Raw genomic sequence first — 72,089 nt, 5'->3', positions numbered from 1 at the left:
TGCAGCCATGAATCCCTTTCTTTTCAACTCCTTTTTCATTCCTCCCAATTCTTCTATAGAATTTGGCTTTCAGAAAATAAAATGCAGATAGATTTACAGTCTCCTTTTTTTCCATCCATGTCTGATTTTATGACCACAAAAAAATCCTCCTTAAATGAGCAAAAGGAAAAAAAGAACAAAAGAGGAAACTAGATTATCATTACAAAACGTTATCAGTTCACAAAGTTATGCCTTCACTTTTTTTATTTCACTAAAATCATTAGAAGTGGATGAAAACTCTTAAGAACACCCTTTATAAATTGGATTCTCTCCCTAATATGTGGAAGCTAGAGAGAAAATGGGTCATAGAAGGAACTCTAGACAAAGAAGGAGAAACTATAGACGAGCAAATAAGGCGACCTAACTGAGGGTGATAGGAGCAGGGAATATGGAAATTTCCTAATGAACATGATGTACATTAACAAATATATTAAAGTCAATCACTAAGCCAAACATGAGAAGAAGGGAAGGGGAGGGAATGGATGGGAATTGGGGAAGGGCTAAATGAGTGATGTGTGCATATATGCCTCCACCATCTTGTACCCCATTAAGATATATGACTATAATGCACCAATAAAAATTTTTAAAATAGGTTTTGATTTTGCAAGTTATTTTTAGAACCAGTTGTCACTGTTGGCTGCTATGAACTGAGCAGCCTTTCCTCACTATACCCTTCTGCCACTGTATTCTGCCTCATATCAGGCCCAGATCAATGGAGTTGGTTAGTCATGGACTGAGACCTCTTAAACAGTGAGTCAAAACTTTTCCTCCCTAAGTTGTCTTCCTTCATCTGTTATCTCTGTAAAGTCACCTATACATACTGACAAGGTAACACTTACTAGAAACTTCGAAATATGTTCTCTAATGAATAGATAATAGAAAAGTACAGAGAACAGTAATCTGACCTCACTCATCATTTCCAGGAAGGAAAATATATTCTTTTTAAAGATATAAATCTAGATATCAGCCTGAAACTAACTCAAATATCCCTAGAATTTTAGTCTTGTTTGTTTTTGTTGTCTTCTGTTGCTGGGCTATTGCTGTTGCTGCCTATTGATATTATGAAATATTTCTTCACTGGACCTTGGGGAAGGCTTTTTGAATATTTTTTTTCAAACTGATTTTCTACCCCTATTATTCTTGGGAATCGGTTCCAAACTAAGAAGAGAAAATCCTATTAAATCACTCCAAATATGTAGCTGTAACTAATCTTTGTCAGGCTCATCATGATACAAATCCTCATATTATAAGATTTCAAGCTATTTTTACTTTGGTTATTATATTACTTTTGAATTTATAGTACAGAATTTTATGGCATGGTAATAGTGTTTCTTATGTTCCATTTTATAAGAGAAGTATCTTATTTTAGCAATAATCCAATAGATACCACTTATAGGACCAAACTAGTTGCCTACAAGTACACTTAAAAAAGTAAACTAAGGAGGCAAAACTCTTTTCCCGTTATCTATGAAATAGTCTTCTTATTTTTTCTTTCCTAGGAAGGGCTCTCAGGGCCCCAAAGCACTGCCTCTTCTCTGTGCCTTTTCCATAATGATACTGTTCTATAGATAATTTTGCAAGGCAAATGTTTATTTTCCTCCACTTTATTTCAGACTGCTGAAGGAAAAAGAGTTTGCTCTTAATCATCCGTGTATTTTTATGATCAACTTCAGTGTCCTGTATAACCCAACAATATTAAATGATGAAGATAGCAAATTTACAATCCAACTACTTACACAATTATGCTGATATGGTCTAAACCAAACATTTATTAATAATTAAAATGTCAGTGTTCACTGATATAAATAACACCCAATGTGAAGTATAAATGATAAACACAGGCAGGACATTGGCAGAGAGGACATAATGCTTCTCCTGCCCTTCAGTCCATGTACACTGTGATATCCTACCTAGTTTTTCTTCTCTGTTTCCCCCATTAACAGTGTGACACTCTGTCCCTGTGCCTCACTGAGCTGCCAGTGAGCACTCTTGTAGAGTACTCTTGCATTTCTCTGCATACATCACTTAGTGAGACAGCTTTAGCACTGAAGACCCTGGGAAATAAATCATGATATAACATTTCAATTACCTTAAGTTCTCTTTCACTTTACTTAGATGTGGAAGAAGCCAAAAAATCTAGACTCCGAATGGTGGCACTAGGCCTGAGACCTTCATCCCTAGACTCAGAGAATCATGTACCTCTCCTGAGCTATGTGATTCAACAAGGCAATTTATAGTCTGGTATTCCATGCAGGAGAAATAGTCAGCACGGAGTCTCTGTCTTATAACCTATTTGAGTTACTTTTATCCTCTTTTTAAAATTTTTTTTATTGGTGCATTATATTCATACAACTTATTGGGGTAAAAATCTTGTGTGTACAAACATGTACTCATCGCTGATTTAACCCCTACCCAATTCCCACCCCATTCCCTCCCCATCCCTCCCTCCCTTGCTTGGCTTAGTGATTGACTTCGATATGTTTAAGTACATTGTGTGTTTTAGAGATTTTCCTCTTCCCCCCTCCTTTCTCCTCCTTTAGGTTGTCTTGCTTGCTCCTCTATAGGATTTCCTCTTGATCTTGCATGGAGGTATAAAAACAAAAGCCATATAACATGTACTCACAGCTAGGAAGCCACATGTTTGACTAACTAAACACACTTTTCTATTTTAGTCCTAAATTTTTCTGACATTTTTGTCTGCCTCTTTTTAGGTAAAATTCATTCAGCTTTATATGAAGTACCATGATAGTACTAACCTTAAAAGTCCCAGTCTTGTCGGCGCGTGGTGGCGCACCCTTGTAATCCCTGCGCTTGGTAGGCGAAGACAGGAGAATCATGCTGGTTCGAAACCAGCTGCGCTGGTTTAAGAGACCCTGTTTCCAAATAAAAATATAAAATAGGTCTGGCAGTGTAGCCTGAAGGTAGAAGGGCTTCCAGGATCCCCAGTACTACCAAAAAAAAAAAAAAACAAAAAAAACAAAAAAAAAAGTCTCAGTCTCATAAACTAACCTGATATTATGGTCCAGGGGAATTTCACATCACCATAATATGAATAAATATGCAAGGCTCAGCCATGTTTCCCAGAAAACACACTTTGCAGATTTCTGTTACCCCAAGTCACCTGATATCCATATTGTCCACATTGGCTTGGAAATTCCATTATCCTCACTTTCTGTGTTTTCTTTCTCCTACTGAATAGGATTTTATCAATGCTTTTTGCATTCCAGCAACTCCCAAATTTCTGCATTCTCTGTGGAAGGGAGAAAATGGCTGATGCCTCCCATTTCTACCAAGAACATTGATACAGCACTTTGACTGTTTTTGTTATACACCAAAACTTTAAAATGTACTCAGTTATCTTCAATGGTCTGAGCTTAGGAAAAGTATGAGACTATAGTAAGGATTGTTCTTTTTGTTAGTTTTTTCTGTTTGTTTGTTTCTTTCTTTTTTTCTTTTTTTCTTTCTTTCTTCCTTTCCTTGTTTTGCAGGTCTGGGGATGGGACCCAGGGGCATTCGACCTCCCAGCTACACCCCCTGCCCTATTTTTTATTCTTTATTTATTTATTTATTTATTTACTTATTTTTGGTGGCACTGGGGTTCCTGGAAACCCTTCTACCTCGAGCTACACTCCCAGACCTATTTTTTATATTTTTATTTGGAAACAGGGTCTCTTAAACCAGCACGGCTGACTTCGAACCTGTGCGATCCTCCTGTCTCCGCCTCCCAAGCGCAAGGGCCACCACGCCCGGCTTCTGTTTATTACACCATCACCACTATTAGCACCCACTTTTGAAACTCTTTTCATCTTCTCTAACTAAAAGTCTATAGTCATTATAACAAAAATAATGAGTATTTTCTTGCCTCAGCCCATGGCAAACCCATTCTACATTCTGTTTCCTATAAATTTGACTACCCTAAGTATCTCATATAAGTTGAATCACACAGCATGTGGATGACTATTTAATTTAGCATAATATTGTCAAAACTCATCCATGTTGTAACATGCAACAGAGTTTTTTTCTTTTTAAGATTAAATATCATCCATTGTATGTATATACTGTATTTTATTTACACATCCAGCTATCTATAGATACTTTGTTTCCACTTTTAGCTATTGTAAGTAGTACTGCTATGAAGATAAGCATACAGATAGCTATTTGAGTTCTTGTTCTATTTATTTTAGATATATATATATATACCCAGAAGTGGAATGGTTGGGTCATATGATAATACTATGTTCATTTTTTTGAGGAACCTTTACACAGTTCGTATTAATTCTTATATACACCATACTCCAAAATGTTTTTTCTTCATGTCAAGTGTACATATTTTAATATAAAATTGAGGACAGTGTTTTAATTATCGATGGCCTGCATACCAAATACTCCCAAAATTTAACAGCTTAAGACAATAAAAACATATTTCACAGATGTTGTAGATTAAGAATTTGAATGAAACTAAACAGGGGCATGATCAACCCAAGTTTCAACCAGGAAAACATCTACTTCTAAACTCAACAATATATCGAGTCAGAAAGTCTCAGAAAATGCACTTCTGAGTCCCCAGATGGTTACTGGCATGGTTCTCACTGGCTGTCGGCATGTATTTCAGTTCCTGGCTACACAGACCTCTGCACAGGGCAGCTTACAGTATCGTTTTCTACTCACAGTTCTTCTGTAACCTGATCTCAGAAATGACATCTCATTGCTTGTGCGACATTATATTCATTAGGTCCAGTAGAATCTCGGGGCAGGAAGTATATTATACAAAGATGTGAATGCCAGGAGGCCAAGATCATTGGGAGCTGTTTTAGAAGCTGCCTACCACAGCAAGATAATTGTTTTTGCTTTTCTTTTCATTACTTTTATTTAGAACTAAAATCTAGAAGTCTTTCAAAATATATTTAATGAATGGATGAATCTCAATGGAAATAAGACACCTGTCCTTTCACATTTTTATATGATGTTTGAAATCAGAAAAAAAATTAACCTGGTATGCCAATTTATTATTATTTTAACAATTAAAATATATTTTTATGTATTTTACTATGTTACATTAAAAAATCAAAATCAAGCTGGGCACGGTAGCACACTCTTGTAATTCCAGCATTCTGCAGGCTGCAACAGGAGGATTGCGGTTCGCAGACTGCCTCAGCTACTTAGTGAGGCCCTTTGCAACTCAGTGAGACCCTGTTTCAAAATAAAGAATTTACAAAATAGGGCTGGGAGTGTAGCTCAGAGGTAGAATGCCCCTGGCTTCTATCCCCAATACCACCAAAAAAAAAAAAAAAAAAAAAAATCAAAATCGAATTTAGCAATTCTCCACAAAAATATTAGAAAAATGATGCCATTTACTTTTTTGTCTATTTCCTGGTATTCTGGTGGAAGTTTTGTCATTTTATGACATTTGGAAATAGATAATATGGTTGGAGATAATGTAGTGTGTTTTAAAATTTTATCATTGGTTACTGAAAGGCTTTTATGCTTCAAGTTAAAGAAAGCAAAGTATATTACACTAAATAAATGCATGCTGTTTATTCTTGGATTCTTTTCTTTAATGTAATATTGGTTTTAGAGGGAATGTTTAAGTTACATCAGTAGTAAAAAGGAAAAATAACATCTTTATTAAGTATGGACATATTACCACATTGAGTACAAATAGTATATGTAAATGTGCCCTTAGTTACTTAATATTTTTAAATAATGTTATTGTATTACTTCTTATACTAGGTTACTTATACTCAGATTTCTAGTATTAAAGATAATGTATTAGACTTTCTAAAAATTGTTAAGTAGAGTATTGCTTATTCTCTATAAATGTGAATGGCATATTTTTATATTTATTCAAGAAATATAAAACATTTTAAGAAAAAAGTCCAAATGTTAAGCAGAAGTACATTAGACAATCCCAGAAAAGAAGTTGTATGATTCATTGCTAAAATCTTCCCACCATCAACAAAAAAAATGAAAGTTCTTAGCCAGACCAGATTATAAGCTGTTCAGAGATTGCTATATTGTGGAGAGAGATGATGAAAAACTTTCTCATATTAGCTAACGTGGATCCACTTAAACATTGTAAGAAATAAGAAATATTATTGAAAAATCCTCTGAAGCTACTCCAAGTTTTAGCAAATGTGTATTCTTTTCAGTTAATAATCATTGCCAATGAGGGGAGAAAAGAGAGTCGTAGAAAAGTGCTTACTCATGATGACATGAGATGGAATTATGGGCTCATGATGACATGATAAATAGTGTCATGGATTTCTCTTATGCTTCCTGGTGGAGGCACAGCTAGTGATGAAAAAAATATTTTTGGAATTTTTAATCCAAATATTAAATAGCCCTACAGTCTTCTTTATTACACTTATTTTATGATTAAGTAAACTCTAAAATTCCTTTTATCTCTAAAAGTTTATAATTCTCCAGTAGCCAATTATATTATTATTTTAACTAAAAATGTTTCTTTTCTTTAATAATAAAATACTATTATGTTTTTATATAGCCTAAAATTCTGACTTTGCTGCTCATGTTTCAAAATGATTTTCAAATACATATATATTCTAGTTTCTTAAAAATTCCTAATCAATAGAACTTTTTAAAAAAAATCTATATTTTCTTAAAACATAGCTTTTCAAAAGATCAGAATTCCAAATGTTATATTTTTAAATTATGCTAATCACGCCGGGCGTGGTGGCGCACGCTAGTAATCCCCGCGCTTGGGAGGCAGAGACAGGAGGATCGCGCAGGTTCGAAGCCAGCCGCGCGCGCTGGATTAGGAGACCCTGTTTCCAAATGAAAATGTAAAAATAGGTCTGGTAGTGTAGCCTGGAGGTAGAAGGGCTTCCAGGAACCCCAGTACCACCAAAAAATAATAATAATAAATAAATGAATAAATAAATAAATAAATTATGCTAATCACTATTAAAATTTATTTAGAATGTCTCAATTTTGCTTTAAGACCTGAGTATACCTACAAGAGTCTAAATTTAATTTATTTTGTGTTCATAGTGAGTAAAATTTACTTTCTCAGAGAGTTAATAGCCAATATATTGGCTGAAATTTTGTTGTAATTCTTACTGTTTTTAATTTGGAATTATTAATTTAAAAGCTTAACAATCACTTTTAGATTATTAAAAATTAAAGGTTGAAAATAAAAATACAATTTATTAAGAAATAATTTTTTTTTCTGATTACTGTAGTGTTTTATTTAACTATTTAAAAATAATGGTTTTGTGCATTTGAAACATATTCTCTTGGCTCATATATTAGTTATATCTTTATGTTTTATCCCAACTCTTTTATCATTCACTTTACGTGCATATGCACTGTTTTTTTTTTTATTGGTGCACTGTATTCATACATCATAGTAGGATACATACTTTTGTAGACATACATGCACACTTTTCCCAGTCAGCCCCCACCCAATCCCCACCCCATTCTCTCCCTATCCCTCCCTCCCATGCTTGGCTTAGTAGTTGACATCTAGTATTATGGCAATTTATCTAAAATTAAAAATGATAATCTCACATAACAGTTTCATTTGTCTGATACCAAGCTTTTGATGACTTAAAGATAACATTTCAATATTTCTTTTTGCCTTCTTTCTTACCAGAGAATCTATTTTTTCTATTTTTTAGGTGAAACTATCATATATTTATGTATTTATTTTTCAGAAAAAAATCTATCCTAATATGGAATATGGAGTCTAGGTACCCAAAACGATCTTGAAAAAGAACAAAGCTAGAAGATATATATTTTCTGATTTCAAACCATATAAAGCTACAATAATTGAAACCGTGTAGTACTATTCTAAAGGTAGATATATAAACCATTGGAGTTAAATAAAAGCCTAGAGCTAAATTCTTCCCTATATTGTCAAGTTATTTTTGACAAGGTTTCCACGAACATTTGGTGGTGGAAATGATAATCTTTTAACTAAATATTGTAAAAAATAATAATTACATGGAAAAGAATAAAATTGGACCCTTACCTAATCCCATATACAAATATTAACTCAAAATAGATAATAGACCTAAATATAAATCTTAAGACTATAAACTTTTAGGAGAAAATCTGGGTCATAAAACCTCACAACATTGAAATTGGCAGTGATTTCTTGGTTATGATTTCAATGGCACAGGCAACAGAGGAGTATACAGACTCCCTAAAAAATAAAAAAATAAAAAAATTGTATATCCAAAGACAATGTAAACAGAGTTAACAGTTACTAATAGAATGGGATAAAATATTTCCAATTGCTATATCTGAAGGTATATTAATATTCCAACTAGAAATCCTAAAAATTAACAACAATAAAGGCAAACAATACCATTTAGAGATAGGTAAAAGACTAACATAAATAATGAATCTCCACAGATAACCAATCTTAATTGTCTGTTGGATGGAAACTCTTGTTTCTCTGGTTCTGGTGTGTGTTACCTATTTCTTCTTTGTAGTTAATCTCTTTGAGTATTTTCTCTAGTGCTGGTTTTGAAGACATAAATTCCTTCAGTTTCTGTTTGTCATGGAAGCTTCTTATTTCTCCATCTAATTTGATAGAAAGTTTTGCTGGGTAGGAAATTTTTGGCTGGAAGTTGTTTTCTTTCAGAGTTTGGAATATGTTACTCCAAGCCCTTCTGGCTCTCATGAGTTGGTTTGGGAAGTCTGGAGTGATTCTAATTGGTTTGCCTCTGAATGTCACTTGGCCCTTTGTTTTTGTTGCCTTTAAGATTCTCTGCTTGGCTTCCACATTGGTCATTTTGACAATTATGTGGCGTGGGGATCCTCTTCTCCGATCCTGTCTAAAGGGGGTTCTATAAGTTTCCTGGACCTGTGTATCAACCTCTTGCTCTATGTTTGGAAAATTTTCTGCTATTACTTCCTTGAAGAGATTGTTGATCCCTTTGGTTTCACTTTCTTTTCCCTCCTCTATTCCAATTATTCTTAGGTTAGCTCTCTTAAAATGGGCCCATATTTCTTCAATATCAGATTCCTGCTGTCGGATATTTTTTTCTAGATTAGAAACTATGAGTTCATTTTTGGATTGCTCATCTTCTAAGAGCGAGATTCTGTTCTCCATGTGTTCTAATCGGTTGTTTGTGCTTTGAATTGAGGCCTTTACTTCATTAATTGCATCCTTTATCTCTTTTTGGCTCTCTCTGAGTTCTTTTCGAAGCACCTCTATTATTTCTACAGTTATTTTCCTGATTTGATCTTCTAGAAATCTCTGATTTTCTGTTTTATCGGGTTCTGATGTTGTGGGGTTGTGGGCATTAATTGCTTCAGTATTATTCCTCTTTCCCATGATTTCCGATGTTTGTGCCTTCTCTGGGTTCTTCCCTTGGGTCACTATGACTTCCCTTAAGGTGTTCTGGATCTCGAGTCAGTAGTATCTCGGACCCCACTGCTCCTTTACTGGGTTTTATCACAGAGTCTCCGACCCAGAGAGTCGATAGAGGCTGCTTTAGACTGTGGGGGGTGCCAGGTTGCACGTTCTCCTATGGTGTGATATCTCTGCCACCGCCCCTCCACCACTGGGTCAAGTCCCAGGGAGTACAGTACTGGGATTTCTCCTCTGTGGCCCGCAATTTGACTCACTGTTCTTGAGTACGCAGATGTAGCTGTACCGGATTCGGTGAATTCTCTGCTGCTGCCGCCGGTGGCAATATGGCGCCGCTGCTACGCCCTCGGCTATGGGGCTGGCGTTTTTCTTCTTGATTTTGATTTCTACTCTGAATCCCTGCAGTGTGTGCTGAGCTCGGCCACTGGGAGCTTTAGATGCTCTCTGCGCGGAGAAATCCCGCCTAGCTGTTCCGCAGTGGCTCACCTCGGCTTGCTGTAGCCGTCCCGTGAATTCGCCGGTGCCTCCAGCAGTATGGCGCTGCTGCCGCTTCTGCCGCGTCCTTGGGCGCGAGGCCGGTGTATCTCCTCTGTGGCTCTGTTCTCAGTCCGCTTTCTCTCTGGAGCCTGGTGATTTTTTGTTTCACTGGTGATGGTGTTTTCTGGCTATGAAAGGCGCTGATTTTGTGGTAATGGAGATTTGTTGTTAGCGGGGCTCTTAAGCCCCGCTTTTCTCGGTCGCCATCTTCCCGGAAGTCCAGAAATAATATATTATGAAGGAAATGTTAAAGAGAAATAGTCAAATAAAAGCCAGGTCCTTCATTATCGTTTATAATGTAAAATGTTAAGCAGAACTCTAGAGCAACAGACTGTTATAATTTTGAGGTCCAAAACTTCTTAGATTCTTAGGCAACTGATTTTCAGACTTAATGGGCTGTGTGTGATAATAGTGCAACTTATAATTATATAATGAAAACTAACTTTATCCCTGTTGATTAACTTACAAAAAGAAAGTATCTCATGTCTCTTACTTGTATTCACAGTAGGTGACATCCTTTTCATATTGCACTTGTAAATTAGTGTCTAAATCTTAATAAGCTATAGAAACCCTGTTCTTTGATCATGTTGTAAAGACTTACACTCTCTAGAATTGGTAAAGGACCTGAGGTCCTTTACCAGACTTTTAAGCTTCTTATAAAACTTTTTTCCTAACAATACTTTAAGAGAACATAAGACGTACCAATTAGGGTACAATTTCCTAACCATTAAAAGAACCAATCACTCAAGTATCATTTATTTGTTGAAAAGAAAATTATCATTTATATTATTTTATGATAAAAACCTTAAATCATAATGTGATCATAAACTTAGCAAGACAATTAGATTAATGCTCTCCATTTAAAGTTTATGTTTTTCTAGGCTTTGGGACATATGCAACCCTTCTAAAACTGTGAGATATCTTATGTTGATGAACATATATCTAGTAAAAGGACCCAAAAAGAGGAGAGGAAGAGAGAAGTAAAGGATAACTCCGAAATTAGTGGCCTGAGCATCAGTCCTGAACATGCTATAAACTGAGAAGGGATGATTCCAAGTGGAGCAGATTTACACAGGTGAAGGCAGGTTTGTATGGTTAACTGTGAGATTCTCATCACATGAACTACTGGGCAAAGAGACACAGAATGGTAATAAAAGTAAAATTCCAAAAGTTATGCAGGCTTTCTATAAGTAACAATGCTATAAGGAAATGCTGTAGATATCCTGGGGCACCATTCTCTTGAGTTTTGTACGAATGTCAATCTAATTTTCTTTCCAAATTATTTTCAAGGGAAAGAAATCTGTTTTGCCTTTTAGAAAGAAACTATTTTCTTTCCATATGCATCATTTGTTGTTGTACTAGTGATATATAGCTATTAAATATGGTTATAAATATTTAAGCTATTAATGGCTGTTACACATTACAAACAGCTCCATGAGCTCACCAAGCACTGTAAGTGGTATACTCCAGTTCCCCAAGGAACAGTGTATAAAGTCACTGCCACAGTGGAGGACGTAATGTGCATTCACCAGTGACAAATGAGTACTATGTCAGTAACATATACTATATTTTAGTCAGTAAAATTGGTGGCAAAGAGATGATATTATGTAAACTGACCTCATCTAACTGAAAATACACTGACGATGTAAAATTTAAGCTCTTTTGGAATTTATATTACACCAGAGTAACAAGCATGTTTTTAAACCCTGAAATGAATGTAAAATAATGCATTGATGGTACTAGTTATTTACAAACCCTGCAAACACAAATGAATTTATCTACGGTTACCTATTTCTCCTTTTTCTGCCCTCATGTTTTCCATGATCTCTTTCAGAGGGATTTCTCCTGCTTACACATAGGCTCATTGCTGTAGGGTTAATTTAATAAGTCATCTAGACAGGCAGCTATAACATGAAGTGCAGCAGAGAGGAGAGACCAACTTGATTGGGGTCCAGTTGAGTTGGTTTTTCAATTTCCAAGAGTCTTGATTGTGTTATATATATCTATTCATCTAAGTATCAGTTTCCTCATTTATAAAAAAAATCTAGCAGTTATTGCAAAACTAAATGAATAAATGTAGGGAGCCACTTAGTATAAGCTACTAAATAATACTATTGATATAATAATGGTAATAATTACCATCTTATATTTTGGATAAATCTGTGTAAAATGTACACAGACTAATTTTATTATTTAAAACTTGATTATTGAGGTCTTGAATGTCAGCTAGCTCTGCAATGAGTGTCTATGGTACAATAATCTGTGATCTTTCCAGCCACCTTGAAAAATGCACATTACTTCTCCATTTCATAAAGAATTGAAACTAAGATCCAGAGAGTGATGTGTTCAGAGTCATACAAATAGGAAGTAGCAAAGCCAGAAGTTGGCCCCAGGCCTAATCTGTCTAATTCCAAAACATGTGCTCAACCACAAAACCACAGAGAGATGACCAGGACAAGAGAACTTGACAGAGCAGAACCCCCAGTGAACACCCGCACCCCCACATGCCACTCGTAGAGAGTTATAGGAATGTGTGAAAACTCCGTGTTCTCATCTCTAACATTACACTCGATGATCTGTAGAAACCCAGAAAATAATTTCCCAGAATGAGTGAGAATTCTGGGATCTGTATATTTTTTAAAATGTGGTTTGTTTTTGCAAAGCCAGTTACCTAATTGAAACCTTTGCCATTCTCATATTATTCTCAAGCAAGTACTGATGTCAACACAAAGAAAGAATGTCCTTAGGTTTACAAAGGCAAGAGAAAGCCATCCAGGGTACATAAACTCATGCTTGCTTTCATTCTGCTCATTTTGTGTCTGAAACCTTTCTCCAAAAATATGAAGTTAAATGTTGCAACAAAGAGTGAACATATATTTTCATGTATTTTGACTCTATTTTGGATATTTTTAAGAATATTATTTTTAATGACAATTGTTTTCTCATTCTCATTTGATGATTTCTATATTAAATGTGGATAAATAAACTTGAGTTTCTTCTGAGATTTAAAGAAATAAAAAAGTGTGTTTCTCAATTTTTTCATTATTCTATATAAATGAGCTTAGACTCAATGTATCTATCAATAGAATATATCAGCCATTTATAATCCCCGCACTTGGGAGGCGGAGACAGGAGGATTACACAGGTTCAAGGCAAGCCTTGCTGGCTTAAGAGACCCTGTTTCCAAATTTAAAAAATATATAAAATAGGTCTGGGAGTGTAGCCTGGAGAGATATGGATTTCCAGGAATCCCAACACCACCAAAAAAAAAAAAAAAAGGAAAAAGAAGAAAGTAAAAAGAACATATCAGTATATTCTAGCCTCTCCCAATTACTTATAGGCTACTTCTATTATAGTTAAATTTTTTATCTTATTCAAAATTCATATCACAGCCGGGCATGGTGGCACATGCTTGTTCCCTACACTTGAGAGGTGGATACAGGATCGTTCAGGTTTGAAGCCAACCTCACTGGCTTAAGAGACCCTGTTTCCAAATAAAAAAATATAAAATAGGTTTGGGAGTGTAGCCCGGAGGTAGAAGTACCACCAAAAAAAAAAATTTATATCACAAAATTGTCAATTATTTTATTAATGCAAAGCCATTTGTTGAATTTTATGAAGACACACTATGAATTAGAACTCCAGGGTTCAGGTATTCTTTAAAAAAGAGCAACAATATTTTTGGAAAATAAATACTATATTAATAACTAACAACAACTAAGGGAACTCCAAATTAGACTATGAGTATTTTAATATATAAAATTAAAATGAAAATTTGAAATGAGATTTTTTAATTCTTTTTGGTTAAAGATTAAATTAATATGAATATAAAATAAAACATTAAATGAATGAATCCATCAATAACTGACTCCTATTGCTCCTTTATAGTTTATAAAATGTTGGCTTATTTTGTGATATAGTTCGATTTTCATAAGAACTCTCACATTAATTAACTTAGTCTACTGTATTTGAAATCATGAGAGATTCTGCACAATACAGCATTATGTTGATTGATTGTGGTACTTAACTGAGCTTAACACTTATTTAGCACTTTACATCCACAAAGCACTTTGCGAATTTTAACTAATTAATCATCATGTCACCGTGATGTCAGGAGGTGGTAGAATCCCATTTCTGAGATGAAGGAATTAAACAAAGTGGCTTATGATAATGAAAAACTTCAGGAAGTCTAAATATCAGTACTTCAGGAAAGTTCCAACTAATGACTCAAGCAGGGACTGTGTGTATGTGATACAGAGGAAGCAGGACAAATAATGTCAGATCATAATACAATCATAGCTACTGTCCTCATCATGTAGAATATATGGCCTTCGCCAGAAATCCATATTGTCTTAATAACCTTTGCTATTCTCAAGGGAATACACTATACTCTACTATATTATACACTATTATATAAACTAACCCTGCCTGATATTTTACATTTTTAAATATAATAAAGTTCCCCATTAATTAAAAAATATTTTATTCAGGAATTTTAAATTTTGCATTTGTAATCATGTTTTAAGGGGGAAAAAAACTTGGCGTGGTGGCGCACGCTTGTAATCCCCACACTTGGGAGGCAGAGACAGGAGGATCGCGCAGGTTCAAAGCCAGCCTTGCTGGCTTAAGAGACCCTATTTCCAAATAAAAGTATAAAAATAGGTCTGAGAATGTAGCCCGGAGGTAGAAGGGCTCCCAGGAACCCCAGTACCACACACACACAAAAAATCAACTGTTGGAAAACTTTAAAAATCATTTAAAAACAACAAATATTAACTTAGAGGTGAGTTATTCCCAAGGCAGATTGTTGTTTCTTAAAATGTTGCTTTTCTAAAATATGATCAATACACATATTATACAAAATCTTAAAGGAATGGCATTCAGAAAGTGTCATTAGTTCCATTTTACTGATGTTTTGTCCCGTTACCTGGTACTGCTGATCTGATATGCATACACAACCACCAAATAGATGAGTAACTAGAACACCAGATGTCTCCAGCTTTCTCCTCCTAGTCACTGCCTTCCAAAGATAATCTGTTTGGACTCCTACCACCAGTAAACACTTTATTTATTTTTGAACTACACATAAATGCAGTTATATAGTATTACTTTTTAATTTTTTTATTGGTGCATTGTAGTCATACATCTTAATGGAGTACAAGATGGTAGAGGCACACATGCACACATCACTCAATTACCCCTTCCCCACATCCCTTCCCATTCCCTTTTCCCTCCCTCCTTCTCTTGTTTGGCTTAGTGATTGACTTTGATATGTTTGTGGAATGTACATAATGGAATTATTTTTTAATATGTTTGTAACTGCTTTTTCTCAACACTTTGGAAACAATCATTCCTGGTGGTATTAAAGCAGTTCCTCTATTTTTATTGACTTATACTGTTACATGAGTGAGTGTGTGTGTGTGTGTGTGTGTGTGTGTGTGTGTGTGTACATACACATACTACAGTTTATTTATTGATAGTCTTTTTATTTTTTGGTAGGTAGTGGTTTTGAACCCAGGGACAATCTACCTTTTAGTTAAACCCCCAGCCCTTTTTAATTTTTATGTTGAATAAGGTTCTCACTAAGTTACTGAAAGTATTGTTAAATTGCTGCAATCCTCTTCAGACTCACAACACTGGGATTAGGTGTATATGTCACTAGGCCTGGATTATTGATTGGTTGATTTTACTATTGATGAACATTTGGATTGTTCAAGTTAAGAGCTCTTACATAAGGTAATTATCAATATTATATATATATAAAATGTTTTGATGTATATAAGTATAAGCTACTATTTAAATATAGGAAATGAAAATGGCATTTGTGTATTTTATTTTCTATGAATCATACTATTGCCAGTATACAAAAATAAATATCATTTTTGCATATTGACCTTGCCATTAGTCATCTTCCCTAAAATATTTACTCTCTCGAAATCACAGATACACATTTTGGAGAAAAAATCTATATAGATATACATGAGATAGATAGATGATAGATACATATCAATACATAAATACATATATACATACACACACATATACACACACATCTACAGATTGAGTATCTCTTATCTAAAATGTCTGGTACCATAAGTTTAATTTTTAGGGTTTTTTTCAATTTTGGAATGTTTGCATGTACATGATATCTTTAAAATAAGACCCGTGTCTAAACATGAAATCTATTTGTTATATATAATATATAATACATAATAATCTTGTGCATGAAATTTTATTTTATTATTTGAACTTTTCTACCTGAAACATCATTTCAGTACTCAAAATGTTTCATATTTGGAATCATTTCAGGTTTCATATTTTCAGACTAGGTATGCCCAATTTCTCCCTACAGATATAGATGTGTATATATAGACTGAACCCTTCTAGACATTTGCAAATAGAAAACATTTGAAATGAAATTAATATTTGCATGGCTATCTTCTTATAACCATTGAATAATTCTATTATCCAGACATTGAATGAATATTAATTCTAAGTATTGACTAGTAAAATACTGAGAGAACTTTGGTCATTAATACCATTACAAACTTCTCTCTCATCAATTCAGATACAAAGATTCCTCAATTGCTTTCTTTTGTAGGTTCATGGGTCATACTAGTAGTTGATTGGTTTCTATTTTAGTCAAATGAAGAAGAACAAGTTATGGTATATCCATATTTACTGACATGATACCTTTCTAGGAAAGGATATGTAATTTGTAAATATTTTAATATAACTGAAAAACTTTAAAGATAGGCACTATAATATTAATTATAGTTACATTTGGGAATTAAGAGTTTAAAAATAGAAGTGGGCAAGCCAGACATGGTGGTACCTGCCATCCCAGTATATGGAGACTGAGACAGGAGGATATCAAGTTCAAATCCATAGCATGGTAATTGAGTGAAACCCTGTTTCAAAATAAAAAATAGAATAGTGCTGGGGTTATATCTCAGAGGTAGAATGCTGCTGAGTTCAATCCTCAATACTACAAAAAAAGTAAGAAAGAAAGGAAGAAAGAAAATAAATGAGTAGAAGAAGATACTTGTTTATTTATGTTTAAATATCGGGAGTATGGGTAATTTTTGTGTCATTAAATAAATAAAAGAAAAAACACTTTAAGTAATTTACAGGGAAATGGATGGAACTGGAGAACATTATGCTAAGTGAGATTAGTCAGTCACAAAAATAAGAAATTGAATGCTCTCCCTAATATGCTAAGGAGAAAAAGGGCCATAGGAGGAACTTTAGACACAGAAAGAGAAACAATAGATGAACAAATAAGGTAACCTCAGGGGGATGAAAGGGGGAAGTAGAAAATTCCCTAATGTACATAATGTCCATTCACAAACATATCAGAGTCAATCACTAAGCCAAATATGAGAAGGAAGGAGGGGGAGGGAATGAAGTATGAACTGGGTAAGTGCTAAGTGGATGATGTGATAATGTATGCCTCTACTATCTTGTACTCTATTAGATGTATGATTACAATACACCAATAAAAAATGTTTTTAAAGACTATCAGATTTAACTATAATCTACATTACCACTTTTATAAGTTTGTGATTTGCTAAAAATTTTTTCTAAATAATCATATTGATTGATATTGCCTTTTGTAAATGGTAGATTTTTTGTGGTATAGTATATTTTAAAAAAACTAGTGAACAATCAAAAAATTCTTGGAATTGGGGAAGGGATAAACAAATTATGTATGCGTGTATGCCTGTACCATCTTGTACCCTATTAAGATGGATATCTACAATGAACCATTAAAAGTTTTTAAAAAGAAATTCTAATTTGGAATTTTATCAGCTAGCCAATATTTAGGAGCTCCTAAAAACCTAAAACTAAAATTTGTAATTATGTGGAAAAACAGACCACTAGTCTATTCATTTTATTATGTCTCACATCTCAAAGGCCCATTATGGCTCTATTAATTTCTCAGTTCTCAACCTAATATTTTTTAATTGAGTTTGAAGGGTATATCAATATGATGATGCAGTGGAAAGGTTGCCATGGAGCAACTATGCCTAAGAGGCGTAACTCCAAAACACAGGGAACATTGACATATCCATGCTTCTATGAATTCCACAACTATGTCAGTCCAGAATTGTGCAAAACTGAATTCCAAAGCTAAAAGTCCTGCAAAAGCACTTTTTATAAGAACGATTCATTTATTTCATGGTTACAGTGAAATTTCTGTGCTTTTTATTTTTAAAACACTAAATCTGGCCCACTTAATTGATTTGTCAAAAAGTAAAAGTTTTGTGTGGTACTGGGAATTGAACTCAGAGGCATTCTACCTCTGAGCTACAACCCAGCCCAATTTTATTTCTTATTTTGAAACAGTATCTCACAAAGTTGCTGCAGCTGGCTTTGAACCTGTAATCTTCCTGTTTTACCTCCCAAGTACTGGGATTACAAATGTGAACCACCATGCCTGGCTTAAAAAAATAAAAATTTAAAGCCAGGCACGGTGGTGCATGCTTGTAATCCCAGTCTTGGGAAGCTGAAACAGGAGGATCCAGGTTCAAGGCCAGCCTCAGCTACTCATTAGTGAGACACTTTGCAACTTAGTGAGACCCTATTTCAAAATAAAGAATAGGGCTGGGGATGTAGCTCAAAGTTATTCAATCCCTAACACTGAAAAAAAAAAGTTTTAAAACACATATGTGCATACTACATAATCTATATTATCTATAGTAGATGTAATGGTGGTGATGATAGATTGATAGATAACTTTAGCTCCTTATTTTATGTATTTATATCTTAAGATATCAAGTAGAATTTTGACATTTGAAAATATTTGGGCTTTTCCTTGCTTGTTTGTTTGTGATACTATGTATTGAAACAAGAACCTTATATATATGAGGCAAGTGGTCTATAACTGAGCTATATCCCAACCCTTGAAACTTTTCTAAATAAAGAAAATTAGCCAGGCGTGGTGGCGCACGCTTGTAATCCCCACACTTGGGAGGCGGAGACAGGAGGATCACACAGCTTCGAAGCCAGCTGTGCTGGCTGAAGAGACCCTGTTTCCAAATAAAAATATAAAAAATAGGTCTGGGAGTGTAGCCTGGAGGTAGAACCCCCAGTACCACCAAAAAAAAAAAGGAAAAGAAAAAGAAAAAAAAGAAAGAAAAGAAAAAGAAAAAGAAAATTAGTAAATGCATACTCTTAAATTCTACTCAGTGGCCATTTTGTTAATAATTTCTAAAATATTCTAGAAAGATTTCTATAATAGTGTTAGGCTGATTAGATTCCACAAACATAAAAAATAAATGGATAGATATTCTGAAGAAGACAAATAGAAAATGAAAGATTTTCTCCATGAAATGTCAGTAGGTTGTGTTTGTGCTAATGAGAAACATTATCTTACCAAATAATCCTGGTATCCTCATTTCCATTTATATAGGAAATTGATTAATACTTAACTAATTGGCACATGCAAATGGGGATTAACTGAATTCACTTTCTTCACAACTCAACGACTGTAATTTAGATCCTTACTTAGATTTAAATCTTTTATTATTTTTGAAGGTAATCATCTTCCTGTTGTTAGAAATAAAATATCAAAGCACCATGCTAATTATAGCTTATTTGTATCTCATAAATTAGCTAATTAACATTACTGAAAAGTAAATGTACAATGAATAAAGTTTAAACTTCTGAATTGGAGTCAGACCTTTTACATAATATAGTGATGAGACATCGGCTATTGCAGGGTATTTGGGTCAGACAGACTTTGGATCTAATAACTGTAGTCAGATACTCAGTCCTACTTCAAAGGACTATATTATTATAATGTTTGAATGCAATTACATCTGTGAACTTTTTGTAATTATCCCTCCCAGATAGATAAGAGATATGAGGAGATGGAAAAACCAAAGATGTGCTTGGCTAGGAAAGCAATCTTTTAAGTAAAATCTCAAAAGATTTATGGCACACATGACTTGCTTAAGAAATCTTTAAACCAGCTGGATTCAAGTTTTTGTATTAGCTAATAGATTTCAAAACGCAAAATGCTGGCAAAATAATTATTTAGGTTCAGAGAGGGAGAGAGACTATTTTTAACAGTTTATTTAGAGGAAAATAGCTAAAATATCCAACAGTTTCTGATTTGGGTTTCTTTCTAAACCCAAATCATTCAGGTACCAACTTAATCTATGGCTAGTGTTGTAGAATTATTTAATCTATGGCTATAAATAGTGATGTAGACTTAGAGCCATTTTTTTGTGTGTGGTACTGAGGATGGAACCCAGGGGCATTATACCTCCGAGCTATACCCCCAGCCCTATTTTTTATTCTTTATTTTGAAGCAGGGTCTCACTGAGTTGCAAAGGGCCTCACTAAATAGCTGAGGTTGTCCTCGAACTGATATCCTCCTGTCTCTGAGATCTCCCTCCCAAATGCTAGGATTACAAAAATACATCACCACGCCACGCTAGAGGGTGTTTTAAGAAGCAGCCTTAATTAAGCATTGATGTGGTCTTTTTATTTTGGGGGGTAACTGCAGATGGAACCCAGAGGCATTCTATCTCCAAGATATACCCCTAGCCCAATTTTTTAATTCTTTATTTGGAATTAGGGTCTTACTAAATTTCAGAAAGCCTCACTAAGTAGCTGAGGCTGCCCAAGTACTGTGAGCCTCCTATCTCAGACTCCCAAGTACTGAGATTACAAATATGTACCACTATGCCAAGCATGATGTGGTCTTTTAAAGAAGAATTAGCAACAAGACTCACCATGGCTGTTCATAAATATTTATTGAGAAACTATGTATCAAGGACTAAATTACAATCCCAATCCCAAAGAGTGAGAAAGACTAAAGAGACTATGACCTCAAGTAATGTGTGTAGGTACAGGAGATGAAACAAATGTGTACACTAAAAAGTAGCCAAATTAACTGAATGTTATGATAAGTACAATGGATAGCTCAAAACTGGGGGTTGAACTAGCACTGAAGTCAAAAGCTGGATGAACCGAGAAATCAGTCATAAAGGTAATTTCAGTCAGCTATTCCAAATATCAGAAAGATCTGATATTACTAAACAGCCAAGAGATCATTGTGCCTGAAACAATGAATAATGATAGAGTAATACAAAGAAAGAATTATATGAAAAGAAGCTAAAAAAATAGGATCAAAGTCACATTAACTAATAGATACTCTAATTTCTGCTGCTAGCCATTTTTATTAATAACTTCTAAAAGAAATTCTGGAAAGATTTCTACAAATGTGTTGAGATGCATAGATTCCATGATTATAAAAACCCATAAGCCTATAAACCTTGGTAAGAAGCTGATATTAAGTTCAACAGGAAGACATCAAATACTTGCCTCCACTGATGTATCCCATTTTCCTTGGCCCTGCCTTTACTTCTTGATCTAACTCCCTGAAACGTATGGAAAAGTGGAATAATATATTGCATTATGTAGGGATTAGAGCTCTGACTTTTGCTTGGGCTGACCCTTGGTATCCCTGACTATATCTACAATTTTTCTTCTTACCACTTAGTTCCCTGATTTACCCAGTTGCTCATGTTACCACCATCATTCCCTAGAGGATAATAGGGACCCAACACACATTTAGGAAGGTCAGCGTTGGGACAAGCAAGAGAGGAAGCTGGAAGTCCAATGCAGAGTGTATAAGATATAAGTGAAAATGGAAATGGTCTTGTTACTGCTGGTATCAGAGAAAACAAAGAGGAGGGACTAGACTTAAGACTGGGGATTGACAGAGATCACTCATGAATTGGAGGGAGAGAATGAGAATGAAAGTGCCATATATAATTAGCAAGTGGGTAAAACAGGGACCTCTACAGTAAGAAAAAAAGCATAAATTTAGCTAAAGACACCCAAAAGCCTTCAGTGAATGATCAAGGCAGCCTGGGCCAGCCCAAAACAGGATTTAGCAATAATTCACATAGCCAACAGATGAAACTTCTATAATTCTATTTGTTCATGAATTACAGAGGTGGATTAAGAAGCAAAGGCAGGACTGAGGAGAGATGGGAAGGATGGGGAATTACACATGGGAAGTGTCAGAAAAGGTAAAATGTTATACATACCAAGGAGTGTATGAAATCAGAAGTTCAGGACAATCACAGGATCCAGCACATTCCATCAGGGACAACAACATAACAGACTCCTTTGTTTTTCTTAATGACTTATAAGCTTAGGTTATGCCTATAAGATCACAACTCTAAAGGCTATTTCAGATTTTTATTGATGAGAATTTTAGTGTATTAAGTCATTTATGCTATTATAATTTTGTATGATGCAGCCTCGTGCCATGTCTTAACTCTCAGAACCCCTGGAGTAGCTTTCTCAAAAGCCAGTATAATTTTGTATGATGCAGCCTCGTGCCATGTCTTAACTCTCAGAACCCCTGGAGTAGCTTTCTCAAAAGCCAGTATTTCAGTGAGACAGGAACAGCCTGACTCTAACCACACACATTCCAGAGATACCCTCACTCCAATCAGAGTAAATCTGATATATTTGTTTATGGGCATATTGTTTTGGGGGTCCTCATCTCTCACCATCCTCCTTTTCTCGTTTCTATTCTTCTCCCAGTTGTAAGCTTCCTCCAAAAGAGCTGTCCCATTGTTTTCCATCATCTAACTGCCAATGCACCACATTCATGATCTGCCTTTTTCTTTTCTTCTGTAAAACCATGTGCATCCTCTGCTCACCCCTTTACCTCTTTTCTAGGTGATCCAATAAACAAAGCCATGTTTAGACTGATAATGAATTAAGTTGAAGAAAGTGTTAATAATGCCCTTCTGAATAAACATGGCTTACCCAAGATGCTGATGATTAAGTAGCACTTCTTTCTACATGGAAAGAAGCACTCTGCATCCTTAAAGTTACACCAAGAGGACTGTTGTTCATCTTGCTTTGGTCTTGAAAGTTAGCTTCCCAAATTACAAAAATTTTTTTCAAACAGAGAAGGCTTACCTCACATAAAGGGCTTCCAGTCACCATGTGAACATATGGGGAAAGAATTGTTACTGGAAATAAAGGAAAATCTCTTGTCTTTGACCCAGTGTCCCACAAAGTAGAAAACTTGCTTTGATGCCATGCACAGGTCAATGGACCACAGAAGCCAAAATCAGTCTTTAAAAACAACAGTGCCAACCACAAGCCACCCAGGAATTAGACACTTCTCTATAGATCAGTTTCTTCCCTCACTTGCTCATTTTCAAAGCCATGTAGATTGGGGAAAATTGTGGCATCCCTGTTAACGTGGTTTTCAGTGTATATCTGAATGAATTTCTTCTGACATATATTCTGAGTGGTAAATGCTAAGGTGAAAAAAATGTCAAGGAAAAAAAGGTTCATTTCAAATTTAAATTAGAAAAAAAGTTTGATACCGTGTTCAAGATATAAGAGAGAATGTTTAAAGAACCAACTTTATTTGGGTTATTTGCACATTTAATCCTTAAGAATAAAGTAGCCTTACTATAATATATATCAACACAAAAAAGTTGGATGTACATCTGCCTTAAATACCTAACTGATTCTTATACAAAAACTGCTCTTCATTTTTATCAATTCTTGGCTCCAAGAAGCTTTTTCCTGACCACCCACAGTTATTTGAGTCACAACAGTACTGTCTTATCATCTACTTGCTACATTTATTTCATCTTTCCCAAATCAATTCCTCAGTCAATTTGGTACTTATTTTATAGATTTTAATATAGTATCATAAAAATATAATAAATAAATGAGTAAATGGATAAATAAATGTATAAGTGAGCCAATTTCATTAATTGGTAAAAATTCAGATGAAGAGCTATTGAAATAAATGTTATCTCTTGATTTAGGGTCAATTTAATTGAAAATAGAAATAAAACATAACAAGAAAGATAAATAACTCAGTATGTTTCAGGTTTATTAGGTAATTCTCTTCCATCTGTATGTAATAGATAATTGGAGAATTCTTTCAGACTGGTCAGGTACCATTTGATATGCAGAACTAGCCAAGCAATAAACATAAAACCCTTTATATGTGAAACGTCACTGATAGATAACATTCAATAATAAAAGATCAATTAAGTTTCCAGGGAATGAATATTGCCTTTCAGAACTCTGACAATAATCAATAAGGAGCTACTTTTCCAGTTTCACAGATATATAAAAGAAAATGATTATCTTAGCTCGCTCCTTCTTGAGATGCCCTGCATTCTCCCTTGAATGTGTATACCCAACTTTCCTAAATCAACCTCTGTCTTTGTCTCTTAACTAGTGCATACTGAAATTCCTTTCTGTTAACGAATCCAAGGACTCCACCAATTCTGAGTTCCTGAGGTGAGAAATAGACCCTTCACTTCCTCACATTTCTGAAACCTAACCATGGGTTTTCAGAGACACTGACCTTGGTAAACCTATGGAAAATATTTTTTGGAGTTTCTCCCTTATTTTTATTTATGTATGTTTTATTTATGTAGTATAGAACTCCTGTTATTCACTTTCATGGACCAAAAGAACATAAATTTGGTCTGCCCTATTTGCCATGGCTCCCCATTCATGGGTAGCACAGGGAGAACTCCCCATGCTTTTCATCAAATGGCAATAGAATGGCAGTTAATGCTGTCTTCAGAGGCCTGGCAAGAGTCATTGAATTCAAAAGCTACACAGAAGCTCAATGGTTCCTCTTTTTCTCTTCTCTCTTTCTATGCTATAGGATTTCTATTTCTCTAGGCTTCTTAGTTGTTTGTTGGTGTTTTATTGCATAATCTATGCTTAGAATGTTAAAAAAGAAAACATACTTTGACCCATTCAGAGACAGAAGGAAAAAATATTGCTTTGAAAATCAACCACTAGGAGATTCAAATGGCAACTGTGAGATGCATCACATCTCAGTAGCTGAAACAAATAAAGTTCAAATACAGAAAAGGCATCAACTTAACAAACAAATTCAGGTCATAAAGCAAAACAGATCCAGCAACCATGGTAGAGGGAATTCAGTAACTCTGAACTATAAGATCCACTGCAAAAAAATAAAAACCTGAGCGCACAACTGACCTGCTGCAGACATGGACCAGCCTCCAGCACCATTGCAGGCTGCTGGCCCAAACCATGAGTCCAGGCTCTGGCCAAGACCAGTGCAGCAGCCCCAAGAAATTCAGAAAAATAATCCAAGAGTTTGAAAGCAGGCATAAAGCTCAGCTCCAACATCTTAAGCGGCTAGTGGCACCTGAGCCAAAAGTCCGTGGACTGATCAGAGGCAGCACCTGCAGCAGCACAGCAAGCCCTACAGAGACCCAGAGCAGGACCAGGGAGCAATATGTTCCCAAAGAAGCTGTGGTACCCAGTGGCACAGTGAGCCCTTCAGAGACCTGGACCAGGGAATCCAGTTAACTGTGTGGGCCCAGAGAACCTTCGGGACCCAGCAGCACATCAAACCCTCTAGAGACCCGGACCAGTGCAGCCAGGTAACCACGTACACCCAGAGAAGCTGCGGGATCCACCATGGGACCTGGAGGGCTAGTCCTATTTGAACCTTCAAAAACACAGGAATAACTAGGAGGAAAGGGGTAACAGGAAGAGGTCAAGGTATAGAAAGGGCCCTATAGCGAAGCAATTAAGGTGACCAATCAGAGGGTATGGGATAGGGGAAGATGGAGCCTCTTTAAAACTCAGGAGGTATGTAAACAAATGTATCAAAATTAATCACCAAACAAGCATGGGGTCGAGGGAGGGGGAGGGAATGGGATGGGGAGTGGATGAGGGCTGATTGGATGATGTGTGCTTGTATATCCTCTCAAGTCTTGTGTTCCAATGTGATGTATGATTGCAATGTACCAATAAAAAAAAAAGAAAAGAAGAAAAGAAAAAAACACAGGAAAGGTGCTCAAGGCATGGTACCTGAACAGAGCTACAAGGGGTCACTTCGAGACTACATTGGATACCCTTCACCCTGTAGGTAGGGAAGTGCAAGCCTGAGCCTGGGGTGGAGAGTGCAGTGGGATGGACTACAGGCTAGAAATACACAGAACCCAGGACTTACACAGAACTCATTAACAGTGATACCTGATGCCAAAGCTGTCAGAGGTGAGAGAGGGGTACAAACACTAAGAGAGTGGGTTCAAAAGCTGACACAAAAGTGTGTCAAGATTCAGAATCTCAAAAAATTAATGAATTCAAAGCCAACACTAGAGAAAATACTTAAAGAAATAAACCATAAAGAAGAAAAACGAAGCATATTTTAGAACCAGAGAAGAGATGAAGCTGATCAGCGGGGCATCTAAGTAAAGAAGAAATAACATTATACCAAACAGAAGATAGAACACAAAATGACTGGAAACAAATATCATATTTCAATAATAACTCTGAATGTCAAAGGACTTAAATCATCAATCAAAAGACATAGACTAACAATTTGGATTAAAAAAACATAATCCAAATATATGCTGTTTGAAAGAAGCTCACCTTACAGCCAAACACATTCATAGATTGAAAGTAAAAGGAAGCAAAAAGATCTATCATGCTAATGGAGACCAAAAATGGGCAGGGGTAGCAAAGCTGATATTCAACAAAACAGGCATTAGGATAAAAGACATCAGAAGAGACGAAATAGGGCACTTCCTTTTATTAAAAGGAACAATCCACCAAAAAGATATAATATATTTCTGTCCCAAATGTGGGTGCAGCCACATTTATAAAACAAATCCTCCAGGACATCAGATCTTAAATAGACCAAATACAATAATATTGGGAGACTTTAACACATTTCTCATGCTACTGGATCGATTACTGAAATTAAATGAAAATTGAGACACAACATACCAAAATCTATGGGACACTTCGAGGGTGGTGTTAAGAGAAAAGTTTATAGCATTAAGACCCCACATAAGAAAAAGAGAGAGTCACCAAGTAAACAACCTAAGGACCTAGAAATATTGCAACACTCTCATTCCAAAGCCAGAAGAAGGCAGGAAATTATTAAAATCAGAGCAAAAATAAATGAAATAAAGAACAAAAGAGGAATTCAAAGAATCAACAACAACTTCCAGGAAGATGGCGACCAAGAGAAGCAGTACTTACAAGTTTTGCTGACACACTACAAAGCCAGAAAAAATACTATCAGTAGAGGAATAAAAATGATAAATACAAGGACAGAGAAAAAGAAGACTAAAAGACCAACCAGAGAGCAGATAAAAAAAAACCCACCTGCTTTGTGGTGGTGAGGGTCACAGTAGCAACATCTTGCCTCACAACACCAGACTTCAGAGATGAAAGGGAAAACAAGGACCTGAAGTGAACAGCTGCAGATGAATCGGTTGTAATTTAACAGTTTTTCCTGCGCAAAGACTGGCTACAACTTCCACAGCCGAGCTCACCATGCCTTCCAGGAATCCAGAGCAGAGCGCAACACCAGAAAAGAAACCTGCCCTCCTCGAGGCTGAGGGTGCCATGGGGGTGCCATCTAGCCATCAGCTGCCAAGATCACCACACCTGCCAGAGATTGAGATAAGTAAAACTGTGGTCCCCACAGCAGAACTCCCAGTGTTGCACCCCCAGGAAGTTGTGCAGCCACAACAAACTCCCTGGGTCTGAGATTTTGTGGTTCAACTCAGTGAAGGTGTAACAGCAGCAGAGATTACCACACCCTTCAGATGCAGGGCAGCACTCAATAACACCAAAAGTGAAGTCATGATTCCTGCAGGAAAACACCCAGCCCTAAGCCACCAGGTTTTTCTTGGTTTTTAGGTGTCAGCTGGTGTATCTGAGGGCATTTTGTATTGTATTCAATAGTGAGGGTTGAGGAAGAAGGGAGGTATAGGAGTAAATGGAAGAATAGGGTAAAATCTCAGATAGAGTCGAATAGAATGAAAGTATGAGTTTGGTACAGTAGTATATATTAGGAATTAGAGATAGTAAGAATAAAGTAGTATTCTAATAACCAGTGTAGGATTTGTGGTACAATTATATGAAATGGGTTGGATACAAGACAAGGGAGAGATAAAAAGCAGAAGAAAGATAGGAAAGGGATAATGAGAGGAGAGTTGGTATGTACAGAGGAAGAAGTTTGGGAGGTTTGGAAATTGTTTAGAAATGAAAAAACAAAACAAAAACAACAATAAAACCAACCAGGTATACAATTCACACACAAAAAAGAACAACAAAAACAAAACCAAAACAACCTCAACAACAAATTAATGCAACTGTACAACTATTTAGCTTATATAGATGGCCGATACCATTTAGGCTGGGCTGTGTTAAGTATTTATTAAGCACAGGTCACCCTCATGCTTTCTACCAGATTGGAGGCTAGGTCTCTCCCTGTCACCACCGGTGGCATATGCCTCTGAGACCAAACTCAATGTAGGAGTCTGTTCTCCACAGCTAGGGCTGGTCTGTTCTGAATTCTCTGCATTTGCCGCAATTGGGAGGTTTTTGGTGATCCCGGAGCTTCTATTAGTTCAGTCTAATAGTTAGATTTTCCACCCACATTTTCCGTTGACCAAAGCCTTAGACTGTCAGAGCTTCTGTTATGTCCAACAGCAGCCCCCTTTCCTGCTTTCTCCGGGCTGTACTGGGAAGTCTCAGAGCCAGGGTGTTTATTTGGGCTGTGAGGGACCCTAGGGACACCCAAGTGAGTGTATTCTGGCGGGGACCGCGACCTTGCTTACAGTGTTATTGAGTGCAGTTCTGAGCCTCTGTTGAGTGTGGTAATCTCTGTCATCACACCTCCTTCACTGGGTTGAACCCCAAGATCTCAGACCCAGGGAGTTTATTGTGGCTGTGCAAGTGCCTAGGGGCACAGTGCTGGACATTCCCCTTTGGGATGTAGCATCACTTATACTTTAGGTGTTTGCTGGGCTGAGAATCGGTGGGTCATGGTGGGCTGGGCTGCTGCTGGCTTGATGGCATCACAGTAGTGATCCGAGTGGTGCCTGATTTCTTTTCTGGTGCTGAGCTCCACTCTGGGTCCCTGGGTGGCGTGGTTAACTCCTGGAAGCTGTAGCAGGTCTTCCCGCAAGCTGGGTTACAATCCTTGAGACTGCTGCTTCTACTTTTAAATTATTGTTTTCCTTTTGTCTCTGGCATGCGGTGCTATGCAGGAAGACTGCGCCGGCAATGCTGGCACTTGCCAAGCAGTAGGCTGGGGTTCGTTCTCTCTCTCTCTCTCTTTCTCTCTCTTCTCTCTTCTCTCTTCTCTCTTCTCTCTTCTCTCTTCTCTCTTCTCTCTTCTCTCTTCTCTCTTCTCTCTCTCTCTCTCTCTCTCTCTCTCTCTCTCTCTTTCTCTCTCTCTCTCTCCCTCTCTCCCTCTCTCTCTCGTCAATCTTCTAGTCTTCTTTTTCTCAGTCGCTTGTGTTTTTTATTCTTATTGCTCTGCTAAAAGTATTATCTGGCTTTGTATTGCTCTGTTTTGGGGACAATGGAGATCGAGTGTTAGCAGGATTCGTACGTGCTGCTACTCTCTGTCGCCATCTTCCCCGGACATGATTTATATTTTTTAAGGTTTGTATTTGGGTATTCCTAAATTGTATTATGACCATCTTCAAGCAAAGATAAGTAGAGCAGATGGAACACTTGACATTGAAATTATGCCAATCTGATTAATATATATATATATATTAATGGTTATATATATATATATATATATATATATATATATATATATATGGTCAAATTTAACTGAGGATTTTGTTTATATCAACAAAAATTATCAGAACTCTTATAAAAGCTGCACTTGTTTTGTCCTCAATAGTTTTGTTTTGTATTTTCCTTATATATCTTTGTATTGTTATCTGTTAACATTATAGATGTACATCTTTAACAAAATAAGCTAAACAATAACCTAAAATGATGTTTTGATAGTCATTTCCTAGAAAACAGACAATAATATTGACACTTAATTATCAAAAAGAACCAGTGAATGAATTTTTAGGACTGGTACATTTAATAAGGCTTTTTTATTTTTCCCACTCTAATAAAATGCTATTTTAAAGAAAATAAAATAATACCTTAATATCTTAAGTAACATAAGCTATACTTGATAAATTATAGCATATCAGTGTTATCCTCTTTAAAAATATGTTTGCTTAATTTCCACAATAAACCTAATGTGAAGAAATATATAATCCTCACTAACTTACAGACGCTAAAACTAAAAAATAGGGAGGAAAATAATTTGTTAAACTAATTAAAATAAGAGCTAAACTTTGACCCCATTCTGTTCAATTTATGAGCTCAGTTGTTATAATACATTCACTTCTTTCATGCATAGCCATACAAATAAGTTTTACCAAGGTGGGTTTACTTGTCTGGTACACCAGTATATCACAAGTGTTCCAATCAATGCCTCTCATACATAGTGGGTACTCAATAAACATGCTAAATGAAAGGACATTAATGTGAATTAACTTGGATCTGCACAGAGGTGGTTAAAATGGATTGTCAACTTGACTGAATCATGAAACACCTAAGATTATGTGACTCTGGGTGTATTGATGAGATGATTGGCTTAAAAAATGTCAAATTGAAGGGGAATTTCTGCCCTGAATGTAGACCGCATGGTTCTAATAAGTGCAAGACCTGGATAAAAAAGGGAAAAAGTTACATGGAGGCATGTGTGGTTCTTCCTGATGAAAGCAGGTCTGCTATTACTTTGGATACCAGCATCAGCTATTGGAACTGGACTTTCACAATTTTCTCAGGAACGTTTTCTGGCCTTTCTCTCTTGGCTTTAAGCTGCATTATCTCTTTTATTATCACCGTCATTTTTATCATGCTCTGATTCTAGTACTCCAGCTCTTGGAACACTAGAACACCTGCTAGTTCCTCCAGCTCTTCACATACTGGCAACCACTTTGGACTACACTGCTTTGGACCGTAATCTGATATATATATATATAATCTTGTGAATGTTATTCTAGTGAATCTTGACTAATACAATTGCTATGTTAACACTCATAACTAAATTCTTGACTCAACACATTTAAAATTAAATATTAACCTAGTATACCCTGGACAACCATTGGTGGGAGGAAGGAAGGGAAAATGGGGGCGGGGGGGGAGAGGGCACCAAATATAGTTTAAATGTGTATCATTTATGTGCAATAAAAATTTGTTTAAAAAATATTAACCTAGTAAAAATTCTCCTAGCAATAATGTTTTGGTAGGTACATCATCATCCAAATAGAGTAAACATTTTTAGAATATTCATGGTAACTTTTATAATTTATTATTATTTCTAGAATTTATGGTAATGGATAGAATGACTAAGATACTTTTTGCTTTTGTTGAATAAGTAAATAATCTTAGAGCAAATTAAGTAATCTGGTGTAAAGTCATCTTTTAAGCACAAAACTCAAGGAAATATGCAAATACCTGCTGAATATAAAAGGAATTTAATACACTTAACCATAAGATTCATACACATATATTAGTGGCACCAAAATGACAATTTTGCTCAGATTTCACAAAATACTTCTGGTTTTGTGCTATGTATATTATCTCAGCTTTTTTTTTTACTTTGCATGACCAAAGCATGTAAAAAAAAGAAAAAGAAGATAACAGCACTATTGGATAAGAGTAGCCTAAATAGCTTTCTGTTCTATAGATTATATTTCATTAACCTGCTATTATTTGTGCAAATCACCTTATTCTTTGTCTCCATAACTTTCCTCACACTCTTTTGCTTGAACAGATTCTCCTTTCTTCAGATATCCAACTAAACTTCAAGACTCATCTAATGCATGCATCACTTCTGTGAAGACTTTTCCAATAAAAATATTGAATTTAAATTTAATTACAGTACAGCACCACCGCTAGGGGTGGCACTTTCATGTAATCCCAGTACTTGGGAGGCTGAGATAGGAGGATAGCAGATTTGAGACCAGCCTCAACCATTGAATGAGACCCTGTTTCAAAATAAAAATAAAAAGGGCTGGGGGAAGCCGGGTGTGGTGACGCACGCTTGTAATCCCAGCATTTGGGAGGCTGAAACCAGAGGATCGTGGGTTGTGGACAGCCTCAGTGAGACCATGTTTCAAAGTAAAGAATAAAAATTTGGGCAGGGGATGTAGCTCAGAGGTCAAATGCTTCTGGGTTCTATCCCCAGACCCACAAAAAAATAAATAAATAAAGGGCTGGGGGTATAGTTCAGAAGTAAAATGCTACTGAGTCCAATTCTCAGTAACAAACCAAAGCAAATTGAAATGTTAGGGAGCAATCTAGAACTGAAATAACCTATTTTCCCTGACTTAATTTTGCATAGTTTTTTTTTTTTTCTTTTTCTCTTCAACTAGTTGGTATTGTAGCCCAGGCTTATTTTATACAGCTCAAGAGACAAAATGTTTTGTGACTATAATCTAGGCAGTAAGCCTCTAAAATTCTAGGCATTTATCTGATAGATAAATAGATAAACAAAAGACAAATAGGTAGATAAATTTATATAATTAAAGGCTTTTAAAGTAACAAATGGTACACAAAAAGCCTTCCTGTGAGCGTGGTGTGGTGGCATACACCTCTGATCACAATGCTTGAGAAACTGAGATAGAAGGATCACAGATCCTAGGCCATTTTTAGCAATTTATTGAGGCCCTATGTAACTTAGTGAGACCCTGTTTCAGAATAAAAAATAAAATATGAATATGGCTAGAATTGTAGCTAAGAGGCAGAATGTCCCTAAGTTCAATCCCCAGTGCTAAAATAAAATAAAATAAAGAGCTTTCTTGCTCAGAATTTTTCTGTGAAAGCTCCATTTAGGAGGTGTGCTTATCAAGACTTCAAACAACATGTAAGCCGGGCATGGTGGCGCACACTTGTAATCCCAGTACACGGGAGGCTGAGACAGGAGAATCGCACAGGTTTGAAGCCAGCCTCATCTACTTAGTGAGGCTCTCAGCAACTTAAGTGAGACCTTGTTTCCAAATAAAATATAAATAGGTCTGGGAGTATAGCCCGAAGGTACCATCCCCAGTACCACCAAAAAAAAAAAACATGTAATATTGGAATAGACATGGATGTTGGTGGTACACACCAGTAATCCCTGAGACAGGAGAATCGCAGGTTTGAGGTCAGTTTCAGTAACTCAGCACTGAGCAAGGCCCTCAGCAATTTAATGAAATTCTTTTTCAAAATAAAAAATAAAAAGCTTGCAACTACAGCTTAGAGTTAAAATCCCTCTGGGTTTAATACTACACACACACACACACACACACACACACACACACACACACACTCACAATATGAATAGCCAGAGAACCGAATAAAGGAATTTTTACATAGTAAAATGGTCATGTATAAAGTTCAAAAAGGACAACACATAATTTTAGATAAATATTGGTAGGGAGATAGATTACTGACAGCAAGAAAGAACTAAAGTTGGGGGTCATAGAGTGTCTATTGATAAAAGAGCTTTAGTGGCAAGTGAATTAGGCAGCGTTCTTTGAGATAAGACATGCCAGGCTCTTAAGCGTAAGAAATGATGAAAGTGATTCTGCTTGTCAGCACTATTAACTTCTCATCTTTCCTCTCCATCTAACTCCTACTTTTTCTTTGATGCAAAAACAAGACCGTCAGAGGTTATTTGCAGGAATCATTTTAAAGATAAAAACTTCCAAGAAATCAATTTCAACCAATAAAAACCTGAATTTAATTATATGAGAAAAATCAAATCTTGTGTAAAACAAAAATATATGTTAGAACTGGCACATGATATACATAGAAAAACTCACCAATAAAAAGGTACATTTTTTAGGCAATAAAACTTGGCCAATAATTATGTGGTGGAAAATTTCAATCTACATTAACTTTGCCAGTATTATAAGGTAGTTTTTAATTATTGAGACTCCAGAGACTTCCCTCATATAAGGAAAATATTACTTAAAGATATAGGGTATCTACTTACACCTTATATATTACAATAAATAGGAGTTATTTTCATGGGTTTTTTTTTTTTTTACCATGAGGGGAAAACCATTTCAAACAAATTACTTTTCAGCTTAGAATATTTTTCTGTACATCAGGGACCAACTCAATAATCTTGATTGCTTTGAGGACTGAAACACAGGAAATTCTTTCATCTCTCAGTTGGCGTGTTTTCTCCTCATTGCCATAATATTGCACTTAGCATTGGTGGGTAAGCCCAGGCTGGCTGTCCCTCTACCCTCCACAAGCCACAACTATGACCATATTTATCTTATTTGGAAGGCCAAGTTCAAGTAAAATGTTCTCAGACCAGGGGCAAAAGGATCATCCAGCTGACAAAATTTGTTGTGATGAAGTAGAAATGCTCTTTGTAAAATACCAAAGAAGAAAAAAATGTCCATCTACGTTGTGTTTTGTTTTAAAACTAATCCCCTAAAATAATGCAATGAATCCAGACAATCTTTGAATCCTTTGTTTTCTACATCATATATCTTTACTAAGCCCAAACCATTGACTAATCATAAATTAAACATAACATAGTCTAAATATCTTTATGGACCTGAGGCTGAATTTTATTATCAACAAATATTGAAATAAAATTATTCCTAGAAAAAATAGTTTTGTTCTACAAATCAGTGAAATGTTAAATTTATTTAGGATTGTCTATGAGTTCATACTAGCTCATATATAGAGAAATATTAGAAACTAAGGTATCAAAGGGTCATCATTAAAAATAGTTCTATATTTCATCTTTAGAAACTCTATCTTATACCCCATGACATAATTATTGCACAATGTCAAACCTAGTACATGCTCAACAACTATTTATTCATAGATGTATTTTTTGATAATATGGAAACAGAGCCGGGAATGGTGGAGCATGCTTGTAATCCCCGCGCTTGGGAGGCGGAGACAGGAGGATCACGCAGGTTCAAAGCCAGTCACGCTTGCTTAAGAGACCCTGTTTCCAAATAAAAAAGTATAAAAAATAGGTCTGGGAGTGTAGCCCGGAGGTAGAAGGGCTTCCAGGAACCCCAGTGCCACCAAAAAAAATAATAATAATAGTAATAATAATAATAATAATGAAACAGAAAACAAAGTAATATTAGATATAAAAATATTGCAAATAAATGCAATCATGCTCATACAAGGATGTTTCAGTCAACAACAGAGCAGATAAATTACAGTATATATCACATAACTTTGGTGTGTAAGAAGCTATGATAACTAGTTTTTTGTAAAAAAAAAAAGTTTTTGCAATGACAAAATCACTTAACAATGTGTTTTAGAACATATCCCCAGATATGTCAATATGCTTTATATAACTATAGTTATTTGTTTTTATTTCCAATATATTCTGAGCATGTGCCATTTAACATAGACAATGAAATATTTTTTCCACTCATACTCCTGAATTAGGTATTTGTTCCTAGAAATAAATATTAATGTCAATCTATACAAGTGATACCTGGCTGTAAACAATTTTGATCTTTATTTGGCCATTTGGTTTTTTTCATGACTCTAATGAAAATGCATAGTTAATTATCATAAGATGTGTTCTAAAAATAATACCCCATTTTAGAAATATAACCTAGAAAATGGTGGTCAGAAGTCCTCTTCACATCATTCTGACAAATTACACTTATTTGAATCCTTTAGCATTCTTGCAGTTATAATCTAAAAGACCAACCGTGTGTCTTAAAGGAAGGAAAACATTTTCTTATGATTTTGGGTTTAGTCCATGTGAGGCAAGGGACCACAGATCTCAGGTCATGGTGACAGGAGTGGAGAAAGGGAGAACAAATGGACTGTGTTTGCATCATGGAGGCTGAAAGCAAGAAAGAGTGAGGAGGGAGAGGAAGAACCATATATGTACTCTCCAAGGCTGCACCTCTGGGAAACCACCTCCTCCAGCCACACCCTACCAGCCTACCAAGTACCACCCAGGTAAATCCATTACAATGGATTAATCCACTTCTGGGATTACAGCCCTCATTATTCAATTATATCAACTCCAAACAAAAAATGAGATTTTTAGGAGACATTTTGTATCTAACTATAACACTTATTTTATTTCCCTTTCAATTTAGCTACACATTTTACTTAAACACTAACAAATTTCCCTGGTATTTCTTCGATGAATCATTAGTTATTGTTAAATAAATAATATCAGGTTCAGGTGTTAGATTATTTTGGCTATAGGGAATTTCCCATTTGAAAAGCAGTTCACTTGGAAATCAATACTTACAATTCAGGGCATTGGTTCTAGGTATTTTTCCATATCGACTCTGATTCTTTTTGTGCCGTGAGGTATCAACACAAGCTTCTACTATGGCCAACCACTTGGAATTTTTTTATGTTATCTCAGATTCAGCTGCTCTTATAACTTAAAAGTACCATTTAATCTTCATCTAAATATACATATCAGTTTTTTATGACATATATTTGAAATAAAACTGGAAAATTTCTAATGGAATCTACTACTGTAGCATCTTGAGTCAGAACCATTTGGATTAACAGTATGTTGAAAGATATAAAAATATATTTTCTTGTTCAAACAAGGAACAATATTGACAAAGGAGTCAAAAACATAATTTGTAGTGTTTTAAAACTGCCTAATTCATTTTAAAATTAATAGTGAACAAAGTTTTTCAGAGAGCATGGATTTCAACATTTGTGACTCTCAGAGAAAGGTTTACTTAAAGAAAAAAGGAAATAGTAGGTAAATCTTTGAACTAGAGCATAATTAGCAACTGAAGAGGGGGACTTTGGTTAGGATTTTCGGAAGGTGAAAAATATAAACTGAGCGTGATGGCGCACACTTGTAATCCCAGCATTTGGGAGGCTGAGACCAAAGGATCACAGTTCATGGACAGCCTCAGCTACTAAGCAAGGCCCTTCGCAACTGAGTGAGACCCTGTTTTGAAATTAGAATAAAAAAATAGGGCTGAGGGTGTAGCTCAGAGGTAAAATGCCCCTGGGTCCCATCCCCCATACCACAGTATCGCAAAAACAAAAACAAAAACAAAAACAAAAAAAGAAAAGAAAAGAAAAATATACAGATTTTTTTGGTATCGACAAATTTGCAGAAATGTTTGATGGTGGAATCAACAGATCTTCCACTGTATTCTTCAAGGAACCATCACATGCCCAACTGTTGAAGCCATATTTTCAAAATTTATGTTCTATAAGAGGAAATAACTTAGCTCTTGGTAGTCAACACTTAACTACAGTTGAAGCACAGATGCTCTCACTTGGAAACATTCTAGGTGAACACCACCACCCTCTACTGGAAGCAACAAAGTCTCTTTTTCAAGAATAAATTCTCTAGGGGTGTGCTTTTATTTACTATCGGATTAGTCTCCTAATCCAGTGAATTTCTAGCTCCGTGTCTTGAAGTGTTAGTTGTTTTATCTGATGTATTTGGGTGCCTTCTATTTCCTTACTAAACTACATGTAACCATTAACTGTGTGCAATGACACACCAATAACTTTTTTTTTAATTTTTTTTATTGGTGCATTATATTCATACAACTTATTGGGGTAAATAACTTGTGTGTGCAAACATGTACACATCGCTGATTTAACCCCTACCCAATTCCCACCTCATTCCCTCCCCGTCCCTCCCTCCCTTGCTTGGCTTAGTGATTGACTTTGATATGTTTAAGTACGTTGTGTGTTTTACCAATAAACTGCCCTACTCCTTTGTAAATATATTACATGTCACCAATAACTTTTATGACATGTAATATATTTACAAAGGAGTAGGGCAGTTGTTCTTCCAAAGCAAATTTACAAGCAGCTAAAGCAGAAGAGTCCTGTGGGACTTTGTGTTTCAATATCTGGTGCTAGACCTCAGGTGCCCTGAAAATACCAAGAATATTTCTTAAGAGTAAGTGGATGTTTATAGTAGCTCTATTTAAAACAGTCCAAAGTGTTAATTATACAGATGTTCTTCAACTGTTTGATAAATATACTGTTGCATTGATATAATGGAAAACTATTCATCAATTAAAAAGGAATGAACTACTGATGTATGCAATGACATGCATTATACTAAGAAAAAGGAGCCAGAATCAAAGTGTGATTCCAATCTGAGAAAGACAAAACCATAAGGACAGGAAATATCTCAGCAATAAACACCAATATCTCATTGTAATTGAATAGACTATAATGAAGTGTGAAACAATATTTCAGAGTGCTGGAATTGTTCTATATCTTAATTTGCTGGTAATTGCTTAATTAGATATACTTTACATGACTCAGCATTGTACACTTAACAGGGTGGCTCTTGAATATGTAAACACGCCTTGGTAAAATAAAAAAAAATTTTTAAAGAATATTTTCCAACCACAGTGAACCACGCCTATAATCCCAGTACTTGGGAGGCTGAGGAGGATCGCAGGTTCAAGGCCAGCCTCAGAAATTTAATGAGACCCTGTTGAAAAATAAAAAGAAACTAAGGCCAGAGTTTTTAAATGTTCCTGAGTTCAATTCTTAGTTCCCCAAAAATTAATTTTTAAGTTTACCATAGATTACTCCTTTTTATTTATTTATTTATTTATTTCTATTTTTTATTTTTTTGGTGGTACTGGGGTTCCTGGAAACCCTTCTACCTCTGGGCTACACTCCCAGACCTATTTTATATTTTTATTTGGAAACAGGGTCTCTTAAGCCAGAGAGTCTGGCTTCGAACCAGCGCGATCCGCCTGTCTCCGCCTCCCAAGTGCGGGGATTACAAGCGTGCTCCACCACGCCAAGTAGATTACTTTTTTTTTTGTTGAGATGATTCAATATGTTATATCTGAGGTAATCTCTTGCCATACACTAGGATAAAATAAACTAGGATAAATAAACCACTTTTACCAAACATGCTAGAGACCTTAGAGAACTGTTAAAGTCTGTGTGAGGCTTTGTAATATTTTCTGGACACTTGAAACTAAATACATAGAACATCATCATATTCTAGGCATTTATCTTAGGATAGAGCCATTTTAAAGGCTTGTATTTGCAGGCCATAAAAGCATTATTTTGAATAGACATTTATTAATATTCATGCAACATTTAGACATGTACAAATAAACAAAACAAAGGGAAATTATCTTTTAATTATATCTGAGTATTTTTTTCATAATTAGTGTATTATAGTAAACTATTCCAAATATTTTCTAAAATAAATAGAACATTATGTCAGAGAACAGTGAAGATAAAATGAGACCCCAAAGCAAAGTTTTCTACTAGATTACAAACAAACATCAAAATTAATAAAGAAACAGAACATTCCTCGTAACACACATGCAAATTTTAGTAGCAATCCAAAGATGTATGTAGCAATAAGAAGCTGCTGACCTTTCAAGAATTAATTTTGTACATTTTCTGTTTATTGCACCGGATTCCAACCACAGATTTCTATTAAGATCATTGCATATTAAATGAAAGAGGATTCCACTTGCCTAAAGCTACTTTTGAGAAGTGTTTGTAAGGGTACAATGGCATCATGTGGCACATTAGTAATGGGTGTGAAAGGTACACAAGAAATGTCAATGGCAGTCATGTGCAACCGAGGGCAGAGACGAGAGCATATTAATTTGGGAAAATTTGGCCTCACTCCAAGGATTTTTACAATCCCTAGACTATTTTTAAGAAGTTCTCAAAATTGAATCACACATTTAAAATGGAAAAAACAACTAACTGCATCCAACTCAGGTATGAAACTGAAGATAAGGAAATTCAGGCAGCCCTTGGCAGTGTGGTTTGAGTAGATAAAAATGGAAAATGTCCAAACCCTTTGACTGCAGAAAAGTCTCAACATTTGCATTTTGTTTCATTTCATTCTTCAGGCAGTATATTAATGCACAGGGGATTACTTCTAATTTTCATTAACATCGAATGCTCTAGATTTCGGTTGAACACATAATGTATTATTGAAACCTTGATTTCTAATTTTTAATTGTTGAGAAAGCAAGTGGTTATATCCTTCTCTGAAACAATTTTTTAAATGACCTTCTATTAAATCAGTTATACAAAAGAGAAGTCATTTAGTAATAACGAAAGTCAAGCTGTTCCTATCTATGTGAAATGAGGAGAGGTATAAAATGAAACAATAAAATTTTTTGATTTACTAACATTAATAAAAATGCAGTGGTGGATAAAGTTTAGAGTTTCGCTTATTTGGATAAAAAAACTATGTAAACTTTTTACTATATAGAAAATTATGTTCTGGACAAGTGGAGATTTGATATTCAACTTCTGGAACTCTTATGTTATTCATTTTATGAAAATATTCCTAAAATATATTTTATTCTTTGTATTATCTTATATGAAGAAATGGAGCATACCAATCTATCCTTAATGAATTAGGATTAATTTATAGATGTTAGATACCTTTGTGTATTGAGGATATTTTAAATGTATCACTAGACTAATCAAACTCTGTTATAGCATTTCAGTGTACTCAGAATTATTGAAATGAATGCTAATATTTTTTCTCTTGCTAACCATCCTCTTCTCTCAGTATTTTTCTGTTCAATGTTTCTTCTCTTTTTCATGCATGGGTGGATTTTCATTCTCTGCTTTTTTATTTTATTTTTTTTGCAATGCTCCTAATTTCAGTTGTCATTTCTCTCATTTTTTAGTTTTTTCCCTTCTTCTGTCCATGTTATCTCCCTCTCCCTCTCTCTCTCTCTTTCTGTGTGTGTGTATGTGTGTGTGTGTGTGTGTGTGTGTGTGTGTGTGTGTGTGTGTGTGTTCTTGGAATTAAACTCAGAGGCATTCTACTTCAAAGCTATATACTTTTTATTTTATTTTTGTTTATTTGTATTGTTTGTTTTTGAAACAGTTTCTCTCTAGGTTGGTTGGTGTCTTAATAAATTGCTAAGAATGGTCTTGAACCTATGATCCTCCTGTTTCAGCCCCCCAAGTACTGGGATTACAGGCATTCACCACACAATGTTATTCTTTTCTTCCTTACTTTCTTCTGTTTTTCTTGAAAGTTTTCATGTGCTCTCACTTTCATCTGACAAAGTTAGTTTTTGCAGCTAGCACCATACATATGAATGCTGGTTGTTGTTTATTTCCTGTAGTTTAAACATCTGTAACTTTTGGGTCAATTTTGGTTAATACTTCTGCTCAGTGGTCTTGTTTTCAAATTACATCTGTTTTTTAATTATTTATACTCATTTTATCCCTTCTCAAGTAGTGTAAATGTACTTCCCTACAAAGTTTCATTTAAAGTATTTCCTGACTCTTTCTCTAGATAATTAAGTTTTTTTTTTAAATACAGTTCCAAAACTTTTAAGGGGGCATGAGTAATTCAGGAGTATTATTTAAAATAAGAAGAATTGATGTCTCCCTCGTCACAACTATACTAGACAGCTAAAAGTAGAAAAATGATCCAGAGCCATGCTCAAGATTTTAAGAAATGTCAAAATAAGATCATCTTGATGGGGCTGTTTCTCTTCTAAAGAGGTTATATTTCATCATTAGTTGAGCTTCCTAAATGTCATTAAAGATAGAATCTTTTTGCCCTGAAAATAAAATACAGCATTCTGCTCATCATAGTGAGACTAAAATAGCATTCTTATTTAGATGTTTAGGAATTTTGATGGCTAGTTTCTCTTCAGTGACTTTCATTATAATATGTGACTCTGTTAATTCATTTGAATGGCCCTTCAGAGCTGGTCTCTGATTACCTGTCTGCCGTTTTCTTTTCATCCTCACCTCTATCTGAGTTCCAGCTTATTGACTCACTTGGAGTCACACTGCTCTGCCATGTTTATTGCCTCTTGACTTCTTTCTACAGTCTATTTTCTCTCTTTATTATCATTTTACTACCTCCCATTTCTGTTGGCTAACATTTAACCTCCAGATCTCAGTTCAGAAGTATTTTGTCCAAGAAATCTTTCAGCTGTCATTCCCCCATCCCCGCAAGTCAGGCCACAGTATACACAGCATAGCCAGCATTAGGACTCTATCACTATCTTGACTTTGGTCCCCATTGCTTCATTGCACGGCCAGCACACTGGTCAAACTGAGACCCTAGCGGGGCGTGGTAGCACATGCTCCCAGACTTTGGGAGGCTGAGGCCTGAGGAGCATGGTTTGTGGACAGTCTCGGCTACTATGCGAGGCCCTTTGCAACTGAGTGGACTCTGTTTTGGAATTAGAATGAATTAAAAAGTAGGGCTGGAGGTGTGGCTTGGAGGTAAAATGCCCCTGGGTTCCATTCTCAGTAAAAAAAAAAAAAAAAACTAAGACCTTTCATGAAGTGCACATGAACAATTACAGAAAAAAAACTAAATTAACATTTATATGCATTTTTCTACTTTTACTGTAAAACAATGGAAAAAGTAAATGGTATCATTTTGAGCTGACAACTAAAAATTTATGAGTAATGATCTTGAAAGAACAGGTAACAGAAAAAAAGAGTAGGGGTGTTAAAGAGAAACAGAGACTGCTACATGGGAAATACTACTAATGAAGGGGCTGTTACCACATTCTGACTAAATGTAGTGGGAATAAATTCCATTTTCAACCAAATCATTTATATGTTAATAAGGTATCCAGAACAGTGATGTGGCTACCAATGGAATTAATCATATGTTTTCTATTTAATCCAGAGACACTATGGGATATGCAAATGTTCAAATGTAATAATAATTGAAGCAAAAATAATGTGACCTTGGAAAAGTGGTCAACCAGAAATTAATGCTTACATATCCCCAAACTCCTTTGTTTGGAAGTAATAGAGCAATGAGGAGACAGTCAAAGACTTGATCCTACCACACATTTATGGATTAAAATATGGCATTCTCCAAGAGGACACCATGAGATATATTATAGTGCCCAAAAATTAGCCAGAAGTTTGAGCTTTAAGAAAAAGGCTGAATATGAACTACAATTTCTTACTAAAGAGGTCTATTTAAATGAGTCTAACAAGTGCAAGGCATTTTATAAAAATAAGTCACATGGATAAAGAATGGAAATTTCCAGACACAGGCATTTGTGTATACCTTTATGGTCAGTGATCTGAAAAAAATAAAAGAAGGCTAGTGATAAATTTTTTCAGAAATTTTTCCAGATGTTCTTGGCCTTCAGCTTAGGATCAGTGTAGCTGTATCATAAGGTCTCTGTACAATGTGTGTTTGCCGACATGTGTACGGATAAAGGATTGCTTGATAGATAATAGACACTTAGATCAATCAGTAGTAGATGTGTAGACATGTGATAGAAAGATGATGATAGATGACAAAAAGATAGAAAAAGATAAGTACATAAATGCATAGATTGTTAATAGATATGATAGACATGATACATGATACATAGATAAGTATGAGTGCACACATATTTTATTTATACATGTGCGCACACATATGTTCATCTTATACTTTCACATATAATTTCTCTTAGATGCAGTGTAAACCTCTCCAGCCTCAAAGACACGGTAGAATAGATGTATAAAGTCATTATTCAAATTAATTTATACCCGTACAATGAACTGTTAACCACAGAGTCATTTCTGTCTTTACTTTTATAATTACCACAACTTGCTAATAGTCATCAATGTATCTCTGATTTGGTTTATATCTCTTTTATAAATGTATGAAACTAATAGGAAGCACTATTATTCAAAGGTCATATATGCACAATAATAAAAGAGTTGTTTTAAATCTCAATGTTTCTTCACACTCACCACAATAAGCCCTGTGAGAGAAAGAAGAAATAATAGCTGAACATTTGCTGTATGCACATCAATCTAAAGATAGTTTTGAACTTATAAATGCTTATTGACAGATGTAACTTGAAATTCAAGGATATAAGCCTTGAATAAGTGACTATTAAAAATAATAAAATTAAAGATGATAAAATTTAGCTATGACTTTATTTAACAATAAAACTAGGTACCTATAATCATAATATATTTAGAATTTTTGTTTTTAATATTTTTATTGATGCACTGCAGTCTCACATCATAATATAGTCCATGATCACAGTGGCATACATGTAAACAATATTTTTAGCACTTCATGTCAAACATGATCATGAAGCAAATGAAATATGAGAAGCATGGTAGAAGTTCTGGGAGTTTGAGGAAAAGGAAGACAGCAGTTTTGGGGTGGGGACAGAAACTGCATAATAATGCATTTGTAGAGTCTAAATTGAACTGTATCTGTGTGACAGTTACTTAGGAAATTCCAAGTTTTTCATGGTTTCTTTAAGTATGGGGTCTGGCAATAAAAGATAATCTGGCATTTATCTTGTGGAATTCAGGCAGCCACAGAAGCCCAAATAAATCTAATTTGCATAGTTCCCGTGATTTTAATAGTCATTTGCAACATGGAAACTGTGTGTTTGCTATTAAATTAGAACTATAAATATCATGTAATCTGTATACTATAAGTATTCAATAAATCTGGAATGGCCACGTAACTTCAATAGTTTTTAATACAATCAAGGTGATGAATTCTCAGTGCATGGAGGAATTAATAATTTCAGAGGATCGAGGTCAAATAGGGCACAGGTGGTGATTTTTCTACATCACTCTTTCAGAGCAAACCTATGCTGTTTTTTAAAGCAGGATAAAAAAATAAGAATGCAACAAAATGTAATTTTCATTAAAAACTTTAGGTTTTATTCCTAACTATATAAAAACATAGGTAAGCAATCCTGAACCAAAGAAAAAAGTCTAAACTCCTAACTCATGTAAAACCCCTATCTTCCTTGTTACTTAATATCATTTTAAACATGCCCACCAAGTTCTTTATACAGAATGTAAGCACTGACTTTCTGTGTTAGTATGGATTAAGATCAGAGAAGAACCAATACTATATATAAGGACACTTATAATATCCCTGAAAGAGAATGATGAGATAGAGACAGGATGAGAAGCCACCACTGACAAATGCTGGAACTCACACAAAGCTCTACACAGATTAAAAAAAAATAAAAATCCATGCATACAAGAGTATGAGTCATTGATGTTACCCTGTTCCCTTCATTATTTCACTTCCTGTTCCCATTCTAGAATGCAAATTTATATATTTGTTGTTTTTAAGAAGCACTAATATTTCCAAACTTTCATGCAGAATCTTAATATTTTAATGCTAGAAAAGACCTTAGACATTGAAAGTTAGACCAGCAGAAGTGTAACCTACATTGGAAAGGGAAGACCAAGAAAAATATTGTCATTTTCCAGACTATCCCAAACATACATTCCAGAACTATCTAAAAAAGGAGACACAGAAAATAGTTAGCCAGGGAAACATACAAGCAGCATAATCCATGCTTATGGTAGTCTTGGGAGATTGACAGCCTGATCTTTTCCCCTTGTGATTGTTGAACAATGCAAAAATGAAAATGTTTCAATTTTAGGAACACAGAAAATGGACAGATTGGGAGCTATAATTATAACCTCTAGATATTAGCCTATATAAAATCTTATAAGAAGATATTAGCTGAAGCTCCTGCTCCAGAATAAACAGACTCTAGGCCTAAAAAAAAAAAATCACAAGTTGGGATGTAAATAGCTGAAAGGCCCAGGAATAATTTTATAACAAATGCCCATTGCATGTAATTTTGAGTGGATAGTACTCCTTTCTTAATTCTGCTCAGGAAGTTTATTAATTAATTTCTACATTATCTCAAATTTTTATTCCCAAATTCTTGTAGTTCTGGAGATATAAATTGAAGGGTTATAGCTTTTCACTCTAAGTTCATAAAATCATAAAATCAATAACAGCTCATTGTTAACCCTCTTTGGAACCAAAAGATCATTTAGAATTTATTTTCAGATGACAAATTTTGGGGGAATTGTAGAAAAACTCAGAGATAGCCTGGGAATCCTGATATAATACAACTCTAGAAATGAGGGAGAGAGAGAGAACATAAAAAGATCTAGAAACCAGCCTTTCTAAGCAAAAGCCCCTCTCCCCAAACAAAGCATTTAAAAATTATTAGATTTATAGTTCAATGATCCATCACCCAGTTAAAATCCTGCAGAAATACACATATGCACAAAAACTAATCAAATAATCTTATTTTGCCCCACTGCTCATAAAATTTTAAAAGACAAGGTGAGAGTTCTTTAACTATGGGCTAAGGCACAGTAATTTTTCTGCTAATACTTATCTTTTATAACATGACTCAAATAAGGAGATATTAAAACCATAATTCACCCAGGTTTTCAGATTTCCTAGAAATTAGTTTCTGTGAAACATTCCATATATCTTTTAATCCACTATAAACTTACTTTACAGAGATAACTTGAAAAGTAACTTTTATTTTTCCTCGTTCAAGAGCCAAATCTGAGAATCCAGAATATGAAATCATGAGTTTACATGGAATATGCTGGGTTTTATAAATTGAGTGTTGAAACTAACATAGATAAAGCATGTTCATACCTAAGTACATTTCCCTGAGCTCTTATGCATATTTCTAAGTCTTGCTCAAATCAAAACTATTTTATAATCGGACACAGTAACACACACCTTTAATCTCAGTACTTGGGAGGCTGAGTCAAGAGGATTGGAGATTTGAGGCCCGCCTCAGCAACCTAGAAAGACCCTATTTTATTTTATTTATTTTTTTATTGAAAGTAAATGTTATATATTTAATCTGTATTTGGTGCCATCCCCCCTCACTTTCCTTTCCCCCCTCCCGAAAATTAATACCCAGGCTAACCTTGCTATATTCATACTTTTACACCTATTTGGAAGTAGCCCCTCATCAATCAAGTTCAGCTTCCTTCCTCTCTTAGTTTTCCATTCAAACTTTGCTGAGATTTCCCTTCCATTATCTGGATTCCCTCTGGTATCCCCAATGCTCACTCGTTTGGGCATATTAGAGGAAATATATGTCCCTTCTCTTTCTGTGTTTGGCTGATCTCACTTAACATAATGCTTTCCAGTACTTTCCATCTTCTTGCAAATAATGTGATTTTGTTCTTCTTTATAGCTGAATAGAATTCCATTGTGTGTATTTCCCATAATTTTGCAAACCATTCATCTGTTGATGGGGGCCTAGGTTGTTTCCAAATTTTGGCTATTACAATTGTGCTGCTATGAACATAGATATGCATATGTTGCTGTAGTTCTGTTTTCAATCCCTTTGGAAAAATACCCAGGAGTGGTATAGCCAGATCGTATGGTAGATCTATTCCCAGTTTTCTTTTCTTCTTTTCTTTTTTTTTTTTTTTTTTTTTTTTTTTGGTGGTACTGGGGTTCCTGGAAGCCCTTCTACCTCTGGGCTACACTCCGAGACCTATTTTTACATTTTTATTTGGAAACAGGGTCTCCTAAGCCAGCACGCGCGGCTGGCTTCGAACCTGCGCAGTCCTCCTGTCTCTGCCTCCCAAGCGCGGGGATTACAAGCGTGCGCCACCACGCCCAGCATATTCCCAGTTTTCTAAGGAATCTCCACATTGATCTCCATAGCGGCTGAACTAGTTTGCACTCCCACCAACAGTGTAAAAGAGTTCCTCTTTCCCCACATCCTTGCCAGCATTTGTTCTTGTGTGATTTTTTTATGCTTGCCAATCTGACTGGGGTTATATGGAATCTCAGCGTAGTTTTGATTTGCATCTCCCTAATGGCTAATGATGAAGAACATCTTTTCATGAATCTATTGACTGTTTGTATCTCTTCTTTTGTAAAGTGTCTATTCAATTCGATTGCCCATTGCTTGATTGGGTTGTTGTTTTGCTAGTGCAGAGTCGTTTGAGCTCTTTGTATATTCTGGATATTAGCCCCCTATTGGAGTGGTGACTGGTAAAGATCTTCTCCCATTCTGTAGGCTTCCTCTTTAGGTTCTTGATGGTTTCCTTTGACGAGAAGAAGCTTTTTAGTTTGATGCTATCCCGCTTGTTGATTCTTGCTTTAATTTCCTGAGCTTTGGAGATTTTCTTGAGAAAGTTACTGCCTGTGCCAATATGTTGTAGTGATGAGCCTATGTTCTCCTCTAATAACTTCACAGTCTCTGGTCTAATTTCTTCTTATTTTTACTTTTTTTGTGTGGGGATCTGGGGATGGAACCCAGGGGCATTTAACCTCTGGGCTACGCCCCCGGCCCTATTTTTTATTCTTTATCTTGAAACCGGGTCTCACTGAGTTGCAGAGGGCCTCACTAAGTAGTTGAGGCTGTCCACGAACCGCGATCCTCCGGTCTCTGCCTCCCGAATGCTAGGATTACAAGTGTGCGCCACCACGCCTGGCTTCTGATCTAATTTCTAAGTCTTTGATCCATCTCGAGTTGATTCCTGTGCATGGTGAGATATAGGGGTTAAGTTCCATCTTTCTACAAATGGATAGCCAGTTCTCCCAGCACCATTTGTTGAAGAGCTATCTTTTCTCCAGTGTATGAGTTTGGCCCCTTTGTCAAAGATTAATTGACTATAGGTGTGTGGATTTGTTTCTGTATCTTCTATTCTGTTCCACTGGTCAGTGTACCTGTTATTGTGCCAGTACCATGCTGTTTTTACTACTATTGATCTGTAGTATAGTTTGAAGTCTGGGATTGTGATGCCTCCTGCGTGATTCTTATTTCTGAGAATTGCTTTGGCTATTCTGGGTCTTTTCTTTCTCCATATAAAGTTCATGATTGATTTTTCTAGGTTTGTGAAGAATGTCGTCGGTATCTTAATGGGAATTACACTGAATCTATAGATCAGTTTTGGCAGATTGGCCATTTTGATGATATTTATTCTGCCTATCCATGAGCACGGGAGGGAAAGACTCTATTTTTTTTTTTTTTTTTTTTTTTTTTTGGTGGTACTGGGGTTCCTGGAAGCCCTTCTACCTCTGGGCTACACTCCCAGACCTATTTTTACATTTTAATTTGGAAACAGGGTCTCCTAAGCCAGAGCTCGCGCGGCTGGCTTCGAACCTGCGCGATCCTCCTGTCTCTGCCTCCCAAGTGCGGGGATTACAAGCGTGCGCCACCACGCCCGGCTAAAGACTCTATTTTAAAATAAAAAATAAGCCGGGCGTGGTGGCGCACACTTGTAATCCCCGCGCTTGGGAGGTGGAGACAGGAGGATCGCACAGGTTTGAAGCCTGCCACGCTGGTTTAAGAGACCCTGTTTCCAAAAAATAAAAAAAGAAAGTATAAAATAGGTCTGGGAGTGTAGCCTGGAGGTAGAAGGGCTTCCAGGAACCCCAGTGCCACCAAAAAAATAAAATAATAAAATAATAAATAAAATAAAAATCCCTCATGAAATCTTTTCTGGTAAATCCAAACACAGCCATTTCTCCTTGCCAGCACAGTCTCTAGAGAGGTACATGTTTAGTTCAGAAGTACTTCGTGTGTTCCTTTATTTCTAACACTTTTCTTCCAGGGGGCTGCACCTCTCCCTCCGACCCTGAAAACACTTCATTCTCTTTTGTTCTCCAAGTTTAAGTTTGGATAAAAGGAAGAAGTGTTTTTAAATCCACTGCTCAGTTGAGATAACATGGAATTTTCAGAGTTCCCTCCAAAACAAGACTAGAATTCTCAAAAGGGCCTCTGCTAAGTTGAAACAAAATTAAAAGAAAACATAGCAACAAACTCAAAAACAGTCTTATTTCAATGCACACTTTTAAACCATAACATAAATTCAGAATAACCACAAATTGACTTGGCTGGTTTAATTTCTGGGAAGACAGGCCCTTGGTTCTTATCCTCCTGAAGCCCATCTATTCCAGATGCCAAAGTCTAATTGGAGGATATTTACACAGGAGATCTGTGTCATCATGTCTGGGTAGTGGGCCACCTTCCTCCTTCCTCTGACTTCAGATCATCTTGTGTTTTATCTGTTGAGCATAAAGACCAAAATTCTGACCTTCTTGACCTTGAGAAAAACTCACTTCTTAGCAAGTTACCTCTGGCGATTCCCTACCAACTCTTTCCCCAAATCCAAACCCATTCACTTACCAGTCTCAAAAGGACACCAAACACACAAAGAATATTGCAAGCTCCTTCCAGCCACTCACAGACCCTTGAAGCTCCTGTTCAGGCTCCATATTTCAGTCTAGTGACTTTGCCTCAGACGTAGAGCACCAAACACAGGCTCTTTCTCCTTATGGAGTTTTCTGCCATCCACCAGACCAAAGCAGCAGATTTCTCTTTTCCATCTCATGAGCCACCCATTCACAATTGGCAGTCTCAGCAAGTTCCTCTCTGCAAAGAATTCTCTAAGTTTTCTGTTAATTTTTATAGGAGAGAAGATGGACATCCTATAGCCCTTCTCAGAGGAAGCTAACAATTCTCCTTGCTGTCTGAGATTCTCCAAATATACCACCCCTTTCAAAACAGGGCCAATAATACATTGTGTCCCTTAATGTCTCCTTTCTGGTCTCAAAAACTTAGACAAGTTAAGGGAACAGTGACTGAAAATTCCAGATAGTATCACGAAAGCCACTGGCTTTCTCTCAGGCAGGCTGGGACCTGGGACAAGTTAGCACTATCTTTATAAACTACTTCCTTGCATGCATGTGAGGACAGTTCTCCTTGAAATGCTGGTCATACAAGCAAACTAAACAAGCTGATATTGATGATGTCACTTCTCCTGCTTCTCCCTGGGTGGCGAGGGGCATGGAAGGGGACCCTCTGGAGAACGTATGCGTCACTCATCCAGCCTGCCACCACAGGACAAAACTCTGTGAGGGAGAAGAGACTGTTTGGCAAAAAAACAAAAATCACCTTGAGAGACAGAGATGCTGTCAGCCAATTACCACAGGACTCTTTTTGGAGCAGTCACTGATCTCTTGGAAGGCTTCCCCAATAAATCATATGTTTCCCAGGCTGTCTCCAGGTACTGTCTTTGGCCTGTCCACAACCTACTGTATTGCCTTGGTATGACTGGCCTGTGGATATAACACCAAGTGACTGCCTTCAGAGCACTTGCAAAATTCTATACATTGCAAATCTGTAGTGTTAAGAAGCGCTTTTAATTTTAAAAATACATGTCTAAGAAAGGCAAAGTTATTCTCTTATGATTTCTATTATTTCTTAGCCATTAATCAAATAAGTCATTCAGAACAGTAATTTTCTTCCTTTCCTCTTTTTTTCACATTTTCTGCTTCAGAGAAGGAAGATAAAGAAAAAATAGCTTGAAAGTCTTTCAGATTTTGATATTTCAAAAGGCAAAACCCAGTGGAGAACTTGGAAAGCTCACACACTCAAACACAGAAGCTTTCAAGAAATCTGAAGAAAAAAAGTGATTCAGTACAGGCTAAGAATCTCTCCAGGGCAAGGAGAGAGAGGCATTATCTGCAGTTCCTTAGAGCGCTGGGATCCAGAAAGGCTGGTAGTGAGACCTCACAAACCCAGAGAGTGAACCTGTGTGGCAGGAATCCGCAGATGGTTACAGGAGGAAGGTCGCCAATTTCCACACATGGCAAGGAAGCAGCCACCTGTCATAGGACCTAAAGAAGCCACGCCCACTGGGACCCTGGGTTTCTTAACATTAGCTTATATGGAGCAATAGCTGCATATCAGAGTTCATCCTAGCTTAGCATTATTACATGCCCCAGAACCATTTGTGGCACAAATCTGTAGAAGGGTAGGAACTTCCCCCAAAGTAATGAGATTACATTTTTTCACACTACATTAAATTACTTCTTAGAAAACAAAGATTTGCCTACTTTCCTTACGCCTGAGCTTGTGGAAGAGGATTCATACATTTCCGTTTATTCCTATACCATATGTTTCCAAATACTTTTATGATACATGGAGACTAAGATCAGTCTTAGACTCCTTGTATCACTTGAATTTGAATTGGGTCTTGAATTTAATTAGCACTCAATGATCATAAATTCTTATAATTAACATAATCAAAACCTAAAATCTTTGAGCTGGAAGCATTAGAAAAGCATTTATTTTAATCCCTTTATTTCACAGATGAGGAAACTCTGGCCTGGGAGGCTAAATTTTCAAGATTCTAAATGAAGTTTCATATTTGTTTTTCTTTCCAGAATAATTTTTATCTTCTGAAGAGTGATGGTCCTATTTTTCAAGTATTTTTTTTTTTTTTTGAAGACTGGGACTTTTTAACTGACACGCCAGTAAAGCCATCTAAATGGATAATGCATATTTAAAATCAACCTCTTAAATCCCATAATACTGCTCAAACTCCTTTTAGAAATATGAAGGACATTAGTCCAGATTATCTTCTACATTTCCTACTCCCCTGAGGGTATTCCCTCCCTCCAGGCTACTGGTGGATAATTCCTGTATGTGGTTTTATCTCTAAGCCTTCACCTCTCTCCTCGGAGAATGTCAAGAGCATCATTGTTATCAGGGTCTATTGCACACAGAGAGAATCCCTTGGGGAATGTAAAACTAGATTGAGAAAAATCCTGGGCCTTGAGGAAGATGATGTGGCTTTTGCCAGATGGTGCAAAATAAAAGCCTGAAGTGTTATTCAAAGCCTTCGATGGGCACCACATACATACTTAGACCCATCCTGACTTTGACCTGCATCCTCTCTCCTCGGAATGCTTGCTGCTTGCTGCTTGGTGTTTTGAGTTCTTTTCCTCTCACAGTTATGCCTGGCTTGATTTTAAACTGACTTAACCTACTTAATACTTAAAGACAGAAGTATGAGAAAGGACCAGAATGCCATGAATCTGGGGCTCTGTTCCTCATCCCGTCCCTTTTCTTTGTCTCTTTGCCTTTGGAGTATATGTCTAATGTTTCCTCAAATCTCCCAGCCTTCCAGAGTCTTCTTTTCTTCTCATATCTATATGCATTACAAGTTCCCCTGAGCATACTACAATGGGAAATACATCATCTTACAATATTTCCTATTGACTCAGCTCCAAATTCTTCAGCCTGGGTTAGAACTCAATACCACTGTCTTGAGAAGTCCAACCCCTGTCTTCTCTACACAACCAAATAAGATGAACTATCTACTTTACTCTTTAAAGAATAATTATCTCTACTCAAATATGTCTATTTTTAGTAAAGGTATGAGGAGATGATGGCATAGACCAAATAATGAAATCCTTTAAAAGGAATATTTAGACATATTTATTTAAAGTGCCTTAGTTATTCCATTACAACTAATTTCTCATTGGTCTCTTATCTTCTTTGGCCATGTCTGCTTACAGTTTTCTGGGTTTCCTTGTCCCTTAGGGGTGTTCCTTTCCTCTCATCCTATGGTTAGAACCCTCAACTTCTCTTACTTATATAGCATAATTTATATCATATTTATGCTATTCTTCACTTTGGACTAAGTTCTAAGGCCTACTTTTATATAAACAACATGTCCTGTTAATGAAATTTGTTAAAAAAAAAAAAGCTACATATTCCCAAGCTAAATTATCACATTCCTATGTGATATAGGAACAATACTAATCTTGTTGCTGTTTTGACTTCTTATAGCTTTTAAAACTTTGGTGTTTTTATTTTTGCATTTTATTTTTTATTGGTGCATTATAGTCTTATAGTCTCACACATTACACTGTAGTTCTTAGTGATAGTGACATACATGTACAAAACAGTTGGTATGTTTTCCCCAGCTCCCTCTCCACTTCCTCCCCATTTCATTTTATAATAGTAACTATTTTTACCCAGTGTAATGTCTTTGAGTCTCTATGTGTCTATGGAAAAAAATCTCTGTAGGGTAAAAATTCTTCTTCCAGGCCATATGTTCCAGTTTAGAAATAACCAAAGCAACCTGGAGTCTCCACTTTGGTCTCATTACAACTTTGCCTTCAAAATCAGGTTCTGCATGATGGACCATGGTACAAAAGAGATACCTGTGATAACTCCAAAAGCCAATATTTTGATGTAACCCTTTCCTCCATTCTAGAAGTTTTGAGATTGCTATTAGATGTTTGCAATATGCCCTTTAAAATGAGATGGCCTACAGTGGTAGGCTAGTGAGCTGTGCTGGGGATGAATCAGGTAAACACTAGCCACCACACGGCATGCTGTTAGCATAAAGGACACCACTGACTGGGAGACAGACAATCTCTACCAAGCAGTAACCCTGAAAAAAGATCATGTGTGATCGAAGATGGTGGAACAAACATACCTAACGGCAGTTTCAGGTGTTCCTAGTTTCCTGCAGCAATAATCTAAAGAAATCTTTGTCTCAATGACAGACACTAAACTTTCTGGCAACTTTAGTGTGGTAATAAATGACCACAACCAGGTACTTTGCCCTATATTTTCACCTCTAGTGAAACCTTCTTGCTAAAGTTACTATCTGCCTACTCAGCCCTCCTCTTTTATGAGGCAAGCACTGATGTAATTTAGAGCATCTCAGACATAACAAACAAACAAACAGGGAAGGAAGTACATTGAGCAACACCATCAAATGACCTAGCTTTGTGATGATGCTTTATTGCACATGTGTATTGACACGGCCTCTTTAATTTTTCTTCAAGCTGTTTGGTGAAGATTGTCTCTCAGGGTGAGATTGTCTTCACATCAACAGAATGATCCTAACAGAGAGGATTTTGTTCTTATCAACAGAATGATAACTGAGAGGGAGTCTTACTTGAACAAGGTTACCAATCAAGTACATGCTGTTTAGTTACATGGATAATTTCAATAATTTCTTCATAGAGAAGATAACTAATAGATTATTTAACTACCTCAAAGTTACATTTATTATGAAAGAACACTTTAGTTCAAAAGGCTAAGTCAGTAATTAATGTTATACAATTTAAAAGGTTAAATTGGTTATAATCAATTTTCTTCTCTGTGATCTAAACCAGTCACAAATATCTTCAAAACAGTAGAGTTTGAAAGCAGCTGATTTTCTAAATTTAAAATTTCCTAGAGTGTTCTTTCTACTACAAAAAAAAATACCTTTTTGTTCCATTGGAAAGAATTATACTTTCCCTAAAAGATAATTTTTGCCAAAGTCAGAAGTCAATTTTAGGATCTTTACCTTGATACACTGAAAACCTTTCATCCATTCATTGTCTGCATCTTTTATATTTATTGAGGTCTTGATACAAACAGAGTATAATAAGGTAATTTATGACAACGGGCTAGAATAATTTATTTCTGCAGTGATGGTCACAAGATTGCTTCTTGAAAACTTCAAAGAATCAATTCTCTAGTCCAAATCTGAGTTTGAATGCATTAATTAAACCGATATAACAAGGGTTAGGTATTCAATCAGAGCCATGGGGAATGAGAGAATGAAGAGAAGTTGTTGCTTGCACTGCTCTTACTGATGTAAAGTCAATAATAAAACTTATAAGCACTAAAGAAACTTCCCAACTTCCAGATAGCTTCACCTCATCTCCCACTGAGAGCTTTAGGGGGGAACGTTTTGGTTGTTGTTTGTTTTTGTCCAGACAAGTGGAAACAAGCATGATAGCAAAGTTAGGAAACAATGGATTGACTGTGATTCATGGTACTCAACATTTATAAAGCTTTTTAAATTTTTGTTTTTATTGGTGCATTGTAGTCTTCTTTAGAGAACACAAGAACCAGGGACAAAAGGAATTCAACATTAAAATGATAAAAGATAATGTCTAAAACTGAGAGCTTTTCATTGCTTCTGTTTGTGGCATTAAAAACTCTGTTTTTTAAGATATCAAATGCACTTTATGTAAACACATGAGCAAAATTGTATGGCTTACCAACCCAGGTCACTTATAAACTAGAACTTCATGTTTATGTACTTGTGACATGATTTGGTGCTACTGCTGCTGGATGGCTTTACCCTAATCTTTAATTGCATTTAGACAAGAATATGTGGTACAGGCATCATAGTTAAGTAAAGTTCTGCTTGAATTAATTCTCAATACCTCAAGGTTGGATTGTTATAATAACCTCCTGATTGTCTTCCAACCTCTCCACTACAATAGCTCCTCAGACCACTGCCAGACTAATCTAACTAAAACACTGCCTGCTCTAAAGCACACCCAGTGAATGGCTCCCCGTTGTCTAATAAATATAGTAAGAAGTCTTCATCCTGGAATTTGAGGTTCTCCACAATACAATTCCAACATAACTCTCTCGCTGGTACGTGAGCCCTCAACTCTAGCTGCACTGGGTTTCTCGTTGCTCCCACATAAACAGAGCTGATCTCTTTCTCCATAATCTGTTTACCTTGTGGCTCTCTAGATATAACCATGCTTGAGGGTCATGGAAAAACATAGCTCCTTCATGGAACCCTCCTGATCTTTCCCTCCCACAGTGGCTTTTCTAAAGAATATTCAGAGCAGCATTTCTCAATCTCAATATATTGACATTTTGGTCCAGGTAATTTTTAGTGAGGCAACACTATTGAGCTCTATTCACTATATATCACAGGAGTCACCACTTAGTAGTGATCATCAATAGTGTCTCCAAACATCAAATGCCCAGAGAAGAGGCCAACATTATCCCAGTTGTTCCCAAGGCAGTACTGTAGATGTCACTCAACCTGGGATTTTAAAATGTGTAATGAACAGGTGTCTTGTCTCTTTGGCCAGATTGTTTTAGTACAAATATTGTATTTTACCTTGCTTTTGAAGTCCCAATAAAGTGACGTGGTAAATTCTGAAAAAGTATTTAAAATTCAAATCCTTACTATCAAAAAGTTAGAAGGAATCTGAATTAGATCATATGATCACACCTTGTTATTTTTAAAAGTGGAAATTGAGAAGCAGAAAAGTAAAGCTGTTGGTCTAAGAGAAATGTGTGTTGGTGGACTACATCACTTCTCAATCAGGTGGTGTTAATACTGTTCTACATCTCTTCTTCTGACTGAATTATAATGAGAGAACCAGTTAACTTCACATCAGCTCAATAAACAAGAGCTGTGGTTTTAATTGAGGCTTTTTACATGACTCTTTAGCACTTTAGTAATGTACTTATGTCTTAATAATAATTGTATTTTTACATATAATGAAAATACTATAGTAGGTGGGCATGGTGGCACACACTTGTAATCCCATTACTTGGAAGGTTGAGACAAGAGGATCACACAGGTTTGAAGCCAGCCTCAGCTACTTAGTGAGGCTCTCAGCAACTTAGTGAGACCCTGTTTCCAAACAAAACATAAAATAGGTCTGGAAGTGTACCCCAGAGATATAAAGCCCCTAAGATTCATCCTCAGTACTGAAAAAAAGAAAATACTATAGTATAGAAAAAAAGACTAATATGGGGATTAAAAGACTAAGAGTTTAGCATGTGTAGCTATGTGATCTTCAGTAAATCATTTAATTTCACTGTGTCTCTGCCTCTTTATCTTTATTCTGCAAATGAATAAAGCTCCTTAACAGGAGGGACTTTGATTTTTTTTTATTGGTGCATTGTATTCATACATCATAATGGGGTAAAAAACTTATGTAGACATACATGCACACATCACCCAGCCAGCCCCCACCCAGTCCTTACCCCACTCCCTTCCCATTCCTCCCTCCCATGCTTGGCTTAGTGATTGGCTACAATATGAATAAGTACATCGTGTGCTTTAGAGAGTTTCCTTCTTCTCTCCTCCCATCCCCACAGTTAGGTTGTCTTATTTGTGCCTCTATAGGATTTCCTTTTTCATCTAGAGTTCTTCCTATGACCCATTTCTCCTTAGCTTTTGTGTATTAGGGAAACCATCTGATTTCTTATTTTTTGTGACTGACTAATCTCACTTAGCATAATGTTCTCCAGTTCCATCCATTTCCCTGTAAATGATGCAATTGTGTTTTTTTCAATCATTCAAAACACAAACAACAACAAATGCTGGCAAGGATGTGGAGAAGTGGGAAATCTAAAACATTGTTGGTGGGATTACAAATTAGTGCAACCACTTTGGAAAATAGTATGGAGAATCCTCAGAAGAATAGGAACAAATTTACCATTTGACCCAGCAATACCACTTCTGGGTATCTACCCCCCCCCAAAAAAAAGCAAACCAAACTACCAAACTAATGCATGTGTATCTATGTTCATAGCTACACAATTCACCATAGCCAAGATGTCCATCAGCAGATGAATGGATTACAAAACTGTGGGATATGTATACAATGGAATTTTACTCAGGCATAAAAAAACACAATTGCATCATTTACAGAGAATTTGTTTTGTTGCTTCCATACCATCAGTACTTGGCACAAATATGTTTTGACCAACTATTCGTTTGGGGAGCTAGTAAATACCTCTTTTTCTTTATTTTGACAGAAAAAGTAAAGCAACTTGATTTCAAATTCTGGAAAGTATTAGACAAATTCAAGATATCATTGTGCTGTTAAGTGTCTAAGCAGTTTAAATATTTTATTAAAAATAGTGAAGTGGAAAGTTGAAATTAAAGTATATGATATGTCACTAAAGCATTACTTTACATTTTTCATCATTAAATACCTGTATTGGGAAAAAAGAATGGCAATGACAAGTGGATCACAGGTATGAGGCCAGCTCAGCAACTTAGAGCAACCCTCAGTAACTTAGCAAGACTCTGTCTCAAAACAAACAAACAAAACAGTTAGGGGTACCACTTGGAAGTAAAATGTCTCTGAGTTTAATCCCCAGTATCACAAAAAGAAAGGGGGGGGGCAGGAAAGAATAGTCATGAGTTCATGAACTTAGCTTTCATCTTAGAACATAGAAACAGAAGAGCAAATGTAACTCAGAGTAAGAAGAAGAAAGGAAATAAAATGCAGACCAGAATAGGAATAAATAAATAATAAAAGAAAAATCTGTGGAGAAATTTAATAAAATCAAAAGCTATTTGCTGAAATGACCAATAAAATTGATGAAATCTAATATTAAGGAAGAAAAAATTCCCCTTCCATACAAATTCTTCTAGAAAATAGAAAAAGAAGGAAAGTATTCCCAATTCATACTATGAGAATAGCATTATTCCGATATCAAAACCAGCCTAATACCTTACAAGAAAAGAAAAATACAGGTCACTATCCCACATGAACACTAATGTAAAATCTACATAAAATATTAGCAAATAGTTTTCACTGTGTATAAAAAGGATAACCCATTCAATCTAATTAGGGCTTATCTTAGAAAGTTAAAGCAATTTGAAAATTTGAAAGCCAATCAAGAGAATATTAATAAATAAAACTCATTTGACCAACTCAACACAAAAATAACAATTGACAATGTCCAATAAAAAAAACAACTCTTAGCAAATTCATAATTTAAGGGCATTTCTTCAACTAATAAAAGTTATCTATGGGAAACCTGTAGCTACCCTCATACTTAATGGTGAAAGATTGAATGCTTTTCTCTTAAAATTGGAATAAGACATGAACAGTTACCACTTTATTCAAAACTGTGCTGGATATCCTGTAATTAGACAAGATTAAAAGGTGTTAAGGGCCGGGAGTGGTGGTGCATGCTTGCAATCCTTGTGCTTGGGAGGCAGAGACAGGAGGATCACGCAGGTTCGAAGCCAGCCGCGCTGGCTTAAGAAACCCTGTTTCCAAATAAAAAAATATAAAACCAGTCTGGGAGTGTAGCCCGGAGGTAGAAAGGTTTCCAGGAACCCCAGTACCACCAAATAAAAATAGTAATAATAATAATAATAATAATAATAATAATAAAAGGTGTTAAGAATTAATAGAAATACAAACTAGAAAGATAAATACAACTGCTTTCATGAATAGACACACAAATATTTGTGGAGCAATTCTGATGAAATTGACCAAAAATTTTACAAGTATAACAATTGAATTTAGCTATGGCACAGGATCTATCAATATGGATAAATCAATTATATTTCTCTATATTAAAAAGTAACAGTAAAACTTCAATTTAAAAAATATAATTTTCACTGATAATCAGCAAATATGAAATACTTAGATATGACAAAGAAAAGTTCAAGCTTTGTATACAACAAACTTTAAAATATTACCAAAAAATTTGCTGGTCAAATTTATAGGTGTGTGACACATACCTATACTCCCAGTATATTAGTGGCAGAAACAGAAGCATCACAGGTTTGAAGCTAGAGCAAAGTAACTTGGCAAGATTATTTTTCAAAATAAAAAATAAAATTGGGCTAGATGTGTAGCTCAGTGGTAGAATGCCTTTGGGTTTAATTATCAGTACCACAAATAAAAGATTTAAAAACAATGTCCGTTGGTCAAATGACTCATTACTATCAAAAACTGAGAATTAACTTTTGTTAATTTAATTCTCTTTAAAGTCATCAATAAATGAAATGCTTTAGCTGTGCAAAACTTCTGAAGGTAATAGATATGTTTACAATTTTATTATAATGACTTTATGCATGTCAAAACTCATGAAACTATACTTCAAATATGTATAGCTTTCAATTGTAATACAAAACTGATACAAAATAAATTTTAATTTTCAAAATTGCCAATATGTATCAGTACTTTTAAATATAGTAATATATTTGACCCAGACATTATAATTTTGTAGGTAGTCTTAGATGCCTGCTGATTGAAGACACAGAAGCCCAGGAAGTTCTCAAATTGGAGTAACTGGGTAGCTCTCAAGAAGGGATGAAGGATACACTACAACCACCAGACCTCTTGGTCCCCAAAAATGCAGCTTGTGATGGATCTTCTTCCTTGCTAAAAGTCAATACCTGTATCATGGGGAGAAGCTGAAGCTGAAACCTTGGGACTCTGGGCAGAGCTGAGGGTCAGGGATCCAACTGAAAACCAGGTGGTAAGTGAAAGTCTATGTAATGAAAGGATGGCTCCCAAGTTTCTTTCTCTTACTTTGCACCAGGCATGCTAAAAGCCAGACTAATATACTTCAGACAGAAACTAGAATAACTCCTCTCTGAAGGCACATTACCTCAGAAGAAAAAGTAATAAAATTAAAACCTTCTGATAATGAGTTAGCTCAATAAAATAGTCAAGGATGAGCACACAGTAGTGAAACTCAGAACTCAAATTGTCATGGCACAATTCACACATACACAGACATAACTTCTAATTCATTTACTGCCTAAACACTAAATATGAGGGGACAACGAAAATCACCTGCCATCAGAGCAAAGCATATAAGTAATGAAGTGCAAAAAGTTGAAAACCAAGTAGAAAGCAGAGAAAACTTAAACTATACTTAATATCCTCATAGAACAAAAATAAAACCCCTGAAATAAAAGAAAAATTCAAAATTAAGTTTTTAAAAAGCTCTCCTAAAGAAAAATAAGATGTTATAAATGAAATATTTAAAACTATTCATAAAGCTTAAGCAATATCTCAGAAAATGTATGGGAGATATTATAGGTATAAAGGAAGGGATATACAAATGATAGAATCCCAATATGAAGACTTCAGTAGATAAGACCTCCAGAAAGAGAGAAAAAATTAGAGAAAAAGGAGAGTCAAACACATGATTCAAAAAACCTCCGAGAACTGAGACAATTCTGTTTCTAAATTGGAAGTCCCACCTAGAGAACAATTCAATGGATGAAATACAAGGCTGACAGCTGACACCATAACTGGATTTTTAGGAGTACAGTAATAGAAAGAGTACAGGTTACTTATGTGACTGAATATTTATAACCCAAGTCATGACACAAGTCATAAGCAGATGCATATAAAAAGCTAAATTTAAGCTCTATACCCAAAGATGGAAAAATAAGAAAAATCTTATTAATAAAAATAGGTGTCAGTATAACAATTCACTACCCATCATTATAGTCATAGGACATCAGCCAGTACCTTTTCTTCTTTCTTGGTTTCTGTCTTCACATCTTCTGCTTTTATTTTTTTTTATTATTTATTTATTTTGTGTGTGTGATACTGGGAATGGAACCCAGGGGCATTCTACCTCTGAGCTACACGCCCAGCCCTATTTTATATTCTTTATTTTGAAATAAAATCTCACTGAGTTGCAAAGGGCCTCACTAAGTAGCTGAAGCTGTCCTCAAACTGGGATTCTCTTGTCTCAGCCTCCCAAAAGCTATAATTACAAGCATGCACCATCATGCCTGACTTTATTTTCTGCTTTTAACCAAAAACCACTTTGGGACATCTCAGCATATGCACAGGGGAAAATACGTTCTTTTTTCTTCTGATTCCCCTTTATTGATTCACACACTCACAGCACACACACACACACACACACACACACACACACACACATATACAAACTCAAGCACATATACTTTCTTGAACACACTCATGTACATACCTGTGTACTCACAATTATACACACATTCTCACTTTTACACGCATACCTACACACATATGCACACATACACATATAAACATTCATATCTACATATGCATATATGTACAAATGAACTTCTATAAACATTCATACACACAATACTCATATCCACACATGTACACAAAACTTGTACATGACATATACACATGCATACACATACATTTGCACCAAAACCCATACACACATTCACATGCTCTTTCATGGATTTATGCACACATTCACACATACCCGCACATGTTCAGACAATGTAAGTTTTTGTAAACAACATGTTCTGGTATTCAAGGAAGAAGGCTTAGTTTTTCAGAGAAAAGGATCTGGACACTTGAGATCATACATGAGGTCTTCAATTCATACTCTTCTTTCTTATCTGCTCCTACATTTTTTTGTATATGTGTGTGATACTAGGGATTAAACCCAGGGTCATTCCACTTCAAAGCTATATCCTCATCCATTTTTATTTTATTTTATTTATTATTAGAAGTATTTTGGGGGAAACTGAGAATTGAACCCAGGGTCATTCTACCTCTGAACTCCATGCCTAGCCCTAATTTTTATTCTTTGTTTTGAAATCAGGTCTCACTAAGTTGTGAAGGGCCTCACTAAGTAACTAAGGCTGACCTGAAACCCGAAATCCTCCTGTCTCGGCTTCCCAAATACTGGCATTACAGGTGCATGCCACCACGCCCAGCTCCCTTTATATTTTTTATTTTGAACAGTCTTGCAAAGTAACTGAAGGCCTTAATAAATTCCTGAGGGTCTTGCATTTGCCTGGGCCTTGCTAAGTTGCTGATTGAACCTTCCAGTCTTAGCTTTCCAAGTCCTGGGATATAGACATACACCACCACACCCAGTTTCTCCTCTATTTTGCTAGATTTTTCAAAGCTTTAATTTTAAGACTAAAATTTAGATGAGCTAATAGTATCCTCTGTTTTGTATCTTGCCTCTTCAATGCCCTTTACAGCATATAATTATCCCCCCGTATTTCATTGTGAGATTTTCAGCAGCAATCAGAATTAATTCTTCCTTGCTCTGGGCACTGTCAACAATAAACCTCCCTTCTGCCATTCTCACTCACCCTTATAAGAGCAACCCAGTGCCTGAGCCATTTGTAGGTGTAGAAGATATAGCTCCCTGCACCTATGCGATACAACATCACAACTTCTCTGTGAAGTATGGTGATTTGTGGGCTGAGATCTCAGCAGACAGCTAAATTGCATTCTTTTCTAATTGTAATCTGGGGCATGGAGTGATAGTGAGACTTAGGGGTAACTGTAATAGGCTGAAACAGTGTTTGAGAAGCCAACAGTACCAGCCAGGGACATGGAAATCTTTACCTAGAAGTTACATAAATTGTGTTTCTATCATACTATGTCTTTTTCTTGCAATCCAACTTTATATAGTGGGGCAAAGGTTATTGTTATTAATATTATTCCTATTCAGATACAATGGGAAGACAATTCTTAAGATCTGAAGCAATGGAATTATTTTTATTTTTATTTTATCACCTCCTGGACATTTATCAAGGCAGCACAGACTGTAGACTTGACACTTGCACAACCTTCAATCTATTTCCACTGAGACAATCCCACATTATAGATAATGCCAGGAGACCTCTCCAGCCTGTGGCAGTGCTTTCAGTGTCTCCCTCATTTGTCATTGCTTTAGATTAAGCTTTTACCCCTAGGCCCTGGTTAAAAAGCACATCTGTTACCCACTAGAGTTAGCAGAAAAGCCTTTTTGTCCAGAGTGCAGGCCTGCCGCAGCCTATCACAACATTTATGCAGAATGCAGCTGGGTATCCTGAAAAGATGCCCTCATTTGAACAAGAGCAGAGCAGGGTTCCAGTCCTGTCTTAGCCAACTGCATACTGATTATCAGCCTCAGTGTCCCCAGATCTGTTACCCTATCAACAAGAATTATAATTGTATTCAGTGACCATTAAGATTCTATCTCTTTTTAAAATTCAATGATTCTGTATTTTGAACATAATATGTACACTCTGATGTCTCAGCCAACATGAACTAGGTCTAATTCTTTAAAAGAATAATATTGTATTTAAATATCCATATGACATATCCCCATATATAATTTCAAAAAAGCTGCAAATAATTCCAGCTGGTTAAATTTAGAATGCTTATATTAAAACCAATTCAACAATACTCTCTGGCACTATTCCCAGAACATTTCCAAGTGATTGGGAATTGTTTAAATTTTAATCCATTTTAAGCCTTTTTCTCTCCCAAATGTGCTCTTCTTAGAATGTTGCATGTGAAATATTGACTGCAATAGCATTGATTCTCTTATTAAATCATGTTCCTCAGCAATGTTACTGCTACCCATTTGAATTGTTTGGGGACCACGTGTAAAATGTGTGGTGGAAAGGGGAGAATGCATTTATATCATTATAGATACATTTCTGTAATTTCCCCTTTCCTTCCAATAGCACCTGACAGAGGCCTGGTTCTCTCCCATACCTGCATCAGCACACCTTACAAGTAAAGATACTCACAAACTAAAGGTGAAGGGCTGGAGCAAGGTAATCCATCCCAACAAAACTTGAAGACAAGCAGGAGTAGCAACTATAACATCAGACAAATTAGACTTCAAGCTCAAGATTATCAGAAGAGACAAAACAGGTTATATTTTACTGGGAAAAGGAATAATACAGCAAGAGGAAATAACAATAGTCAACATTTATTCCCCAAGCATAGGTGAAGCCACTTTCATAAAACAAAACTTTGTGACACTAATTCACATGTAGATCCCAATACAATAATACTGAGAGACTTCAACACTCCTCTCACACTGTTAGGCCAATCTTCTAGACAAAAAGTCAGTAAGATTCTTCATACCTAGAACATCATAAATCAAATGGACCTATTAGATACATACAGATTATTCCACACAAATACAGATTTCATGTTTTTCTTAGCTGCTCATGGAACCTTCTCCAAAATAGACCACATCCTGGTCCACAAACTGAGCACTGGCAAATTTAAAATATGTGACATACTCCCCTGCATATTTTTAAACCACAATGGAATAAAACTGGAAATGAACTATAAGAAGACCTAAAATAACCACATAAAGACATGGATACTGAACACCACACTGCTGAACAAGAAATGGGTCATAGAAAAAGTAAGGAATGAAGTTAAGAAATTTCTATAAGCAAACAAAATGAAAGCCACAACATATCAAAATCTCTGGGACACTTTGTAAGCAGTATTAAGAGAAAAATCTATAGCATTGAGTGCCCACATAAGAACAGAAAATCACCAAATAAATAACCTAATGACATACCTCAAAGCCCTTAAAAAACAAAAGTCTAACACCAAAACTAGAAGAAGACAGAAGTTCTTTAAAATCAGAGCAGAAATGAATGAAGTAGAGAATAAAAAAAATACAGAAAATCAACAAAACTGACTGGTTTCTCAAAAAAGTAAACAAGATAGATAAACCACTAGCCAACCTAACCCAAAAATGAGAGTATTACTTCAAACTGTTAAAATAAGAAATTAAAAAGAAGATATAACCACTGACAGCATGGAAATCCAGAGACTTACCAGAAACTACTTTGAAAATCTATACTTGAACAAAATAGAAAATCTAGAAGAAATTGAAAAAATTTTAGATACATACAACCTTCCTAAACTGAGTCAAGAAGATATAAAAAACTTAAACCAATCAATAGCAATCAAAGTTATTGAAACAGCAATAAAGAGCCTACCATCAAATAAAAGCCCAGAACCAAATGGTCCCAAGTGAATTTTATAAAACCTTTGTAGAAGAACTAGCCCTAGTACTCCTCTATCTGTTCTATGAAATAGAAAGAAACAGGACCCTCCCAAATACATTTTATTAAGTCAATATCATATTAAAACCAAAACAAAAAAGACAGCTCCTAAAAAACTATAGAACTATAACATTTATGAAGTTATACACAAAACTGCTAGTTCAGCATACAAAAAATAATCCATTTAATTCATCACATAAACAGATCCAAAGAAAAAAAGCCAAGACCCATTTATGCTAAAAGCACTGCAAAGAATCAAAAAGAAGGAATATACCTCAACATTATAAAGGCAATATAAAATAGGCCTTAGGCCTACAGCCAACATCATATTAGATGAAAAAAACTGTGAGATTTCCCCATAAAAACAGAGCCAGACAAGAATATCCACTATCACCACTTCTTTTCAATATAGTACTTGAGATTCTAACCAGAGCAATAAGGCAAGAAGAACTAAAATATCTCTATTTGAAGATGATATAATACTACATTTAGAAGACCCATCAAACTGAACCTAAATGCATATAGAACTAATCAATAAATTCAGCAAACTATCTGAATAAAAATCAATCTAAGAAAAACGTGGTTTTTTTCATGTCAACAATAAATACACTGAAAAAGAAATCCACTTAAATCACTTCCACTCAGAATATCTCACAAAAAAATAAAATACTTAGGAATAAACCTTACCAAGGAGATAAATGACCTCTACAAGGAAAATTATAAAACATTAAAAAGAACACTGAAGGAGATAGAAAGCTCTTTAGGTTCTTAGCTGCACAATTTACAATTGCCAAACTATAGAACCAGCTAAAATGTCCATCAACAGATGAATGGATTACAAAACTATAAGATATATACACAATGGAATTTTACTCAGCTATAAAGAACAAAATTATGTCATTTGTGAGGAAATGAATGAAACTGGAAAACATCATGCTAAGTGAGATTAGTCAGTTCCAAAAAGTAAAAGTCAAACATTCTCCCTAACATGTGGAAGCTAGGGAGAAAATGGTTCATAAGAGAAACTCTAGACAAAGAAGGGGAAAACATGGATGAGAAAATAAGGCAAACTGAAGGGGATAGGAAGGGGAATAGGGAAATTCCCTAATATACATGATGTACATTTACAAACACATCAAAGTCAAGCACTAATCCAAACATGACAAAGAAGGGAGGGGAGAGGAAAAGGAGTAGGAAGTGGGGAAGAGCTAAAAGTGATGTGTGCATGTATCCCTCTACCATCTTACACCTCATTTAGATGTGTGAGTACAATACACCAGTAAAAATCAAAATAAACAAAAAATTTCAAAAGTAAATAGATAATATTAATTTTAAAATATAGCTTATTTAATCTATTATATTCAACTATTATCTTTTCAATATGCGATTAAAATTGAAAATATAAAAGACAGCTTTTTTTTTCATTTCGTTTTGTTTTGTTTTGTTTTTGTTTTTGTTTTTTGGTGATACTATGGTTCCTGGAAGCCCTTCTACCTCCGGGCTACACTCCCAGACCTATTTTATACTTTCTTATTTTTGGAAACAGGGTCTCTTCAGCCAGCGGGGCTAGCTTCGAACCAGTGCAATCCTCCTGTCTCCACCTCCCAAGCGTGGGGATTACAAGCGTGCGCCAGCATGCCTGGCCATTTTTTTTTCATTTTTAAGATGATATCTTTGCATTTTATGCTTATCGCACACCTCAACTCAGACTAGCAATATTTGAAAATTTTAATTAGCCACATGTGGCCAGTAACTACCATATTGGACAACAGGATAAATGGAAGTATCTGCTACAATTGAAATCTAATTCTCTGGGCCTTTCCCTCATGTGTATCACCTCATTTTCATGATGTGGATTTCCAAGTTCTAATCATTATATCAATAACAAAATCAAGAACAGGGACAGGGCACCAGTAAAGTCCTCCCCAGAATTCTCTACTTACATCTGTAAACTGTCCCATAAGACCCTTAATAGGAAAGTTAAAAAAAAACTCCATGTTTATAATTTTCATTGGATGCATTAGAAAGGAGTTAGGAACAGAAATGTGTTTGCTGCCATGCAACTAGGACTGCCACAAACATTGATTCAAAATTAAAATAAATGCATGAGGCCCTTGGGTTCAAACCCATATACCACAAAGTAAGTAAATAAATAAAATGAAGAACATATTTGACACTAATCAAAATTTCAGGAATAACAAATATGTAATCTTTATATTATAATACAAAGTATATGATATTTGAACTGAATAATAAATGGGTTTTTAGAATAATACCTATATAGCTCATTAATGCCATTTTCCAGCTAATATATTTGAAAAAGGAAACAGCAATGAACCATCAGCATATTAGTAGGTTTTCTATTACTATAACAAAATATCTGAAATAATCAAATTCTGAGGAGGAAAGAGTTTCTGTTTGACTCACAATTTTGGAGGTTTCAGCGCATAGTTGGTTGGCCCATTGCTTTGGGGGTTGTGTTGCAGGAGTCCCAAATAATGGTGGGACCGTGTGGTAAAGGAAGCTGTTCACCTCACAGAGACTGAGAAGTAAAAAGAAATGAGACCAGGGTTGCAGTATCTTTTTCAAGATTCTAATGACCTGACTTCCTTCCACTAGGACCATCCTCCTAAAGGCTCTATCACCTACCAATACTATCACAGGCTGGTGACCAAACCTCTAGTACACGGGCCTTTGGGAGGCACTTATTCAGTCTATAGCAGTCTAGAATGGAGAATTAAAGGGGAAATCTGGTTCTTAGAAGACATAAATACCAACAGTGGTTTTCCTACAGATCCTTCCCTTGGTGAGCCGTCTTTATATGTGCATGTTCTTATTGGACACCAAATAGAACACTATTTATACAAATTATATTAGAGCTAATGCTATGGTTTGAATATGTTCCCCCCAAAGATTTTATCTTAAAACTAGAAGTGACTAATGCTGTCACTGTGAGAGTAGGTTTCTGTTAAATGGAAGAGTTTGGTGTGTTTCTCTCTCTCTCTCTCTCTCTCTCTCTCTCTCTCTCTCTCTCTCTCTCTCTCTCTCTCCCTCTCTCTCTCCCTCTCTTTCCACCTTGTTATGAAATAGCAAGAAAGTCATCAGCAAATGCAGCCTCTCAGTTTTGGATTTCCAAGCCTTCAGAAGTTTAAAAAATATAAATCTCTCTTCTTTATAAATCTCTCCTCTTTAAAAATTAACTAGTCTCTAGGAATGGAACCACCATCTGACCCAGGTATACCTCTCTTCCCAAAAGAATTAAAGTCATAATACTATAGTGATACATGCATTACCATGTATAGAGCAATGTAACTCACAATAGCTAAATTATGAAACCAACCTAGCTGTCCAACAATATATTAATGGATAAAGAAAATGTAGTAAGTACACATAATAGAATTATACTCAGCCATAAAGAAGAATAAAATCATGTCATTTGCAGGAAATTAATGGAACTTTAGAACATATTGCTAAATAAAATTACCCAGTCTAAGAACGTCAAGGATCATATGTTTTTTTCTGTACAAGCTACAGAGAAAAGAGCAATTATAAGAGACTTCAGATAAAAAAGGGACCAGTAGAATAGTGAAAGGGGATGGGGTGGGGAGAAAGGAAAGTCGAAAAAGAAGGCTTGAGGGAGGACACAGTTATGTTCATATATAAAGGTATCACTATTGCTATCACTAATATGTATGGAAAGGATGAGGGAGGAGAAAAGAATGAAATCTGGAAGGAAATACACCAGGTGAAATGTGCATATATAAATGTACCACTTTGAACCTCACTATGCTGTATAATTACAGTGCACCAAGAAAATTATAAATCTATATGTATATATATGCATATATTATATATGTTCCAGAGTTGTCATTGAAAGAGTAATATTCGCCTCAGAAATCAGAAATAAAACATGGCTTTGACAACAAAACCATAAAAATTTTATTAGCAAATATATAGAAAATCATTCAATAATTTATACTCTAGATAGTTATAATCACTCTATAGATTGCACAGATAACAAATACCATAGTAAACTTGGGTATCTTGTTCTAAATCATTTCTTCTATCTGTTCTCTCTTCTCAAAGAAATCATAAAAATAATTTCAATTATTTTAAACCATGATATGGCCTTATATATCTTATTTAATAGAAAACTAATCTATCAGTAATTTATTAAATACAATATAAATTAAAACTGGCATTTATGTTTACTCAATTTTAAATATGTGTTCAAGCATTCATATAACTAACTATTCAAATAGCTACTAGGTCATCTAATGGAACTGTGCAGAACTGAGGTGTCATGAACTAGAATATAGGGCGCAATATATGAGCTTAGAATTATAAGCACAAAATTCTGCAGAATGAAACATGAATGAATTTAAACCATCAGAGAAATTGGGTCAATAATACAGTCTTTAACTATAATATCCTGAGATTTGCATTTTGAAATGGAGTAGAAATCCAGGGATTCTTCATGGGAAAGAATAATCCCATTACAATTTCACTTCTCTGTAGCAGTTGAGATGAACTCCGTGCCACATTTTATGAAGGACACACATTGACCTCACTACAACTAAGCCCCAGTTTCAAGAGATTTTCATGATTGTTGGTTAATACAGTAGAAAATCAAATAAAAGAACAGTTTGTGCAATCTAGTATTACCACTAATACCATTAAAATCACTAGAAATCCTCTTTGCTTTTCAAATGTTTGGTAAGATGTCAAACAGTTACAAAGCCACTATATGCAAATGGATGCCTGACTTCTATATTCTGTGACACAGGGCAATAGTAGTGCACAGTATAAATGACTCCTTGGTAACATAAACTTGGTCTGTGAATTGCCAATAGATCATGCTTTCTCATCATTATGGTATTGTGCAAATGTTCTCTCAGGGCTGTTAACACTACTCTGCGCTTTAACACACAACCACGCCAGGCTCTAATGAACAGCTATACGAATATTGCAATTGCAGGCATTCCTTGGAGACCTTAAAATGACCCTTGTGTCACTTCAAGATGATGTAAAATCACAGTGTCCTATTGGGGAATGCTTTAGAATCATTTTAAAATTTGAGAAATAAAAATGAGACCAATACTAATTTTCTAATTCATAAAAAAGAATGAGGGAAATGATAATAAATTATAATAATCACCTCCAGCCCTTCTTGATTTACACATAAACACAAACACGGCCTTTGGTGTTATAGATTAAACTAAAGCTTAGAAAGAGTGAAAGTTTATACTTTAAAATGTCAAAAAATTATAAAATACAATGTTAGATCTTTATTTTTAAGAGCCCCTCATACACCATATTTTGTAGATCCATTGTCTTTTCCACTGTTCACTCTCTCCTGTTTCCTATTTGCTCCTATTTGCCCAACCTTTTAGAAGGAAAAAATATTCTTTTATCTTACACAGTCATTCCACTACCACTAGCCTCTAGACCCACTCAGCAAACCAATATCCTTTGCATAGCCAAGCGCACATTAGAATGCTGAGCTTACTCTTTTACTTCCTTTGAATATCTGCAAGAATAAAGGGAAAAAATAGCTATTTTATATACCCAGAAATATGATTTGTTACAGCACCCCTGAAAAAGCAAAAGCTGACAGATTTATTTTTTACAACTTATTTTACTAGTTTAATAGATTAAGTGTTTAAGTAAACAACTTCAAATCTAATTTTTGTAGCTCAGAGTTTTGGTAATTTAAAGCACATATTGAGCTGGATATGGAGGCCCAAGCCTCTGATTCTAGAACTCGGGAAGCTGAGACAAAAGATCTTAAGTTCTTGGCCAGCCTCAGCAATTTAGAGAGGTCCTCAGAAATTTAATGAGACCTTGTTTCAGAAAATAAAAAATACCCGGGCATGGTGATACATGCTTGTAATTCCAGTACTTGAAAAGCCAAGACAGGAGGAACACAGGTGAAAGACCAGCATTAGCAAGTAGTGAGACTTTCACCAATATAGCAATACCCAGTTTCAAAATAAAAATAAAATTGGGCTGGGGGTGTAGCTTGGAGGTAGAATGCCCCTGGGTTTAATTCCCAATACCACAAAAAATTAAAATTAAAATTAAGCAAAATAGGTCTGGGAGCATAGCTCAGATATATTCCCCTAGGTTCAATACTCAGTACCACAAAAATATTAAACTAAAAATTAAAAGGGCTTAATGTGTAGTTCAGAGGTAGAACACTCCTGGGTTCAATCCTGAGTTCAACAAAAAAAAAAAGAAGAAAGGAAGAAAGGAAGAAAGGAAGGAAGGAAGGAAGGGAAAGGAGGAAGGAAAAAAGAAAGGACATTGGTTGAAAATGGAAATCAGCAATTGCATCACTTAAAAACAAATATAAACCAAATGAAAAAGTATCATATCCATAATTTGAGAAACTTTAAAAACC

This window comes from Muscardinus avellanarius, assembly GCF_963383645.1.
Source record: "Muscardinus avellanarius genome assembly, chromosome: 5".
Lineage (NCBI taxonomy): Eukaryota > Metazoa > Chordata > Mammalia > Rodentia > Gliridae > Muscardinus > Muscardinus avellanarius.
Note: the sequence above shows the minus strand (reverse complement) of the source record.